This window comes from Falco cherrug, chromosome Z (genome assembly GCF_023634085.1).
Source record: "Falco cherrug isolate bFalChe1 chromosome Z, bFalChe1.pri, whole genome shotgun sequence".
NCBI classification, from domain to species: Eukaryota; Metazoa; Chordata; class Aves; order Falconiformes; family Falconidae; genus Falco; species Falco cherrug.
In genome coordinates, this window is record NC_073720.1 from 20,405,044 (window position 1) to 20,476,581 (window position 71,538).

Consider the following 71,538-nt stretch of genomic DNA (forward strand, 5'->3'; position numbering starts at 1 on the left):
ACTTCTATTTACATATGGATGGTTAGTATTTGGTGGGAGTTAAATGTTTCAGGTTTCATTTCTTATACCTCAGCATTCCCACACATTTTTGTTTCATTGTATGTTTTCAATGCTTTCACATACCGATGCATATGACAGTCCCTGAGTATGGAATAAGCTATCTTTCTTCAGTTACCTTGTCATCTGTAGTCTGATCTATACCAAACAGAACCTTAAATTACATATAATATTCAGAATACTAAATTTGGAATGCTAAATGTGATTTTCTTCTCTCTCCATCAAACTACCCAGTGTACCTCAGTCATTCAAAACCAGTAATTCTTAGCTTGTTATTAAATCTCAGGTGCTGTCTAAATTTTGCATGAGTTACCTACCCTTTGCTTATATCATGATTCATTGAAAAGAGTTCTAGCAACATGTGTGAGCATCTGTGGCAAAAATGTTGGCCTACTTTTCCAAGTTTGCTTAACAAAAGAGAGCTGTTCATACGCTTATATCTCCCCCACCTCCCACCCCTCACTTAATTTTCAGTGTAAATGTCATCATAACCTCCCACAGCAGTTTTCCAGAACAGACATGTTCTGCTCAGCCTGCCTAAGTTTCAGAAGCTGTTTCTGTTAAATATCAATCACTTCAATGCTCTTACCCTTTTCTGTGCTCTATATAGTTCTGAAGATTCAGGTACAGTTTGGGCTCAGAAGACCAAATGTTTTACCACCAAAAGATGTTAAAAATATTGCCTTACGAATTTGCCACAATGACAATCTTCTGTCTTTCCTCTTGTTCTTCATGACAACCAGTGACTGCGTTTATGCTAAGATTTCTTCACCACTAATGGAATACACATGGTTTTATCAGTGTGCTTTAATTATTCCCCTCACAAGCAAAACAACCTGAATTAGTAGAAGCATTGTTTTGCTGGTGTAAACTCTGTGTATATGAGGAAAACCAGCTGGTATAGTTAGGCTGTGCATGGCAGAAACCTCTTCACAAACCAAATCCACGTGCTAGCAGGCTTTCAAATTAATTCCTTTAAACTAATCCTTTTACGCTAAGAATGCCCTGTTAACTTTGCTGAAACTGCTTGAATGCTTGTGACATGTAAAGTGTGTTAAGAGAGGAGAGCTCGATTTGAATTCAGTGTGAAGTTTGCCAATGATCTTGGTAAGGTAAGGACATCATTTCAGCTGTTCATGGGGTCAAAGTCTTGGTTTTCATGAAGTGGAAACGGCATTATACATTCTTTAATGACACAATTAGAGTTACAAATCAAACCCATGCTCCATTACTACTTCAGTTTCCCCGATGGGTATCACAGCTTTTCCTGTGGTTATTGTCACCTGAAGGAGATAGAAGGATCTTGTATGAAATGACACAAACAGAAAGCTATTAGGAGTACTGATATGGATAAATCAATAATCTCATGTTTCTTATTGTGTCTCTCTTTTGATACCCACAGTATATAACGTGTTGCAAAGGCAGAAGATGCCTAGAATAGCTGTGCAGCATGGAGGGTTTCGCTGTAACTTGCTCAAATGAATCAAAAGGTCATTTCAGATCATTAATACAGCCTTAAGCGTATGTTGTCAAGGTGGCCTGAAGATGCTTTATTGACTCTATACACTTTGTTTTCATGTTGCTTTGGGCTCAAGTTTTATATTGTTTTCCTAGATAGTGCTACCCATCGTATTTTAGGATCATATTCATTGATTCAGGACTTGTATGAGGTCCCTTTGGTCAGAGCTTTCTTGGTATTACATGTCTGAACTGTGCAGCACAGTGAGTCCTGAGATTTTTGGGTGACTTTTCCTGACTGAGCAGACTGTTAGCTTCTAGCTGCTCCTGCAGCATCTCTCTGATACCAGTTAAATTGATGTAGGTTATAAATTACTGTATTGAAAAAGGTTTTGGTAATGAAACTTGGGAGTGTGGGCAAGTTGTACTGTGGTCCAAGTGACCGTGTGTGGGCGCATCAGACTTGGCAGCGTGGCTGTGACTCCAGGCTTGGCAACAGGCTGTGAAAACAACCGCTGGGCAAGGGGCATGCGCTGCCACCCTGCCTGGGAACCCTCACTTCTGCAGCACAGGTCGAGGTACATAAAAAGGACAAGCCACTTCAAGGAAGAGTTAAGAGAAAGGAGGTTTCAGTGCAGCCAAGGTGGTCACCGGTACCTAGAAGAGCACCGTTGCTGCTAAAAATCAGAACTAGGGTTGACTGCTCAGAATTGAGCTGAAGGTAAATGTGACCATAGCAAAGCTTCTGCCAGTTTCTGAACTGCTCTTATGTATTATTTTTCTACCTCCTAATTCTCTCATTTGTTGATTTTTAGTAATTTTTCTAGTAATTGGTACTTTCTAGTAATTTTATCAGATGGTGAAAATGGATTATTTTGACAGCATATATACGCCTGCAAAATACATCTTCAAAATCCTGCTGTTGGTCAGGGCTTTGAGGCATTTTTTTGTAGGAAAAATGAGCATGTGATTTCAGTTCCTGCAACAACTTCAATCTCACAGGGGAAACTTAACACTGAAAGAAAATCCAAAATTGAAGGCAGGCTTTAGAAACACTTGCCAGCACCCTTTCTGATGATGTTGGAACACACTTTTGTATAATTTTTTTTTCACCTAATGAATTGAGAAATAACGTGCCTCGCGTTGGAAATGCAATTTCAAAAATCACAGGACGTCAATTGGCACATTCAGCTCCCGGGCTGCAAAAATCCTCCCGTTCCTTTTGACAAGGAGCGCGCCACATGTCCGCCAAGCGTGCAGCGTGTTCATATATATATATATATATATATGCACATACACGTAATGTGAAGCGCCTATCACCGCACCGATAAGGCTCCTTGGAGCCGCTCGTGACGGTACACCCGTGCCCGCGCACTGGGGCTGTTCCCGCCGGCGCAGCGCGGACGCGGGTGGCGGCGGGGGCTCCGCTGGGCACCTCCTGCACCCGCCGCGCCGCCACCCGCTGCCCGAGCGGGCTGTGCAGACCCAGGCCCCGCTCCGCCCGCCGCAGCCGACAGCGACCCGCGCCTCCGCTCCGCGTCACGGTGGCTGCGGGGCGCTGGCCGGGGCTGCTCTGCGGGCCAGGGTCGCGGTGCCGGTGGGGATGGCGCCGCGCGGGCCGCGCCGCTGCACGGTGAGTTACGGCTGCGCCGGGGACTCCCGCACGCGGGGCGGGGCGGGGGCGGGGCGCGGGGGGGATTCCCCCGCCGCTCCGCGCGGAACGTTCGGGATTGTTCCGTGACGTCACGGCAGGGGGGCGCCGGCGGGGGCGGGGTCGCACCGTCGGTGGCGGCAGGGAGGCCCCGCCCCAGGCGCCTTCGGGGTCGCGCGGCGCCTCTCGCGAGGCTTGCGCGCGCAGGCCGTTGAGGCTCGGAGTGGCGCCATTTTGAGAGCGAGGCGAGTTTGGGGAAAGTGTGTGTGTGTGTGTGCGCGCGCGCGCGCGCGCGGGAGGGGGGGGGAGGGGGGTTTGCCTGTGAGCGTGCGGCGCTCTCGCGCCCGTGGCTCCCACTGTTCGCGGGGGGGCGGCGGCCGCCGCTGGTCCCGGGGCGCCTCCCACCTCGCCGCCGGGGGCGGTCCGGGGCCGCCGCGGCAGGACGCGCGGGCGGCGGGGCCGGGGCGGGCGCTGGCGAGCAAGGCGCCGGGCCGACCCGCTCCCGCTGCCGCGCGGCCGGGCCCGCCCTCGGGGGGGCGGGGGAGCCGCCGCCGGGCTCACGGCAGGGCGGGCGGGGGCGGCGCAGCTCCCCGGGCAGGGGGGTCCGCACCTGGCGCGGCCTGGCGGAGCCCCCCTCCCGGTGCCGGCGGCGGCCGCCGGTCTGCCCGCCCCTCGGCAGGCGGCCGGAGCCAAGGCTTCCCCGGGGGGCGCGGGGGGCTTTCCCGGCGCTCGCTCCGCGCCTCCTCCCGGTGTCCCCGGCCCCGTTCAGCGCCGCCCGCCGGGGTGCGCGCTGCAGAGCTGCCCGCCTTTCCCTGTAAAGCGAGAAATGCCGCTTCCCGTGCCCGTCCCCGCCTGCCCGCCCCGCGGGGTGCGCGGCAGCAGAGCGGCCCCGCCGGCGGCAGCCGCCCGGTGCACACGCCGCTGCGCTCCCCGCCGTGTGAGCCAGGGCTTGGCCGCGGCTCCGCGCCCGCCCCGGCTCCCTGGTGGCGGCTGCTTCTTCAGACCCAGGCTTCTGTGTTTGTCTATCGCCAGCGCAGGTTTCGGGAGGGAGAAGCTGATTGTCTGGTTCTCTTCACCGTAGGCAGTCTGGATTGCAGAGAGAGCCCTGGATCTTTGCAGCCTTCTGCTCCAGCTGCTAGGGAGGGAAAAAGCTGGAAACCGACCTGCAGCTGCTGCTTGTGGACGGGGAGGCACACCCGACGCCGTTCTGGGGTTGTTTGCCCAAGTGCTTCGTCCTGAAAAGACTCTGAAACAATCAGGCGGCATCTGAGAAGTGAATGGAAAGTTTGAAGTCGTGAGGTTTTTTTTCTTTCTAGCAGTACCAGGCTCCTCGCTCTTGGACGCTTTTGTCCACATGGCGTGGATACGTGCTAAATTTATCAAGTCCTGACTACTTCAGCTGCCAAAATAAAGTGCTTTCTCACTTTTAGATACTGTTTTTCTTCTAGGAATCATTCCATCTGAATTGCAGGCATAGCCAGCTTTGTTGTCTGGCTCCAGGTTAAATGCAGCCTGAGTCACAGTGTCGACATCGCTGAAAAGTTTCATGGCAGATATTTTCCCCCTTGTCTTATTTTTTAGATTTTCTGACATAGCTTTCTGCCATTTTGCAATGAGACCTAATTTCTAAATGAAGAATCTGATAGACGTTCATTTATCATTTTTTATTTTATTTAGTTTTATATAATTTTAAATTTATATCATTTAGTTACTGTTTTTGTTGAAAAATGTTGTTGCCAATAAGCAGCATGGAGGTATCCAGATAGCTGTTGTTTACGGATGCCTCTGTTAGCTGAAGCAAGGGGGTGTTCCACAGTTCAGATGTGAAATTTGTTTTTTTGGCTTCATGGTTTGTGGTGTGACAACTGTATTTATTTCACCTGGATCTCCTGGACCTGATGCTGCTTATAGGGATACATACATGGAATAGCCAAGAGAAGAAGCTGTCAGAGGGAAAAAAAGCTTTTTAAGACAGAGAATTTTCAAATTTTGGAAATAGCCTTGTGGAATCTGTAAACAAGGATGGGTAGCTGATTTCTGTGAGGCCAAGTCTGTGTCAGACAGCTACGAATGTAGTATCAGCGAGAACTCGGGATACTCCCTCAAGGACAACAAACTGGAAAAATATAAGTCACACGGTATTGACACCTTGTGCAGTCCTCTTGGATTAGGTAAGTGGTGTAGTGTTAATAAATCAATTTACACTTGCATAAACATTTTATCAGTAAAATGGTTAAACAAGTAATGTTTACTGCCTACAGGTTGTTGGCTCTTTTGAGAATGTTGAAATAGGCTTTCAGAATCTAATTTTTACTTGCTGTTTTTAATAATTAATGGAATAATTCTTTAAGAATTTGAAGAATACATGTACAAGGAGAAGTGTATAGGTAGAAGTATGGGGGGTTTTTTGTGAGATTAAAAAATAGGTACATCTAGACTGAATCCGTAGGTAACTTAGGCTTCGTTAATCTCAACAGTGAGCTATTACACTTGAGCAGGTCTGCTGGATGGCTTGCACGTCTCAGTCTTTCCATTTGTATGATGCTTTTGCATCATGAAGGTACCAATAATGTAGGATTGTTGTTGTTGTTATTATAATTACTGTTATTATTTACTTCCTTCCACTATTCCTTGTTACTTATGGAAGCCAGATATTTTTTACCAAAAATTAATTCACTGCCCATGCAAACTAGCTTTTCAGTGTGTTAATATCGTAAGGTTGGATTCAGAGTAATTTCCTGTTCTGTAATGGCAGTGGGTGAATCTGGACTGCAAGTATAACATTACAAAAATCTTCCACCTTTTGGGAAGGATTCAAACCAAAACCCAGTGGTGAACTAACTGATTTTACATGTTATTTTTAGATGTGTTTCTGTCCCCTTCCTCTTGTAGTGATTAAATATCTCTGAAGATAGATATAATTTAAATGTTGAAATTCATATGTTTGCAATACTTTTTTGTAGGTTTGCATTTAGCTGTATTGCCACTGCCTCAAAGAAGATGAAGACGGACAGAACAACTTAATTCAAAAGTCAGTGGTAATTTTACTTTCATTCCCCCCGCCATCTCCTTGATTTTTTCATATCTTTACATAATTAAAGTATTACTGGGTAGACTTTAAACTGAGTGTCTGGTAAAGGTGACACATTTATCTTAGCCACCACCTTTTAAAAAAAATTTTCCAAGCTTCTGGAATACTGAACTATTAGTAATAGTGATCTAACAAAAAAAAAAAAAAAGTACTGTTTTCTCTTAAGGGTAATGCAGAGATGTTTCAGAAGGTGGCCTGTTTTAAAGCCTTGTGGAAAAAGTAAAGTTAACCAGGTGAAACTATATAAAAATTGCTACTGTGTTCCCGCCCCCCCCCCCCCCCCCCCCCCCCCCCCGTAGCTTGGTATTTTGACAATAAATGAAAGACTTGTGTCTAAGAAAGTTATTTTCAGTTGTCAGGGTTACTGAAGTAATTCAGTTCTGTGTGTTGTCTTGCCAGCATCTAAAAGCTGATCTAACTTCAGTGTTTTGCTTTCTTTGGATGACCTTGCTGTTTTGTTATTTTAACTTCCATTTCAATTTTGTTTTTTTAAAAACATGGAAGCTGTGGAGCATGAGTAGCAGGCTGTTTTTGTGATCTCTTGTGGCTGTGGCTTGTGGCTCTCCTACATCAAGTCGCAGTGTGTCTTGGGGATTGAATGAACTGAGCCACATGTGAAGCAACCAAACCAACAGAGAAGAATGATCTTCCTCATTTCTTTAGTTGGCTTAATCTGTTTCATTTGAAAGCGTTTGGTAAATGGGAAGAGTTCAGGTGTGAGTGGCCATTTCATTTGATTTTTGTCTATTTTGTGGTCATAAACAATAGTAATGCAAGTATTTGCTGCTTAACTTCATAGAAAAAGGATGTGACACTTTTTGCCAAGCTATTAACTTTCAGTGCTGTGAGATACTTGGACCTCATGATAAGAGGCTCTCACTGAAATCAAGAAACTGTATCCACCACTTGGCATTTCGGATTACATCTTTATCTGGACTGTTTCACTTTTGGATGCTTTGAAGAGTTTGCTTTTTATCTTCATTAAATTAACTCTGTCTTCTCTCTGTTGGCTGGTGGGGTTTGCTCTTGGGAAGTTTTTCTTATTTGTGTGCACGTGTATTTGACAAGGATCATTTAGGTGTGTTTCACAGCTGTGCCCTTGTAACCTAGGCAAAATCCATGCTTGGGTGAGGCCCATGGAGGAGAAAATGCCGAGCATGCTGGTCCACTTTAATTCCTTCTTTAGGTTTTCATTTGTATAGTGCTGACAGTCTGTTAAGTGGTTTGCAGACAACTATGAAGATAAGGTCCTTGCCCCCAAGAATTTACACTTTAAGCCTGGATGTAAGCATAGCTTTTCTACTGGAATAACTGTCAGCAGCTTGGCTCGTTTACTGATGTGTTTATTCTGGTAGAATCCTAAAATGGGTACATTTGTTTTGAGAAATTCTCATGAATAATGTAGGCTGATCTGCTGTGTGAAAAAACTGTTGATGGAAGCCCTTAAGAGTAAGCAGAGTTTAAACTTGCAGCAAAGCTTAAGCGGAATTACATCTGTAAAATGATACAGGGAAATTGTGTAGATATTTAGCTTTGTTAGGTACTTCACAAATCAATGTACTTTATGGTCTTTTTTTCTTCTTCTGTTCTAATGAGATTCTTCTGTTTAAAACGAGTGGCTAAAACAGTGTGACAGTGATAGTTCATCAGTAACTTCTGGGGAAGTTGTTTTTCTTAATTTTTTACCACTAGGAATTAATTCTGTCCTGTGAGGAGAACCATTTGCAGACCTTATTATAAATGAACTTGAATCAGACTTGGTATGCTTTTTGTTCTGCTTTTTATTATTGTGTATATTTGAGCAGTGGTATGACGCAGTAACTGATGATAATGCACTATGTGGTGCCATCAACTCTTCCACAACCATTTCCTTTCGTATTTTGGGTAACGTAAACACAGTCAGAGAAACAGCTGAAAAACACGAATGGTTTTTCTGCTTTATGTGCTCAGGATATGTCAAATCTGCTACCTCTTTCAACTACTTCTTCAGATCCTTGTGAGGATTCCAAAGTGCAGAATTCCTGGTGATTTTGTTAAATAACGTATGCTGAATGGGGTGGTGATGTTATTGCGCTAACACTTTAGCTTTTGCACTTTGAACCTTGCAAAGGGCAAGTGATTAGTGTTTGTCTACCTTTCCACTAATTGGTAATGCAAGTGTGTAGGGTTTCAAGCAGAAGGAACCTGGTTGTATTTTAGCTTCAAATATGAAGCTTCTCTGTATTACAGAACAGTGGTTTTTTTCATTTATGTTTTGATGCAGTGCAAGATGGAAAGTCTTATTTTCATAAAAGTGATGATTAAGTTATTCAAAGCTCTCATTAAACTTTGGCTGTTTCTAAATCATTTCCTAAAAGATGTTTAGGTTGTTGTGGCAGTATTTGATTCACAGAAGTGATGGAAAACCTGTTGCTTGTAAGCCATAACTATATAGAAAAAAGGGACCCTTTTTTAAAGAGCAGTGTTTGGGATGTTTAAAACACTAGTGTGTCCCTGAAGTTTGCTGACGTTCTAGATCCTTATGCAAAACGAAGTGTTCTTCAGTTGATTCATCTTCACGTGAGCCTCAGGTTCCTTAAGCAGAAATGAAGGCGGGTTTTCCTTTTTCTGGTGTTTTTTTGCTAAGTCACTGTAAAGCTAGGTTTCAGGGCTATGGCTGTTTTAGAGAATGTGTTGGCTTTAATTAGCTAAAAAATGTACTGTTACAGTTCGACTTCATACACTTCTCATACCTAGGTATGTTGTAAAACTTTTAGAAGTGTTCAGATTTGGTAGAGGACCTGACCTCCCTGCTTCCTAAGTGTTCTGCAGGGAGCCTTAGTTATCATGCTTCTTTTTAAAAGATGAAGCAAGAAGGTTAGTTTAAAAAAGTCTATAGATATTTTCTATTATTCTTCCTTATTGTCCAGTGCTAGAATACTCATCAAAACAGTTCTATATGGAATGGTGGGAACAGGGAGACTAAAACCAGAGACTTGATTTACTCTGCAGTAGAACAGTTGGGAAAGAGGAGGCTTCAGCTGAATTGTTCAGAACTTGTTTAATCTACTGAACCAGTGCAAAGAAGACCTTTAAAGTTTCAGCTGTCTTTCCTTTTGCTGGAGCTGTGAGTCTTTGACAATACATTTTAGAGAACCTACAGAGAACTACCATACCGAAACTTAACCTTGTTAGTTGTAAGTTAAATGTCCATAAACAGTCTTTCTTCTACATTGAAGTGTAGCAGGGGTGGGGGTCAACATGCACACTTCTCTTCAAAGTGTTAAAAGGTCGTAGATATTTAAGCTTATTCTGTTCTTGTGGCTGTGCATTTAGATGGAGAGGAAAGAAAGGAAATAAATGATCTTTAGTTCAAATAGTTGTCATGCTTTTGCAGCAATTTGTGGTCAGCAGAAATGCTTCTATTTTCAACAACTCTGTAAAGCCTGTGTTAGGGTTTGAATATTTTTGTTTTATTAACATGCACATTTTGGATAGCAACGTAAATTGGAAATTAGCTTATTTTGCTTTGTTCAAACTAAATGAATCACAGAGCAAGGAAGATCTCTAAAAATCTGTGTCTTTAAAAGGAGAATGAAAAGGAGAATGAAAATTCAGATGTATAGTTTTAATCAAGTGTTACACATAGCAACTTCAAATTAGCACTACTGTAGTCAAGACATAGCAGGGAAGAATCTGTTACCACAAGATTCTTTTTTTTTTCAAAGAAAATATGTTTTGTGACAGAAGGAAAAACTTTTAAAGGAGTGGTTTATTTTAAAGGCTTGCTTAGTTTGAGAAAAATCGTGATTATGTCAGTTTACAAAGAAGAGAGACTGTTCAGTCTGATGGCTACAACCTGTGCATATAGGTTTTTTTCCTAATTCAAAGGAAAACTTTGTAGGCTTTTTTATGGCTGATGCTAAATAGGCAAAACAAATATTTGAGGTTGGTCCAAGATGGGAAAATGGATGGGTCAATTTGTTGTGTAGTTCAGTTATTCCAGAGTTGTTCTGTTTTAGGGAGAACTTTGCCTCCTCCTGCTGCTTCTTCAGGAAGTGAAACCCCTGACCGTGGTAAATAGCTTTTTCTTCTTGTCCTCATGAAATGCAGTACAGTTGGCATTTGGCATATCTCTGAAACTAAACATTCAGTTTTAATTCCCTCCTAGAAAATTGTGTGCCTCCTTTCCCTTCTTGTTAGTCACTCTTTTCTGTGATAGTCATACAGACTTGCTTATTGGACCCCTCTGAAATTCATATATATGCTTTGTTTATCTTCCTGACTTAAAAAGGATTTGGTAGACTTGACTGTAGCTCATTACCAAGGAAGCAAAGCAGCAGCAGCAGCAAACCTGAGACACTGAATAATACCTAGTCTTTTATCTTTTATTTTTTCTACTGTGATAACAACACTAGTGTATATTTTAATTCTGATAACTTAAAACGTTCTCTCACCCTGTTTATAAATATTATACTGAAAATCAGATGGACAAAGTGAGGGTGGGTTGTCAAAACAGTTCTAGCTGAGGTGTGGAGTTAAGGTTCTCACATGTAGTTCAAGGTGTGCTGTATTTCTGTAGTAATTGTGAGACATTAGGTAACAGATCATAGGTATGTGCCACTTAGATATGCGTACATATAATTTTAGACTTTCCTGAGAACTGTGAATGTATGTATATCCATGCACTTTTAACATTTATTCTGTTCATGGGTGTGTCTATGCAAATCAGTAGCCTGAATTTCTAAACTGGTCTTCAGGGAGCATTTGAATTCATACCTCCCTTCTAACTTTGGAAATTCATGGCTTGAAGCTTCCTTCCCCCTGTGCGCCACCCCCCCCCCCGCCCCATGTTAAGAACTTTGCTATTCCACTCGCAAGCCTCCAGTATTTCTAGCTCTTTGAGCTTATATTGCCTTTTATTTTGTCTTCTAGTGATCTCTGAAATACCTGTTGTCACAGAAACTGCTTCTTGTAAAATAATACAGATTGTCCACAGAGCATGAGAAGTATAGATGCTGAAAATGCAGATCTATTTTTCCTTGTCTCTAGCTTCTGATGAGATGGGTTTAGCTGTCCAAGGTTGGTTTTTTTTTCTTAATTTTTTAGCATTATTTTTAATTTTTCTTTTCCCCTATATAATTTTGGTCAGCTCCATTTAAATTGGGTGTATTTATTAGTATGCTAAATCCATAAGATAGCCAAAAGCATACAGTCTTCTAATAAATTAAAGTTTTAGATTGAAGGTGGCTTGGCTATTTTACTTTTATACTAACCAGCCTTTTCCTTATTATAGTGATGTCACCATTTTTATCTGTTTCTTAATGCTAGGACATTAAAAAGCAAAGCTGTTTTAATTTATTCTGGTAGTTCAGACAAATGGTGTTGCCAAATGTATCTTGCTAACAGTAATGAAACCTGTTCTTAAATATTGGAGACAACTTTCTGGACTAGGGAAATACTTTTGTTTTGTACAATTGAGGAGACCTCCCTGAAGTTACATCTCTTCAGTACCAGTGGGACTTGTTTCCTCTGCCAGCTAAATACTGGTTAGACAAGTTAAACAACATGCCCTTAAAACTGGGTGGGGAACGGTCTCTGATCTCATGTCCTTGTCATCTTAAAATTCTGCTGTGCCTTTTTTCTCCACTGTGGGTGGAGAAAGGATCAGGCTGGGGAACACTTAAGTAAGATAAATGTAAATCTGTGGGGCTTTACAGGATGCTCCCATGAGTGCAGAGGGAGCCAGCTGGTGTCATTGCAAGGCCATTCCTTATTATCTTTGAGAAATCTTACAGTTATTGGGTTCTTGAGTACTAGAAGAGAGCAAACGTCAATGCTATCATCAGGAAGGGTAAGGAAGATCCAGGGAACTACAGGCTGCTCAGCCTCACTTCAGTCCATGGGAAGATGGTACAGTAACTAATCCTGGGAATGGTTTCCAGGTAAATGAAGGACGGGAAGGTGAGTGGGAACAGTCAGAATAGCTTTATGAAGGGAAAGTCATGCTTAACCAAGCTAATAGCCCTCTACAATGAAGTGACTAGCTTGGTAGATGAATAGAGTGTCATGGACGATGTTCATCTTGACTTCAGTAAAGCTTTTGACATTGTCTTCCATCACATCCTCGTAGAGAAGCTGACAAAATGTGTGAAGTGAATGATAAGGTGTATCAAACATCAGCTGAATAGCCAGGCCCAGCTTATCAGGGTTGTGATCAGTGACACAAAGGCCATTTGGAGGAAGCAGTTACTGTTGTACACTAGGGTTCAGCACTGGAGCCCATACTATTTAACATCTCCATTAAACACCTGGACAATGGGACAGAGTTCACTCTCAGCAAGTTTGTGGATGATAACTAGATGTTTGTGCTGCAACTCGGAGGTACCAGGACAGGCTGGAGAACTGGACAGAGGATCCTCATGAAGTTCAGTAGCGTGAAAGTGCGAAGTCCTGCCTCTGAGGAGGAGTAGCTGCGTATGCCAGTACGTGCTGTGGGCTGACTAGCTGGTAAGCAGCTCTGCAGAGAAGGGCCTAGGGGTCCTGTTGGACCACAAGCCAACTATGAGCCGGCAATACATCCTCATAACAAATAAGGCCAACGTCTCCCTGGGCTATGTCAGGAAGAGTGTTGCTAGCAGGTTGAGGGGAGCTCATCTTTCTCCTCTATTCAGCCCTGGTGAGGCCACATGTGGAGTGCTGTGTCCTGTTACAGGCTGCCTGCGGCAAGAAAAATAGGAACTTAGTGGAGTGAGTTCAGCAAAGATGCTTAAGGGGCTGGAGCATCTTTCCTATGGATAGAGGCTGATACTGGTTTTGATCTTCTAAGGAAGAATGAATTGTTCCTCAGTCTTTCAGAATACACTCTGGATGTTATATTTTATTTTTTAAGAAAGTGCATTCCAGATGTAAAGTTAATAGAACATCAAACTAATTTTTCTCATGTAAAATTGTGTGAAGGTAGAAATGATGAGGGAGACCATCTTCGTTAATGCTTTCGGTGGGAGGACAAACAGCCAGTATCCCCTCAGAAGGATGTTACCAAGTAGCAATGCTTTGTTACAAGGTGATGCTTAAAGTTCCATGACCTTGTCTGTGATACCTTGAAGAATTGTGTTGTTGAGGCATTCCTGCTATAATGTACAATTCGTGTGGACGTGGGAAAACAGAAGGTAGTTACCCGTTTTTCCACTTGACTCTTACGAGCTGCAAAATTGTTATAGTGTTTATGGTTAAGTGTAATAAAAATGTGATACTAAATGCATTTCCTCTAGTTACAGCTACTTAAACCAAATAATGAAAATAGTCTCAAAAAATCACAGCAGTTAAGTGCAAATGCATATTACTTTATATGCCATCGTCCTTTCGGGATTCTGCACTTTAATAATCAGGCTCATTTTTTTACTTATTTGACTGGTTTATAGAGAACAAAACATGGAACTAAAACTCAGAATGCTTTGATTACATCTGCTTGCTCTGCTGTCTGCCCTTGCGATATCACAGAAGATAATTTCTTCTGCCCCCTATCTGCAGGCTCTCATATCCACTTCCGCAGCCAGTGCAGAGATTCCCTTGAGATGAATTCTCATGGGTGTCACTTTTTCCAACTCCTGAAGAGCATTATGCGCTTCCAGAGGTGCTGTATGGCTATTCTTAGTGTTGTAGTAGAAATTGCTGTAGTTACTTAGTGTAAATAGAGAAACTGGGGGGGGGAGCGGTTTTTAATGCTGGAAAGATCTGATGAATGGAAGTGAAGCTAGAAGAAATTCTGGGATAAAGGATCACTTTCGTAAGGAAGCAGGAGTGATCAATTAAATTATTTTTTTTGTGTAACCAGTTTGAGACCTCAGTAGCTTTTGTTTTCTTGATATTTTTAAGGCCAGGATGAAGACATTTGTAAAGAAAATTACTGTTGTTCCACTATGTTAGCAGGAGCAGTGTAGGAGGCGTTGTATGAATTTCTGGTGTATGAAGGTCAGGTTAGATCCTAAAGTGTCCCAGTGTTTGAGCTGGACATTTGTGGTTTTTTTTTTTAGGTTTTTTTTTTTTAGTTTTTTTTTTTAAAAACTTTAAAGCTTTGCCAGGTCTTAACTGTTTCCTGTATTTTATAGATGCCAGGCGTGCGGGGAGGGGGAAAAAGTCTAGGTCTGTCTTCTTGCCTTATCCTTTTGCTCTGTAACTTTTGGCAGCACAACTGCTTGCTGGTTTAGTGCTGCAGCTAAGTGAATTGATAAATGCACCCGATTCTGTAGTGACTCTACAGTTACTTTGTCTGTAATGAGTCTGGTATGTGACTACACTGTATTCCCATTTTTTTAGTGCGCTACACAGACATATAAGCTGGGCTAACAGATGCTTGCCAGGGTTCTGCACTATGCTTAGCCTGTAATGTGCTCGTGCTTCAGTAGTGGTTAGAAACTACTGCCATGTATTTCCAGTCAGCCTGTTGGGTGAAATAATTCAGGAGTGAAGGAGGGTTAAATCCATAACTGATGTACTTGTGCTGACGGGAATCCCCAGTTCAGGAATTTAGGACAAATGGTATAAGAATGAGAAAGCATCATCATCCCCCTTGCCCCTTCTGGTGAACGTAGGGAAGGGAAAAGTATTTTTTTTTAGAATTATTTTTACTGCAAGAAATTACCCAAATTTAATTAAAATGTGAGGAACTGTTTGTTAAACATGAGATGTATTCTGTAAACTTATTTTGGATAGTTTGTTCAACCAGATCTCCTTGATCTATGTATTTTATGCCCCTGTTTTATGTGTCAATAGCACAGAGGTTTTTACAAACAAGCTTTGCAAGCAAAACTTCAATGTTAGTCATTTTGGCTGTTCCATATTTTGTCCCAGTAATAGTGTTTTCAAGGTTGCAGATAAGGTGAAAATTGTAGCATAAGATGAAACTTGAAGAAGCACTTTGCTACAGTAATCTGTAATGTAATTTAATCTGAAAGTTCATGAATACTGGGTATTTTCTGCTTTTGTACCATATTGAATTCTATCTGGGTTACTGCAGGAAAAAAATACTGATTTATACTTTGATTGCAGTGGTGGTCTTCATGCTTAAATTAAAACAATCAAAATCATGCTTTTGTTTTTAAATACTATATTGATTTCAAGTAGTAGGGGAGAGGGGGAAATTTGCTGGGGAAACAGTATTCTCATGTTACAATGTTTCTTTGTGTACATGCATTGCTCAGCTTTAAATGTTTATAAATATTCTCCATTCAACTCTAGTTACAATTATTAGTTTCTGACTTTGAAGCATAATAGGAATTGGCAGGCTCAAATGTTTTCTTAAGTCTTAAAGTTGTTCTGGAATCTTGTTCTTGTCTTCAGGACTGTGTATCTAGCCTAAATCTGCAATGGTTGGTATCTTCTTGTGATTCTTACGATGTTTTGGATTAAGACATCTCTTTCCTTGGTGGAATTTACTCCTTCAGATGTTTATAACCAATGTTTAAATACATCTTTGGGCCTTATTTTGTGAGGCAAAGCAAACACAGTAGTATTATTAGAATTTTCTTCTCTTTGATCACTGAAATAGTTCATTATTGCATCAAGTAAAATTTTAACTTTGTGTTGTTATTCGAAGTATGATTTTACATGGGTTTTTTTCTGTGGTGATTTAAAAAAGAAAAACTTGGTAGTGCAGGGAAAACTGTACTATTTAATATTTAATTTCATAATTTAATTTGGTAAGCACAAGCTAAACTAATGATAGTTGTTTTAGTTCAGTTTTTATGTTGTTGGTTTTTGCAGAGTTCTGCGAATTGAGTCTAGATGTTGTTCCTTAGCCTTTTCACAGAAGTCTTGACGCCTGATTCATAGAGTGGCTTTCTGCTTCCCTTTTCCCGGCATGTTCCTTATTTTTCTAAACCAGAGGCAATATATTAAGTTTTCCAAAATGCTCTTCAGATGATACAAATTTGTTTAAAAAGTACTGTTTCCAGCTGCTTTAAAACTGGTGAAAAAAATTCTGTCACAGAAGGACCTTATTGAGTCAACCATAAAAAAAACCCTGGCCAACTTTTTTGGATGTTGGTTAAGCATACTTGGTGCATTTCAGCTGCTGACGTGGCTCAGAGTGGATGACTGAGTTACAATTATGACAAATCTCTTCATTGTACATCATTTGGTACAAGCTGTTCATTATTCCTTGGTAGCCACTGCCTTATTATTGAAGACCGTACTTCACAAAACTACAGAATTAAATTTTATCTTATTGAATATTGGAATAATTGTTGCGTGTTACCTGAAACAAAATGCTTTACAGACTTCTCTCAGATCCCCCACAAGAAGTAACATTTAATAACAACATTTTTTCTTTGCTCTAAATTATTCTACTATCCTCAACACCAAAACCCATAAATTTTTCTAAATTTATGGGCTATGGAAAACTTTCTTTTCTGATGTCACCCCACAGTGCTTGAGTCAGATACCAGAGGCAGTTGCTGAGAGGAGACTGAGTGTTTTGACCAGTCTGATTAAAGAAATTTAAATTATTTTTTTGTTAATAGTATAGGATAGCAGTATTTCAGTGTCTTTTTCTCACCTGTCTAGAATTGTTCAGCTCTGCTTCAGTAGTAGACCGCCTGAGCTGAGTTAGCTTTTATGGCACTGGTTAAAGAATGGCAGATACATTTTGAGTTTGCGCTGCTGGGAAATGGTGACCTAAAACATTAAGTGATAAGTTTTGGGCCTATTCTTTTGTTATGAAGAAAGCTTCTGAAAGTGGTGGAATAGTGTTTGGATCTGTGGTGTTTACCTCAGTAAGCTTACCTCTGATAGCCATACTAACTCTGGGAGTACAGCAGCTGTTTTCTCAGTATTAATGAACAGCAGTTGATCCGTTGTGTGGTGTGTACATAAGAGAAGGCTTGCTAACAGATGAATGGATTCTTCGTGTCTCCTAGTATAATTAAAGCTGTTTCATGTGCGTGCTTGTATGAGCACATACAACTGACTTTCATTCTATTAAAATACTGTATTTCTGAAAGGCAGAGGTATTCTTCTAAATCAGATTGCTGATCAGTGTTACCTCTTTGGCTTATGTCATGGTTTAACCCCAGCCAGCAGCTAAGTACCATTCAGCTGCGTGCTCACTTGCCCCCCTCCCCCTGGTAGGATGAGGAGGAGAACTGGAAACGGGTAAAACCCATTGGTTGAGATTATTTCAGTTATTGAACTGTTCTTAAGTAAAATCTACTGCTGCTACTAATTGTAATGAAAAGGGAGGTAACAAAGAAGAGAAGAATAAAACTCCAGAAAAACAAGTGATGCACAGTACAATTGCTGGGTACCCACTGACCGATGCCCAGCCAGTCCCCCCGCAAGCAGCGATCGGCCCCTCCTGCCGGCTCCCCCACCACTGTTCATATACCGAGCATGACGTTCTGTGGTATGGAATGTCCCTTTGGCCAGTTCAGGTCAGCTGTCCTGGCTCTGCTCCCTCCCAGCTTCCTGTGCACTGGCAGTACATGGGAAATTTGAAAAGTCCTTGAGTTAGGGTAACCACTGCAACATCAGTGTGCTATCAACATTGTTCTCACTAAATCCAGAACACAGCACTGTACCAGCCGCTGGGGAGAAAAAATTTGCTCTATCCTGGCTGCAACTAGTGCATCTCTGTTACTGTTGTTCTTTTATCAAAACTAGCTGGAAGAATTAGGCCTATAAGAGTTTTCCTTTTATGGGCGTATTGAAATCTACAGATATTCCGCTGCTGACTTTGCGCTCTGAATATTGTGTAGTTTTGGCCCAGGCCTCTCACTTCACTGTACTGCTTTGTAGGAAAGGGAATGGCTCATCTGACAGAGCAAAAAGCCTTTCTAGAGCTTTTAGTTGAGGAATTGAGAAGATGAGGAAGACTTTTATATGGTTCTAGAATAAGTTTTGCTGGAAGAAATACACACCCATTATCAGCAAGTTGTGGACAAAGCTCTGTAAAAAACGCATTTCCAGTGCTTGAATACTTGATCACCAAATCTTGCTTAAGCCCTTGATTTATGTGCAAAAAGTAGAAGGTAGGATGTTAGTTAAGAATCAGCTCTTTCATGGCAGTTGGTTAAAGAGTAGTGTTAGGAAGCCTGACTAGTTTTCTAAAAACAGTAAGAATTTTTTAAAACATCACATTGTCAATGCCTTTGTTGTCCTGTACCTAATAGCTGATTCACCAGTAACTTGGTAATACTTCTTGGGTCCTTTGTTACGTTCCTACTAGCTGTAAACCTCTCCCTTTGTTTTCCAGACTGTAAGTGCCTTGGTCTGAAGATTTTGTTGTTGCTGTTGTGCTGATCTTCCAGTATTGATACCTGTCTTGATTCTCCTGCTTGGAAATGAGAGTTGTATCTCAAGGAAGGAGAAAAGTTTTTTTCTTGCTGCAGTTTGCTTAACATTTAGCTTGCTGTTTCTTAATATAACATCTCTTGTATTGGTTCATCTGTAAACATACATTCTCTTCTGTTTCTCTATCATTGCTGAACATGATTAAGCAGTAAAGCTAACCTGGTTCCTGGTGGAAGAAGCCATTTATGTGATGGTTCTGTGACTCTAGAACTTCCTTCATTTGTGTTTTACTAGTTTGACATAATTGGATTATTTAGAAAATTTCTTTGGAAATTTTTTATAGGTTAATTTAGAAAAGAGTTTTGGATAGCTTCAACAGAGTAATTTATACAAGTTATTTGGGTGAGACAAAGCTTTAAAAACTTGACTCTATTTAGTGATAGTAGATTTTGTGCATCTTACCTTACAGTTTATCTCTGGTATCAGAGGTACCTAAAAACCTAAGTATGAGCTTGCAGCATAAAAGAGAACCAGCAGCTTAACTAAGGGCATTTTAATGCTTACAAATCCATTAAGACTTCCTTTTAGATGCTGGAACATTCTTGTCTGTCCCTGGAATTCTGCAATTGCCTGGTTCAGGCCAGAATACAACAGTAATTATCAGTTACCAGGTTCAGATTCCACAGCTCATGATAATACTCATATTACAGCAGCCTTAAAGTGAACTAATTCTATGCTCATTGCCTAAGAGATCTGCACTCCATTGTGCAGCGGTGTGGAATACATGTTTATTTGGGTTTCCCTATGAAATGCATGTGGGTGTTTATTATGTTTTCACTAGCTGAATTTCTAATAGTGTGCACATAATACTTAAAATATTTTTGAATCATTGACAATGTTACAGTGTCTAGCTGCAGAGCATGATTCAGACACCCATATAATTCAGGCACTGTTTCATCCATTTCTTTCCTTTCTGTGCTATAGTTTAGCTTCAGGTAATACAGTTCACATTATCTTGCATTCTGTTGCTCATTGAGAGATATTTTTCTACCTGTGGGGAGAGCGTGGGGTAGGAAAAAGTATTCTTGGGTTTTATTCTTAAGCCATTACTTTCTTTTGCCCATTTTCAAATGAGAGACTGTTACTGGATTTTGACACTGTTTCTGGACATGTAGGCTCTGTTTCCATTAAGTCTGGAGACAACGTGGAATTTGTGGTGGCCCTGAGCATCTGGGGTTTTTTTCATAGGGAACCTTAATATGGCCTCTGAGACTTAAGTTTTAGGGATTAATTAAAATAATAAATAAAATAATAAAAAAGGCTGCTTCTAGGAAGCTAATGAAATAGCCCCTGAAATCCATTCTATATAGTACTAGAAAGTATTTCAACAAGCAAATTTTGCTACAGCTTTCTGGATCAGACCTTGCACATGCTTCACCCCATTTGTAAGAGGAAATAAAGGAAGCAACGTTACAGTTGTGTCTTCTCAAACATACTGCAGGTATCGTGTAGTGTGACATTTCGCTAATAAAATCACAAATGTGATGCTGTAAATGAGATGTGGACAATTGTATTCTAAACCAGATCTGCGTGAGAAAATAATACCAGAAACCGGAAGGGAAATAATGATCAAAACACCATGAGTGTAGGCCTCTTGAAATATAAGTATCTGAGAAGTACCTTTTTCTTGTTTTTCCAATTACAGGCACTGGCCATGAGGTGCTGAAGCCTTGTTTCATTGATTCGGAGAGACTGGACCTAAATGGCGCAGCATGACTTTGCTCCAGCCTGGCTTAATTTTCCTACTCCACCATCATCAACAAAGGTGTGTTCTTTGTTTTCCTTTTCAACAGGCGCTCTCACTATTAGAGAAGTCTAAATGTCATGATCTCATAGTAAGAATGCAAATATCTTCATGAATAGGGTGATAACAGATGATGTCTAGCAAGTCTTGTTGTGGTGATTTAAAGTAGTTGTACTGTGGTTGTTAAGCTCATACCTCCAGTGGAGCTTTTTCCTTGAGCAGCTGAGTTCATGGAAAAGAAGCATGTGTCTGGCCATATGATCAGAGCCGTTGCTGGATTAAGTTTGCCTTCATTATGAGTTTAAAATGAATTAAGGAAGCTGGGATTGTGATTGAATTTTCTTAATGTGGTTGATACAGATTACAGTTTGACTGAAATCCATCTCACCTATTGCTGATCATTTCCTCTTAAGTATAAGCTTTTATGTCATCTCCCTGTCACCTAAATAGCAAAGTCCACCTAAATAGCTGGGTATCCATTGCTCAGTCAGTTTTGTTCAGGTTTGGAACTACTATGTCAGTGCTGTATTGCAGTTGGGCAGACTGAAATGGGAAGGTGTGAATACTGAAGCCATCTTGGAGTATGGACAAAACTTTTCAGAAAGGATTGCTGTAAAATGTGTACAGGGAGATTGCAGACAGACTGGTAACTCACTTTTTGCATTCTTAGATTTGCTTCATATTAGGCAGTAAGTTTTATGTGTCAAAAATCTGTGTTGCTTGCTTTCTCTTTTAGCTGGCTGAATCTAGTCAGATAACTTCTCAGCTTCCAGAAATCACCAGTAGATTTTGTGTTGATTACAAAGTTTACTGTCATCTCTGCCACAAGAGACTTGACTGATACCTCCAACACATGGGGAAAATGCAAACTGCATGATCTTTGGACACAGTCTAGGGACTTCAGGTTCATGGTATTGTGTACAACTGAAGCACAATATATAAAATGCTGTCAGTTATACTTGGTGAAAGTAAGATTATTCTTCAAAGTTCATACAAAAATAGAAGTTAAACTCCAAAGGCAGTATTAGAAGGAGAAGGTTGTTACATCTAAACGAACACATGAAACTATCTTCTAAAATATCATCCATGATCAACAGATGTGGAGCTTTCTGAAATTTGTGGCAGTTTATTCAGAATGTGTTTATAAGGATTTATTTTTTTACTTAACGAATCTCAGTATTTAATTTTTGAGCTACATAGATCTTTTGATAGTTTCTTGTGGTTTTCTATTTTTTCTCTCTCTCTCAGAGTTTGTCAAGGAAGTAACTAACTTCCCAGGTCTTAAATTGAGAGGGCAGTCCTTTTTCATTTGACTTCTGTTGTTAAAGAAAATGTATTTTGAATTAAGAGATTTAAAGTGCTGAAGCCGCTAAATGGCAGAACCAGGCCTTGTCCCTTGTATAGCCCTAATCCAAGGCTGGTTTAAAACTTAGTCAAGTTAATTAGTAGGAGAATAGAGAAACAATAGATGATCAATTGTATACACGGGTGCTCTCAAATGCAGGTGTTTCTAGAAAAAATCGGTATATGTGACTAGGAATTCTTGTTCGAAGATTAAGTGTACTTGAAGGATTGTGTAAGTTAAAGCAGCAGAAAGAAGATCCTGATCTGAGGAGGAGCTTGGAACTGAGGCAGAGACTGGAACCAAATAGATGAATCCACTGGGACAGTCAGGTGATGGATTCGCAGAACTGACAAAACTGAATGAAACTTCTAAAAACTTCCGACATTTGATAAGTGTATATAAGCTGTGCTGATCCCTTTGTTCTTTGCCACTTACTGACGTGGTGGCCCAACTGTGAGTTGTGATTAAAGCAAGCCTAGTGGTACCCCACGTCTGTGTGAATTTTTCCTTTAACATCTGTACAGTTTGGAAATACATGCTTTGTATTTTAAACATATCTGTTGCTTACTTGAGTTTGATTTTTGAGCAGTTAATTTTGAACAGGGCCTTGAGCTCTGCTGGGGCATGTCAATAGAACCTGGGTATAATGGTTTTTTGTTTGTGATTTTTCTCTTACTGGGGTGTAGGGGAGGTGAGAAGAAGGAAATAGTTTTCTTCAACATGTTTTCCAAAGTAGTTAAACCTGACTATGATTTTTTTTTTTCTACTCATTTTGATCAGTGAAGTACTTTAATACAGCTTGATTAGATGTTGATGACTAATAACTGTTGAAGTAAACTTGGGGCTTCCATTTTCAGACATACAACATTACTGATGTACTTCTTTTCCTGAATGTTAGTCAGTCTGGAGAGGAGGGAGCTTCAGGCAGCAAAGCTGATACTTGGGAGCAGTAAAGTTGATACTCCCTAGAATTATTAAGCTCAGTTTGCTGATACAGTACATTTCCACACTGCTGTGCACTTACGCATTTGAAGCTCTTTTGACCCCGGGACATGTTGGATCTCTTGTACATGTGCAGTACAGTGGACATATATGTGCACAGTAAGTGTGCTGGGAGGGAAGGGGGCTTTGTTTGCATCAAAGGGTGGTTGTGTGGCAGGGAGGTGCTGGGTGACACAGCCTTCTGCTGCCACTCACTGGGACATGTGTGGTGTGAACAACAGTAAGGCTAAGCCCTGCTTTTGCAGAAAGAATTTATTTTTGAATTTTTAAGAGGTAACAGCAAAAGAAATGTTATAGTGTTAAAATAGTAAAGCCAGGTACAGATGATAGGGAAGACAGCTACTGTAAGACGTGATCCTTTTTGGTTTAATTATGAGTTTTAGTCAGCATGTATTTTGATTTGAGTGCTATTCTAAGTATAAGTTTTTAGTTTATCAAGTACTTTCTACTGATATATTAAAGATTTATTTCTTTAAAATTTCTACAGTGCCTATTTATAAGCTGGTAATTTGAAGTATATTTGAGTATATACACTTTTTACTCTAGGCTTTATTTGTATTTCATAACTAGTTGCATTTGCCTTATTAGGTTATGACAAGACTAATACATTGGGCCTTTTTTGGGTACAGCTGCCTCTGGAAGTGACTTCTTGCTTGATGTGGAATGTGCATGTGTAGTTTCTGACCACACAAATTAAGATCCTGGGCTTCTTTTCTGCCTTCCAGACTGATCTCCTGTCCTTTCTGACCTTTTTTATTTTTCCTCTGCTGCAACACAGGTCACCTGTGCTCTGTTCAGCTGCCAAAACAAAATGTAGACACTTGGGCTTTTTACCTTGTGTAACAAACATGGTCCTCAGCCCTGTTTCCGTGTCCCGGAGCAGCAGGTACAGCTTCCACTTTGCTAGCATGGGAGATGGTGACATAGCTCTGAACGTACGTGTAGTTGAGGACTGCTGCATTTGTCATTCCAAGTCTTATTAAAAATGGATTGTGTATACCATGAATAATATGCATGTTACAGTTCTGATAATTCAGTTCTGTTATTAATCAGATATCTCAGGTCTACCACTTGTGCTCCTTTACAGTCATCACTGAACCTTGAGAAACATTATGAAAATTTTTCATGGACAGAGAATCGTTATGAAGCAAATTGCAGAAGACACAGCTCTTCGGATGGGTTTGATCCTAACATTGGACGGTCTAATGGAGGTAAAATTTAGCTTTCATGGAACATTTAGAATAAGTTCACATCATTACTTTGTAGCACTCAATCTAGGAAAAAAAGTCTGAAGGTGGTAACTCCTATGCTACATTCTTATTCTGTAGTAAAATAGAGGTAGTGGAAAGACAGATATGGGACAGGGTGTGAGTACAAAGTTGGTTAAAGTAGTGTGGTTCCTGGTGTCTTACTTTCTCTTAAGAATAAGAGTGTTGAGTGAATATTCTAGCACCCAACATCTAAATGAGCAGACAGAATAGGAGATTGACTTGTCCTAATGTTGGACTACTGTTCTCTTGCTCTCGCATTGTTTTGTAAGATTCTTCCCTGCTGCTTAAGTGAATGAAAACTTAATTTACTATTCTATCACATGCCAGAGTATAGAGCTCCTGGCTTAACTTCTCTAACAATTTTGCAAAAGTAGAATATTATTTTAAAATTGTTTGTTGTTACATTTCTTTAAAATTTAAAATTCTAAGGGCATTTTGGGAGAAGAGAGAGGAATGGTTGGCGTGTACAAGGCAGAAATGGTTCAGAAAATACAAACCATCGTGGAGGATACCATGGTGGAGGTTCCCGTGCTCGTACCAGGACTTTCCACTGTGGAAAAGGCCAGGGATGGCATGAAGACAATGTACCTGATACTGAAACTGGGAAAAAGGAAGACAAAGTAGTACCCAAACAATTTGAGGCTGAGGATTTTGTAAGTTAATTGTAATTATAATAAACAAGGTTTCATTGTTTCTGCTAGTGCCATTTTGTCCATTACAAGCTACTTCATGAGATTTCAGCAGTTGCAGATCATCATATAAGCAATCACCCTTCCCATAGATGAGAGGGTGTTAGTCATTTGTCCACTAATTGTTTCTCCTTTTATATCCGGTTTTTATCATTACATATTTATTATTGTCACTTAAGTGTTTAAGTATAACTACAGCCTGATTCCAGCTTACTGGGGTATGTGTATGTAGTAAATTCTACAGTTACCTTACTGGAAATCTGAAGTACTGTCAAAGTGATCTTTCCATTAGTGACCCATTTGAGATCCCACGCTTCAACCTAGAATCGTAGGATGTATGAGGAAGGGTGAGCTTCCTCTTTGAAGAACCATACATCAGTGTTCTTTGTTTTCTCTGGACAGTTTGTGTAATGGGATTGATTGCTACCTGATGTGTTTTGTTGGAGAAAAAAACCAAGTGAGCATTGACCTATTTGAGTTACAGGGGGAAGTGTCCAGTCTGTCTCCATTTAAAAATCTTTGACAGCAGAGGTCATACTGCCAATATTATTGTGATTCTTTATTTCATTGGTCCCAGAATTCAAGACTTTAAAAAAAAATGATAAAACTTTCTTTCAGCCATCTTTGAACCCTGAATATGAGAGGGAACCAAACCAGAATAAATCTTTAGCTGCAGGTGTGTGGGGTGAGTATTTTTTATGTTTTTAAATGTAAAAGTGTAGCAGAGATCTGAAGCTGTTTTATTTGAAATACAGATTATTTTTTTTAGAATTAGAAAGGTGTAGATTTAAATTACAAAGGCATAGATTGAAATTGAGGAAACTTCAGTATTACTACAATATAAAAATCTTTTCTGTTAGAGGGGTAACACTTCTATTTGAGTATCATTCTGTTGGTCGGTAGATGCAGCCACAACTAGGATTCTTTCCCAGAACAAGTATGCATCCCCTTTATAAAGATATTGAGAATTTATCTTCAGATGCAATGAAGGTGAGTAACCTAAACTAGTGATGTGATTGCTAGCTGATGACTTCATTAGAAAATGCCTTCTGACTGATTAGAGCTGTTGGAAGAGCTTGGAAAGAAACCTAGGAGGGCTGGGAAGAGCAGGTTAGCTTGCAGAGATGTAAGGTCCCTTCCTGAAAGGAGGTGTCTTAAGCTGTTGGCTGTGTTTACAAATTACTTGTAACAAATCCAGTCCTGAGTGTAGGCCTTGAACTGAACTGTAGTTTGGGATTGTTTTCTCATCTCTGCTTGATTAAGTTTGGCTACCACTTTATGATTCTGTGGGCTTTATGTAGTCAGTTGGTTACCCTGAAGAAAGTGGCAGCTTTAGACTGCACAGGTTTTAAATGAGAAACTCACTCAAAATAAGAACCTTTCTCTTTATCAAGAAATAACTTTAAACTTAAAAGCTACTACTTAAACTGGTGCTAATACTGAGATTTAAAATGGTGATTTGCTGATTCTTTTTCTCATACTTCCCCAGTGTGTTTTGTGCTCTTAGCACTATATGTCAGTTAACCTATCCATATAAATATCTAATTGCTAAGAACTTTTGCAAGAACATAAACAGTTGGACTGCTTTCTGGTTTTGTGTGTTTAGCTTTCATGTGAAAGTCAGGAAATAGTTATCTTTTAATAGAACAATAACTGATTTCTATCCTAACCAAGTTGGGAAAAATTACATAGCAATTTGAGTGTTTTTTTGCAGCACTCTGGCTGTGGCCAGCTGCGTGATGTGGCTCAGTTTGATCTCAAGGAGGGTAAGCTTTCCAAGCTTTTTGGATATCACTCTTCACAAGCAAAGGAAGAAACAGTTCTGTTAGTTACCTAAAATCATAGAATGGCTTGGAAGGGACTTTTAAAGGTCATCTAATCCAACCTGTAAGTTACAGTGCAATGACTTGTTACAGTTTACAGCTTGGTATCTTACTTTATTACAGCTCTGCTTCTGGAAACCTCATTTTGTAATTGAAAAACTGAAATTAAGGCAATTATTATTCCCTTTTAAAGGAAACAATATTCAGGACAGGAGGAATGCTACCATCCCCTTCTAATGCCTGTTAAAAATGTGTGCTTCTGTTAGATTCCATTTTACCTTGTGTATATATGATGGGAGCATGTTAATACTATGAAAAGTCTTTTCATAAAGTGTAATGAGAGTTACATATGCAGTTATCACAACGGTTTTGTAACATTTACCTGCTAAACAAAGCTTAAGTCACTTATGCTTTTAAGACAGGTTTTTTTAAACTTAGGCTATAGTGACTGCCTGTGAAGTAGAATTACTTGGAGGGAGAGGAGATAATCTGGGAAAAGGCTGCTAATGCAACATTGAAATGTGTGTACAAAAAAGTAATGAAAGTATTTGTTTTACTTTTTGAAAATTTTAGAACTTTTTAGTAGGTGTTCTTTAAAATGTTAAATGTCAGTGACTCAGTAGGACAGCTGATTGTATGTCCCTTAATTAGTGCCCTCTTCAACATGGGCATGTTGTAAGCTTCAGTTGTTCTGTTATGCCCATCTGAGGCATGGAGATAAACTGGTCATTGCTGTGGTCTAGAGTGGTGCACATCTGTTGTCTCATGTTTGTAAAGCCTCAGTGTGGAGCATTTGGCTCTAAACTGAGCTGTTAATAAATATATAATAAATTATTTTAGTAACCTTAAAGGGAAATATGAAAAGCATAATCTCTTTTGAAGATTATGTAACTATCAGCAGCTAACAATATTTGGATTTTAGATTTGCAAACAACAACTCTGTAGGTGGCTTCTTGAAAGAAAATCTTTACTTTCCAGGAAGTAAAAATCCTGCATTGACAAGTGAAATATTTTACAAATGGTTGTTGTAGAAAATGGAACAGAACCTGTATTTATCCAGGTTTGTACAGTGAACATTTGTGGAACTAATGCTGGACTAAGTTCCTGATTTATGCCTGTTTGCTCTGAACCATTTAGCTATCCAGTACCTTATGAACGAGAAAGTTAAGATTGTAGACGCATGCATGCATACACACACATATAAATAAATATATATATATATGCACACACACTTCTTTTTTTTTTTTCCAGAGTACCCTTTGAATCCTAAGTCTAGATCTCCGAGAATGCTGGTCATTAAAAAGGGCAATACAAAAGAACTGCAGATATCTGGATTCCCAGTAGTAGGAAGTCTTCATTCACAGTCAGTAAGGGATGGAACTGGCACAAGTATTTATAAAGGATTAGTCCCTAAACCTGTCACTCCACCTGCAAAGGTGAGTCTTGGATACCGGTGGCATGAACAACATGCTGAAAAAAGTCTTGCTGTAATTCTGAATGTGTTTATTTCACCCCAAGAGTACTGTTCCTAGAGTATTATGCTTTCAGCTCTTGCTAAGTGCAGCACACCCCAAAGGTGAATGGAAGCCATTTTTCTCAGTTTTCTTTTCAAACTACACTCTCTGTTTCTCATTTACCTTTTTTGAGAAGGGCAAGATCTGTACAAACGAGAATGAAAAGGATGTTTTTAACTTACGCAGTTAAATAAGTTAAATAATAGCAGTGCCTTTTGTGTATATAATTTTAACAGAAAAATACGTAGTGGAGAGATACAGTCAGCATAAAAATACCTTCAGAATTTATCACAATTGTCGATAGAGATTGAGTTTCAAGCTATTAGTGTCATTCTGGTCCCTTGCAAAATGCAGCTTTCCTTCTCTTGATACTTGTTTCAGGAATTTTTCTGTGTTCTCAAGAGCACGTTGGAGTAATTCTTACCCCTCTAACATTCTAAATGAAAAACAATACTTTCAGCTGCTGAAGACTTCTATTTTGATTCTTCATACCTCAAATATGAGGATCTGAATTGTTTTGCAATTTTAGTCTTTATATAAAAAGTGTAAGCAGTATTTGTGAGCGGATGATTTGCTCATAAACAGTCTCTTTTACACAAGAAAGCAGGTGTTTGTACTAAATTATGGTTATAGTTAAGATCTGCTTTTGCTTAATCATTTTTCTGAAGATTCCTAAAAATAATCCTATTGTAGTTATTGACTCTTAAATTTGTGTTTAAATTTTTGTTTAGCCTACACAGTGGAAAAGCCAAGCAAAAGAAAATAAACTTGGGAATCTGTTTCCTCATGAGTCTGCATCCGGTGTTGGCAGTTTCAGTCCTTTCACATCAATTGCCAAGGCATTTACTGTATCACAAAATTCAGTGAAAGAGGTAAAGCAGTGCCTGCAGTTTTTATCAAATCTATAAAACGTTTAATTTGGTTAGATAAGGGAATCAGTAAGTGTTATGCGGAATTATATTACTTAAGGGTTTTTTTGAAGTTAAGGTGTGGGAAGTATGGAAGGCCCGTCGCTGGCCTTTAAGTACTGCACAATTTGCTTTGTAGGTTTGATTTGAAGTAAAAATGGTGCATTAGGAAGTATAACCTGATAGGTTTAAACTTCAAAAGTGCTAATTGTATAATACACTTAAGAAGGTCCATTGTTCATTAGCAGTGCTCCATAAACCTGCATCTCTGGGTTTACACGTGAGAACTACGTATGTTGAAATACAAGTATCTTACCTCTGTTTTTAACTGTGGATGTATGTGAAACTACAGGTTTCTTAAACTACAGGTGCCAGGGAGTCTTTTTGTCTTTATTCATTCAGAAAACATTAGATGAAACTTCTAATATTCTTTCTCTTTCTGACTCCCTACATTAGTGTATTCGGTCAAATTCTTCATCCCCTGTTGACAAAGTTGGTCAGCCTCGTTTAACAAAATTGACAAGAATGCGGGTCGATAAGAAGAGTGAATTTTTGAAAGCATTGAAACAAGATAGAGTGGAAGAGAAACATGAAGATGAGAGTCATGCTGGGCAAGAGAAGGTAGTTTTGTTCATACCCATTGTAGATCCAGCAGTAGTAGTTTTCAGATGGACTAAAAACTACTTTATTTTTCTCTTAACAGCTGTTAAGTCATGGTGTTGGATCTCTAAATGAAGGAGTTACATTTTGATGAATTTTAGAAAGTTGTTCCAAGTACTACTCTTCCTCTAGTGCTTCTTAATAGTTTATTTTCTCTCTGCAGTTATCTGTTCATACATGTTAATAACTCAGGTCCACTTTAGCAACAATAAAAAGAATAAATTAAGCTTAGTACACTAACCTAATCATAGAATTGTAGAATTGCTTAGGCTGGAAAAGACTTTAAGGTCATCAAGTCCAACTGTAAGCCTAACACTGCCAAGTCCACCCCATGTCCCCAAGTGCCACATCTACAAGTCTTTTAAATACCTCCAGGGATGGTGACTCAGCTGCTTTCCTGGGGCAGCCTCTTCCAGAGCTTGACAGCCCTTTTGGTGAAGAATTTTTTCCTAATACCCAATCTAAACCTCCCCTGGTGCAAGTGGAGGCCATTCCCTCTTGTTCTATTGCTTGTTAATTGGGAGAAGAGACCAACACCCGCCTTGCTATAACCTCCTGTCAGGTAGTTGTAGAGAGTGGTAAGATCTCTCCCCTCAGCTTCCTTCTTTCTAGGCCAAGCAACTCCAGTTCCCTTGGCCACTCCTCTTAAGACTTCTTCTCTAGACTCTTTAACCAGCTTTGTTGCCTTTCTTTGGATGCACTCAGCACCTCAATGTCTTTCTTGAGTGAGGAGCCCAAAACTGAACACAGCATTTGAGGTGCAGCCCCACCACTGCCCAGTACAGGGGGATAATCACTTCCCCAGCCCTGCTGGCCACACTTATTTCTGATACAAGCCAGGATGCTGTTGTCCTTCTTGGCCACCTGAGCACACTGCTGGCTGAGATTCAGCCAGCTGTCGACCGGCACCCCCAGCTCTTTTTCTGTTGAGCAGCTTTCCAGACGCTCTGCCCCAAGCCTGTAGTATTGTGTGCGGTTGTTGTGACCCAAGCGCAGGACCCAGCACTGAGCCTGTTGAACCTCATACAGTTGTCCATGGCCCATCAATCCAGCCCATCCAGATCCCCCCACAGAGCCTTCCTCCCCTCCAGCAGTTCAACACTGTTCCCCCAACATGGTGTCAGCTGCAAACTTACTGAAGGTGCAGTCAGTCCCCCCATCCAGATCACTGATGAAGATATCGAACAGAACTGGCCCTGGGGAACACTGCTTATGACTGGCAGCCAACTGGATTTAATTCAGTTCACCACAAATCTTTGAGCTTGGTCTTCCAACCAGTTTGTTACCCAGCAAAGTGTACAGCCCATCCAAGCCACGAGCAAACAGTTTCTCCAGGAAAATGCTGTGAGAAACAGTGTAAAAGGCTTTACTAAGGTCCAGGCAGACAACATCCACAGCCTTTCCCTCATCCACTAGGCAGGTCACCTTGTTAAAGAAGGGGATCAGGTTGGTCCAGCAGGACTTGCCTTTCACAAACCCGTGCTGGCTGGGCCTGATCCCCTGGCTGTCCCACACATGCCACGTGATGGCACTCAGGATGATCTGCTCCATGACCTTCCCCAGCACCGAGGTCAGGCTGACAGGCCTGTAGTTCCGCAGATCCTCCTTCCCGCCCTTCTTGTAGGTGGGTGTCACACTGGCTGACCTCCAGTCCACTGGGATCGCCCTGGTTAGCCAGGACTGTTGGTAAATGATGGGAAGTTGCTCAGGGAGCACTTCTGCCAGCTCCCTCAGTACCATTGTGTGGATCCCACCTGGCCCCATAGACTTGTGGAGGGCAGTGTTTCTTACCTTGGCTATTCGTTATCCTACAAAACAATGAAACCATTTCCTTTCTAATTAGAGTGTTTAGACAGCAAACAGTTCTCTATTCTTGGTTAATAGGAGCAATAGTTAAATCTGTGCATATATAGAGAACTTGTTTTTTCTTCCTAACTGAGAACTTGGAAGCCTGTACTGCCTATACATAATACATGTCGGGTTTCAGTCTGGATCAATTTATGCAGTGCTTGGCTGGCACCAGAGAATATTTGTGTAAGTGCTACCAGCCACCAACAAGCCATAAGCATAGTTATCGTGGATAGTCCAAGTGAAGGTAAGTATTGTATTATTCAGGATGAGATGATTACAAGCCTGTTTGCTGTAAACAAGTGGTTTAAAGTGTTCTAACAAAACAATGTCGTTAGTTACAAATCAGCCAGATAAATGAGTGGTTTTGAGAAAGATTTATTCAGAGACATGAAAAAAGAAACAGTGCCAGTGTGCATTGCTCATAAATGTAATACTGAGTGTTCTGACTCTGTTCCTATTTCAGGCAAAACAAAATTTGCTGTAATGGGACTATACAACCTCACTGCATGTGTGAGTTAAAAAAGGTGAAATCTTTCCGTTGGGTATTCTTTGGCTTAGCACCCTGAGATGGGTGTTGGGGGTAACGTTCATGTATGTATAAGAAATACACAAAGATACTGGTTTAAGATTAAAAAAGATAGTAGAAAACACTGTCTTGCTTCAGAATTCTGAAATAGTGTATGAACTTGGTGGGAATTTCTGTACCTGAAATTGTCTGGAGTTAATATCGTCTTCATTATATATATGTCAAATGCGTTTGGTTGTCTCATTGTACATAGCTGAGTTTCAGAAGGAAGTGTATTGAAAAAGAAAAAAGGCTTTTAGTGGTGGAAGTTTTACTGTCCTTGGACAGGAGTATGTAACATGTAGCCTGCAGTAGTTGTTGGCAAGTGCATGCTTCCTTTTCCCTGCCACTGCTATTTCACTAACAGGTGTGAAAAGATGTTAAACAAATCATGTAACTAACAGTTGTCCTGCTTCCAACATTTCATTTTAATGATCGTCAGTAGAGGACGTGGTGTGCAACTGAGCGGATGAGGAGATAACTACATATCAGTCTTCTATAACATGATCCTGTTGATGGAATGTTAAGGCCTGCAGTCACAGATTTCTTGTCTGAAATAACAAGGCAAATCGTAATCAGCAGCTGAATCATGCTTGGAGAAAGCCATTTTGCTCTGTATTTATTAAAATTGTTTAATATTTTAATGAATTTTTTTTGATAATCTGAGATGCATTCTTCAGGTGTATGATTTTAACAGCTGAGTGTGTGTTTACTGGGGTACTTGTTCTTAAGAAACACTTAATGAGCATTCTAAAATCTCTGGAAGCAGACAGAAATTTTAAAAATTAAAAAAAAAAAAAAAAAAGAGGGAAATGATGGTGATGGTCTTGATCCTGGACTCTGAAGAATGGTTTCTTAGAAGTACAGAACTGGCTGATAGAATGATTGCCTCCTGCTATGAATAATGCTCTTATATGTCCAGTTTAGGGATTTTGTTGTCAAAAGGGTGTTAACTAGATGATGATTGTACTTTCTTCTTTGTATTTACAGTTAATAAGACTTCTGAGGCTATTTGGCTAAATTACTAAATAAAAATTACAGGTTGCTGCATAAGTAGAATAAAACCCCCCACCTCTGCTTTGTAGGATTAAAGAGCTTTTAGTATTTTGAGTGAACCTGAACAGTCTGCTTTCTGAATAAACTTTCTTCATAGTTCTTATTTGATGGCTAGTAAGTTATAGTTGCTGTTTACAACAGCCTGAGAAGCTGTTGTGAGTGCATATGTGTAGGGGAAGCTGTTTGAATTGAACGAGCAATATTGACTCTTTCTGAACCTGTGGCAGATAAATTTTCTGATTGAGATATGGTGGCTGTGACCTGCCCCTTACACTAAATTAAATTGAGAACTTTTATGCTATCTAGCTGCTTCTGACACACATGGCTCTGTTTAATTAGGAACATTGTTTAAGTTCGACAGATAACCTGTTATTTCTGTTTGTATGAAAGACAGCTTAAATAAGTTTGAATTTTAAGATGTGTTTGAAACTTTGTGAAAAATGTTTGAGGCAGGTCTTGGGAGTTTCTTTCTGCATTACTTGATTGGTGGCGTAAGTTAAGATTTCTGTAGTATCCAGGTATTGCAGACTCTAGAAGTATGAATAGAATTACCCCCAAGATGGTGTAGAGTGTTTCCACTTAAGCTTAATTTCTATTAAACACTGAATTGCAGCACTTGCAAACATTTACTTGTGAATGAAAATTATTTTAAACTTTGTAATATGTAATTGTTTTTAACAGGATGATGAGTCCTTTAACTCGTGTAACAGCAACAGTCCTCATCATGAGAGAGATATAAACCAAAACTTTGAAAGTGAAATTCTGCAGGAGAATGGCAATGCTTCAATTACATCTCAACAGATCATTCAATCTTCAACTTTCCCTCAGGCAGATGTTCTTTCAAGCTCACTTGAGGCAGAGCATAGGTACGTACTTTATATTATATAATGTTCCTTCATAAGTGAGCATGTCATCATTTCTTACTAGTTCAGAAGCCAGAATCTGAAAACTGAGAACACATAAAATGTTTAATGACTACTGTCAATTTAACTTTTAGTTATGTACTTATTTAATATGGAATATACTTTGTTTCTACTAAATTTGTAGAATTTAGCTTAAGCTGACTTAAGCTTGCTTTACTAAAAATGTGGTGTAGTTTCTTACAAAGAAACAAAGCAGACTACATAGTGACTTCATCCCTCTGATTTTGGTCTGCATGCCTAGGAGGAGCAGTGCATGTAATTGCTATTTGTATTAATAATAGTTTAAATGCTGCATCTTATGTAAAACTTGTGGGTTTTTCCTCATTGTTAAAGTAATTATTTCTGTAGCTGACTAGTTGACACTGTCAGTGATATCACAAGAGAGTGCACTCGGAAGGGAGAAAGTAACTTCAAAAAAGGATTGAAACAATTCTGGTATCTCGTAGGAGTAACTGCAGTAGCCAGCTGGTTGAGATGAGGATGCTTCTGCTGGGAAATCACAACTCAGTCTGGAGATGAGCTTGTCCTGAGCCCTGTCAGATTCTTACTTTTTCTGGCAACTACAGATTTGCAGTGATAGACAGAGTTTTTTTCTTTTGTAGTGATAGATTATATGTATACATTGGACTAGAGAACTTTCCCTTTTGTAGTACCTGCAGATGAAACTTTCATACTCATGAGGGATAAGAGGATATGAAAAGTGAAATGCTCCCTGCTCTGTTCCTTTTTTTCCACCGTTGGCTATGGAAATAACCGATCTTTCTTTGGCCACTAGAGGCTGCTGATGACAATGCTAGGAGTCAGATGTAACACTCACTTTTCAATTCAAATGACTTTGGCTTTCATAGGGTTTCTGGGCAAATGTCTTTCCTTTGTGGTGTCCCAGAGAGGCTGTGTGCTAGCCCTTTGGCTAGTGACCTCTGTGTGTATGTAGACAGATGTTATGGTAAGCCTTTTTGTGGTAAATTGGACTCGAAGTGACCATCTTAACTCACAGGCTAATTGTGCATGCCTAGTAACGGTATTGGCATGTCTTGTACAAAGTGTATCTTGGGCTTCTCTTCTGCTGGGGAAGCTTCCAACAAACAGCTATCTTGTTGTCAAGTTTGCTAATCTGATTTTTTTTTTTTGTAGTTCATCCTTCCAACCATTCTAGAAGCCTAGTGTTTCTTCAAAGGGACAGTGGTCCTGCTAACTTCAGACAATGTTACTTAAAAATTAATTAGCTATTGCCCTAAATTTAATATACGTTGACAAGAGCTCTGTAACTGTTCCATTTATTCTTAGCTTGCAGTAAAACTTTCTAACTCAAATTACTGTTGCCAAAAATGTAACTGTCACTGAACTGCATTTAGCATTGCAAGTAGTTTTCTGTATGCACATATTCTCTTTTAAGAGAGCTTTGGATGACTTGCATATTATTTCTGCTGCTTCCTGAGGATTTAATTGTTCTTGGCTGTCACATTGTCCAGTTCAGTCCAAATACTACAGAGGATGTAATTTCCATTTCTGTAACTGTCCTGTTAACTTTTTTGTAAACAGAGTAGTGCTGTTCTCCCCTTCTACAATTTCTACTTTTATTATGGTTTAACAACAGTCATTGGTGTCACTGGTCACCTGCAAGTTTGCCCAATGCACATCCATTGTATTGGGACCTAGAGTTCTTTGTGGGGGGAGGGTTATACTGAAGGACATTTTCTTCTGAGTCTGGCTAAATGACATACCTGGCCCATCACATCAGCTATGAGTTTGTCTTACTTCCCTGTGTTATTATATCCACCATTCTGTGATGCCGTATGTCAGTTCTGGCATATACTTTAGAAACCTTTATTATTTGTGAAATAGCTTTTAATTTTCTCTAACATCTGAGGTCAACAAGTGCATGGTTTGGCTGAAGAATGTGCTAATCCTTCTGGCAAAAACTTTGCAGCAAGAGAACTTACTGTCTTCATTGTTTAGAGTAATGGTTTCTTCACCCTCAGATAACCCCTGTTTTCACAGTGTCTTCATATATAAAAACACTTTCTTCCTGTTCAGATACTGCTTGACTTTTCACACTAGCTAAAACATTATGTATTACATTTCTGGATATTTCAAGCTTAGTCATGAGAGGAATCTCTCTTGTTCCTTTTCCTCTGCTCATCCCAAAACTCACTCCTAGTTGTAGTCTGCCTGTGCTGAAGTAGCAGCAGCTGCCGCTGGGTGGTTCTCAGTTGCAAAGAAGCCTGTCCTGGCTCTGACGTTAGCATGTGCTGGAAGAATGAAGCACTATGTGACCGTCCTGAATTGCTTCCCATGGAGAGGCTCCACCAGTATTCCTCATGGCTGCTCTGTTACCCAGGAAAACCTGCAGATTCCTTCAGTGTCAGTCTTTGTCTCTTCATACTGTTTTCAAGGGATTAATTGCTGCTCCACCAGAGCAGTTATGCAAAGGAAATACATTCTTGCTTTTCCACCTGACACAGATCTGTTACCTTAAGACAAAGGTACAGTTTTTAAAACGGGGTCATCTGTGAAAGACCTGATAGCTTCCCAACTTTTATGCTTTCTGTATCTTTTTGTAAGGCTTTTAACCTACTTCTGTTTAAGAGTTTAACAAAAATGTAGAGTGATAGATCCATTTGTTACAGATTTTTACACATAGGCAGAGCTTGAAATGTCTGGAGTGGATGTAGCAAGTTTCTTAATGTTGTTTTTGATTTAAAGGCTGTTGAAGGAGATGGGCTGGCAGGAAGACACTGAAAATGATGAAACATTTGCTCCCTTAACAGAGGATGAGATGAGGGAGTTCCGAATCATTAGTGAACAGGTAACATGAAGTTAATGTTCCATTATTAACTTGTAGCTGGCTAACCTAAACTCTTACCTTTGAGGAGGATTTGCAGTAATTTTGATGGTTAGAGAGGTTGCTGTTTCAGTAGCATTTCAGTATTGTACTTCTGGAAGAATAGTTGCTTCAAAAAGATAAGGGACCAGTGCTTACTGTGGGTAAGGCCTATGCTTAAAGTATCAAGGGAGAGGTAAGGAAGTGCTTACATGTAGTTTCAGCACCGCTGGTAGTAAATTGCACAGGCTTTCGAGCGCCTCAGCTTAGCTTGAGGAAGGGGAATTTTCTTGTAAGTTTTTTGTGCAGTTTCCTTGGCTCTCCATGATTGACCTTTCTCTACTGGAAATTGAGACACATTTAATTCACTAGTAACAAAATCTGAAAATGCAATCTAGACTTGATTTTTAAAGAAAAATATTTCTTTTTTTTAAGTTAGGAATTCTGTATATCCCTGGTGGAGTCAGTGAGGAGGAGCTGTAAAGGAGGATGTTGTGCAGTGTTAAATCTGAACATGTGATATTTCCATATGTCTAGCCATACATGTGGAGCATTTGGAGTATTGAACTCTTAAATGCTTGGCTTCTGCACAATGTGTGGAAATGCAGTAATTCCTTTCTTGTTGTAGAATCAGTTGTTTCCTTTCTCTCCAGTGTCTGTGACTTTCCAACTGCATCAGGTAGACAGGTAGGGATACCCGTTCCTCCCCGCTGCTTCTCCTGTTCTGGGCCCCTGCCTTATGGCAGACCCTGCCCTTAGCACAGATGTTTGCAACGCTGGAAAAAGGGAATGCACTGCAGGAGAGACCACGTAGGAGGAGAGGTCACTGGGGCAAGGTATCTGAGGAAGTGGGTGAGAAGAGAGTAAGCCCTTGTTGACTGCAGGAGCTTAGTTCAGTTGGAGGCACTTGGCCTGGTGACTGGCCCAGAAGGTGCTTGGGAGTTCTCCTGTGTATATATGAACAGGTAGTGCTGTGGATCTAACGCAGCCCAGAGGTGAACGTGTAGAGAATGTTGAAATGCAACAGATTGTTGTGTTTAGCTTTTCATTCTCTAAATGTATCTCTTTTTCTCATTTCAGTTACAAAAAAATGGCCTTCGGAAAAACATCATTTTGAAAAATGACCTTATCTGTGACTTTAAATTTAGCCCCTGGAAAAACAGCACTTTCACATCTGCTCTGGAGAATGAGGATTCTGAGACAAGCAGCAGTGATACGTCAGATGATGATGACGTGTGAAGACTTCTGTGACATCTGTAGAAGCCCGTTCTAATCTGATTAAAGTTTGGGGATGGGTAGTCCACAAAAAAATCTCGAATTTATATAGTAAGATACCCACTAGCGGAAGAATGATGGGACTTCTGTCTGAGGGAAGGAAGGAATGTTGTATTGGGTGTGTTGAATATTCACTACGATTCCTTCGTAAATGAGTATTGTAGAACGAGGACATGGGTTGACCCGGCATTGGCTGTCTTCATCACTGAAACATTTATGACTAGCAATGTGACAATGTCATAAATCGGACTTTCTCATTTAATAATAAAACCGAAGAATTGTGTAATGTCTTGCAAACCTTCTTTCTTAAAATGTTCAGGTCATAAGGGAAGAAAAGGGCAGCTTGACACAGTGTTAAGCTTGCCAAGTCATTTCGTTCTTACAGTGGAAATAAGGGAAGTCAGTCCTCTTTGTACGCAAAACAGGCAATGTAGCATGTTGGCCAAGATGAACAAAGTGCACTAAAACACTTTTCCTTAATTGAGCTGTTGTACTGTTCTACTTGCACACATAGCCGCTCTTTAGCCGTTTGTGGTGTAGTTGTTAGTAATGGCAAAAGACCCTGATGTTACAGTTCCAAATTTCTAGAACTAACCTTTAAACTAAAGGTTTATGGGATAGCAAGACCCAGTATTCTCACAGTGAACACTTGCCTTGTGGGAAGATAAGCACCTTGTTTTAGGATTTACTATTAGAGTATTGTCTCAGTGCATAGCATCAAGGGTACTGTTTTTAAATCTGGTAAGTTTTGTTTGTATTTACATGAAATGTACTGTGGCAGTAGTGACTACATTTCAAAATGAAGTAAAAACACTAACCACAAGGTCTTGCTTTTATAGCAGCAGAAGTATATCTGTGCAGTAACTACTTGTTTTGCTTACTTTGTGTCAGACTTTTTCTTTATGATCACACATTTGAAAACTAATTCTTTGTTAGTTATAGTTTTATTTGGTTCATTTTAGTTCTTTAAATATTTTCCACAGGGTTGTACAAACTATATAGCATTAATTCATAAACACAACTGCTCTTGGTGACGTCACATTTATAACACAGCTTACATATACAGACATTCCCCCTTTAAGATATTTTTGATTTGTACTATTTCTTATAATAAGTAATTTGCCATTTAGAACTCGTAAAGCAAAAATATTTATGTAGGTGAGATTTTGTCCATATTTAACTTCTTCAGGACAAGACATTTTTTGTAAGCTGGCATATATCAATTTGGGACTAAGGTGGTATGTTTCAGGGTTTTTTTTTGTTTAAGCAGAAATTTCTATTCAAGAGGTCAGTTTTTGTCTTGGAACAGGCATGCAAATGTTTATGTAGTTACTTTTATCATCATGGACTGACATACATAATTTTCTCATTAAATTTAAGAGGATAGATTCCTTTTTTTAAAGAGAAATCTGCCATATCAGTGATGAAGTCTTCCCTACCTGCATGCCTTACACACCTTCCTCCTCCTTCCCCTCTCCTGCAGGTATGTTGTTTTTTTTTTTTTTTTTTTGATTAAATTTGACACCTCGACCTACTGTATTCTCTTTTTGGTTTTCACATCCTATCAATACGATCTTCTGCCTATCCTAATTACTCAGTGGTATGTGAATACACTTTTTATTACTGAGTGAAAACTTTTTTGCTTTGGTATTTCTCAAAGTGGGACATAGACACACCCCCCACACCCCCCCTTATTCAGTTAGTAACAGCTGTCACCTCTGTAATTAACCCTTTGGGAAGATACAATAATTACAGAAGAAATGTGTTGTACTAAGAGTATAGACTTGGGAAATGTACAGGTTGTAACTGAGAAAATTTAGAGAAAGTAGAAGTTATACTTAGTACTTGCTTTAGTAGTTTATATCCTGCACTTGAACAGAAGCACTGGTTACAATGAGCTGTGAGCAAAGGAGGTAACAGGAATTGAGCAGTAGTGGTTTTGCTTTGTGGAACAGAACGCCTTTACAGGCTTCATAACTTCTTTTCTCTGAGTGTGTGCCTGCATCTCTTGTGTCGGTCTGCTGTGTCGTTTGTCCTGGCTCTATGTGACATAATTACTGTCTACTGCTGCTACACCAAGCTTGTGCTTCTGAAGTATGGCATGTTTGATGCTGTGAGTTGATGTGCAGATGCGTAGCCTTAACCAACTGATGCTTGTAGATTCAGCTCTAGTCCTGTGCTGTGGTCTGTTCTGCTGGTTTAGAGACACATCAGAGGTCTGCACAGCCCGTAGATGAAGGTTGTCTGCCTGCTCTGTGACTTTCTTTGCCCTTCACTGCACTATGGGAATGGGGAAGCTTTGATGTTTTCACTGAGGAATCGGATTGCCTTATGTTGTATTTACTTATGGCAAAACTGAGTAGTAGTGTAGTAGTGTTTGTTGGTCCTCTTTTTTTTTTTTTTGGCCACCTTAAGAAACACTTTATTTAGTCATTCGCTGAGGAACTCTATTTTCAGCTGAGTTTTTGTATTTTCCTGGGAAACGTCACTTGAAACAAAGTTGATTTTCATATTTTGCTTCCGTAAAATACATGAAAGCATTCTTTTGCGTTGTTCCCCTCCCTTTTGGTCCGTGCTTGGGGAACGTAAAGCAGAGTGAGATCTGGTTCTCTCATATGTAACAATGCAACTTTTTCCATCTTTGACTTTGTTCATTTCCCAGGACAATTTTAGTGGTTCATTGGTCATTCTCTTCTGTCCTATGTAAACCAGGATCTATTCCCAGGATATATCCTCTCTTATTTTTCTGCTTGAGCAGAGTAAACACCAGCAAGGAAATCTCCCTTAAAAGACTTAAGAGATTGGTGGACCAAGCTTGCTCATTCCCTTAGTAGGTTGTAGTAAGCTTTGTATGTTAAAGAATGTCTGCTGGAGATAGTTTGTCAGTGCTGGGCTGAAAGAGCTTGACTTCAGTGACAGTAATCACCGATTAATGCATGCAGACATGGCACTGCTGTGTGTTTTGCAGTCACTGCCATTTCAGATCTTCATCATGTCTTTATCGGCAGAGAACTGTGTATTCCTGGTTCCCCTTTCCATCCTTCTTCCAAAGGGAAGACAAGTGATGAGTCACTGACTGATGTTCTGATCTGTTGGTTGTGGGGGATGTGCCCTCTACCTGCAGCTGATATGGAGGGTACTGGTGCTGGTGGTAGGGAGCTGGGTCTCCTTACCTCGCCTAGAATGACCAGAGGCCTCCCTCACTGGCTTGTACAGGGCTGCCTTCTCTTTTAACTGGTAAGAGAAGCTAGGTATCTTTCCTGGAAAGAGTTAAAGTTGCCCACTGGTGCATATTGGACCCAATCAAGATACAGAAGTAAGATTTTTGCTGCTTGTTATCCTAGTCTTTGAGAAATATTATCAAGTGTGAAGGACATGGATTTTTGTTTTCCTGTGCAGTTGCCTGGGGGGGGGGGGGGGCGGGGGGAATCTGCTTTATTTATGATGGGAACCTCAAATTTACTGTTTCTTCTCTAAAGAATACCTCTTCTTCAGTAAATACATTTAAACTGTTCGTTGCTGGAAACTGGAAGGAGACTTTAGTTAAGGATGACTTTGTATTTCCTTATTTTTTTTTTTTTGTTTGCTTGCTAGGCAGTGGCTGAGGCAGTTAGTCAGCTGCAGGGAACTTTTGGTGTGATTAAGGATTATTGCTCTTGGGCACCAAGAATTATTGGCTCATTAGGATGATAAATGTGCTGAGTAGCTGGTCAGCTTTCCCTGTGCTGTTACTCATAATTGTCAGTGAGCTTTACGGCAAGCTGAATAAGGCTTGTTTCATTCCCTGGGTCGCTTTTCAGCCTTCCCTGGGGGTGGCTGGCAATGCATTTGCTAAACCAGCACTGGCAGCAATTTGTGGGGCAGCCTGGTTCTGTGTGAGGCATAGGTGTGTGCCTAAAACTTTCTTCTGTCTCTGGAGGTTTGCACTGCCTCAGACATTGCTAAGCAACTTCTGAGGTCTATCTCACTGTGTTGCTATCTAGGAAAGACCTTCAGGCAGGCTAAAGAAAAATTCATACCTTTGACCAGCTGGTCAGCAGGTATACTGCTCTGTTACTGAATTCAGTGCCTACCAAGGCTTGCTTCCCTTGCAGTCTCTTGTGCAGATCTGATCATCTGATGGAGATGTGAGGTCTTACATGGCCTACAGTGGCATGCATTTCTTAAATCCCTACAAAGATACTTGAGAGTATGCTTACTATCCAGCCTTTATTCTGTGTGTTCTTGAACATCCTCTTAGTATGCAGCTATTTAGTCCCCTGGCAATAGCCTGATTGTCATAGAGAAATGAGGTTCCAGATTTGCAGGGCAAATGCTCATGTAGTTTCCTATCCTATCTAGGTCAAAGACACGGTTTTGAAGTGGAAGGGAGTATTTTTGGCAACTGGTATGATTGCTCATGTCCAGAGAAGCATCTGCACAGCAGGCTGATGGATCTTGGATCAGTATGAGGGAACTTGGGTTCTCTTTAGGAGGTGTCAGAAGATAACTGGTTCTGGTGGTATCAAGCAAGGCACTACAGAGCTTCAGCTTCAGCTAGGGAAGCAAAGGAAAACAAACTCCTTCCATTCTGCCAGGAAGCAGTCAAGCTTGAGAACTGATGCAAGAAATTCCAAATGCTAAAATGGTGAACTTGGAACAGCCTGAGCTACTGCATTTTGCTAGATGACCAGACTGGCTGTGTGCTGTCCTGAGTTACCATCATCTAAGCCTGTAGATTCTGACACAGACCTCTTTGCATCAGGTACCAACAGACAGCTCCTGACCTCCTCTGAAGCCAGACGGTACCCACTGTTGCCTTGGTGTTCTCACAGTTGAGTTAAGGAAGATGATGCAGTTTTTCCTCCAATCTGTTACTTATTACAGCCAGTAGTAGGACGTAATGTGTGACTCTGATCCTGCTTATTTTACAGTATAGTACAGCTTTGGTAGAGGCACTGGCTTCCTCTTGATTCTTATTCCTCCTTCTGTGTGACAGCTTGATGTCTGGGAGCTCTGTACTATTCTATATGTCTTCCATCTCCCATCGCTTCCTGTTGCAAGGCTGCTCAAGTGGAACCTTCTTTACAAGTTACGATGCATCCTGTCACAGCTCAAGTGACTGCATCATGGACAGATGAAAAATGATTGAGCCTTGCGTCATCTGGCATACAAGTGCACACAATCTGAATGCAATACAAGGGGACATTGTAGAATTGTTAGCAATAACTTGTCTTCTATGCTTGCCATTTGTACTGCTGGTGTTGGTGGCTCTTGTCAAGAGCATCGTGCTCTTTCCCACCCAGGATATACACAACTTAAATTATAGCCAGGCTGAAGGGCCTCTTCATCAACAAGGCTCACTTTTTTTCCTGTAACATTGCTTTAGGTAACAAGGCATGCTGTTTGGAAGGACGATGTTTGAAATGAACCAGTCTGTAAAGAATTTACAAGTACTGTAAGCAGCGTACTGAATCAAGCCACTGCTTATGCTGAGCTGTAATCACTTCATTACTAAAAGCTGAGAAATACTTCTGTCTGCATTGAAAAGCTGGTTTAAAAAGAAGCTCAAGTATGAATGTGGAATATGCAGATATTTTACTAAGCCCTCACATGAGCAGTTTGCTTGGATTTTTTTCATTGTCCATCTCCAAAATGGGCATGCACAAATAATCCCTGTACAGAATAAAACATTTTCTTGGTTGAGGTTAATGAATTGGGTGTTCTGAAAATGCAGTGTGGGAATATCTTAATGTTCCAGTTAAACCATAAATCAGTATAATTGAATTTTTAGTCCTTTGTTTGATGAAACTGCTGTAGAATGACCATACTGTTGCAGGTGATACTGGTGATGCTGGCGGTGGTTATGGTTACCTTATGCTTCCACTGCAAGTATCTGTTCTCAGTCTCTTAACTGCCAAATACTTAACTTTGTGTGACCAGTTTTCCCTGGCTGACAGGTCACTCGGAATGCAGCTGCGGGGTGGCAGAGCCCAGCATGTGGGCTGAAGGTAGCTAAAAGTGAGGAGAACTCAATGGCCAAAGAGGGAAAAGAAATCTGAGTGGCAAGTATAAATGGGAGCAAACGGGAGAGGGCACGAGGTCATAATTTTGAAAATTGTCTGCAATATGTTTCCATCCAGATCATGTAGCTGAAAGCAAAAGTGTTGTCTTCTGCTGGTGAAGTTTTGTCACCATCTCTTAATGGCTAGTCTTCTGTTAGAAGATTATCGCCAACATTTGCTGCATGTGATGATCTCAGATGATAGAGTTGCATTGTGAGAAAGTCAAAATCTTAGATGGTTCATGTAGAGGTTTGATGTAGTTCTCTTATTTCTTGTCTCTATTTTTGAAATTTACATAAAGCTGGTCAGGATGTGGCAGGTTTAACAATAACCAAGCAAGGTGTTGATTTTAGTAGACGTTTCTGAAATTTTTTATCATGTTCTTGGCAGTTTATTTACTTGGAAAAAAGGGACCATTCTGTGGGCTAACCACAAGGCTGTAAAAGTAGATTCAAGTTGATGAAGAACTGTATCGGGCCTGGCTGAGCCCCATAGCAGCCCCCACGGCACTGTGCTCCACATTGGTAGCCAGAAAGGCGGTGATAACACACCGGTGTTTTGGCTACTGCTGAGCAGCGCTCGCACAGCATCAAGGCTGTCCCGCCAGCCTTCCCCCCCTCACCAGTAGGCTGGGGGTGGGCACCATCCTGGGAGGGGACATAGCCAGGACAGCTGACCCAAAGTGACCAACAGGATACTCTATACCATATGACACCTGCTCAGCAATAAAAGCTAAGAGAAAGGAGGAAGGAATGGGGGCATTTGTTATTTATGTTTGTTTTCTGGAGCAAACGCCACGTGTGCCAAAGCTCCGCTTCCCAGGAAGAGGCTGAATGTCACCTGCTGATGGGAAGCAGAGAATAGCATTATCTGTTTTCCTTTGCTTCCACACAAACGTGACTTTTGGTATTGCTTTCATTAAACTGCCTTTATCTTGACCCACAAGGGTTTTTTTCATCATCTTTTCCCCACCCCCCACCTTCCATTCTGCTGAGGAGGTGAGTGACAGAGCAGCTTCGTGGGCACCTGGTGTCCAGCCACAGCCAGCCCACCATGCAGAGGCATGCTTAATGAGGAGGGGAGTAGTTCTGTATTTTGTGCACAGTGCGGATGATGCGTTAATGAAGTAAACCCAAAATACTGATTAAGGCAGGTGTCTTGCCAGGGGAATGGTATGTGCTTATGCAATTAATAGCTAATAAATAATGCATACCTGTAAAGGCTTGAAGGCTGTGCAGGCTTGTTCTTCCTGGCCTTCAGTCAAGTCCTGTATTTCTCATCTTGCAAGTGCTTGACCTTAATTTTCTTTGATTACATTCATCTTGGCACTTTAAAAAAGGTGGTCCTGGTGTTAGAATTGTTTCCTGTTGTATGAATGGGAAAATGAAGATTGAAAAAGGGATTAGAAAAAAGCTGGAAGTTTTGTAAATTCCTTTAGGGGATTTTAGGAGCAGGTATGGTCCTGTGGGTGAGGATGAGGGCATCCTCCAAGCAACCCAGGGTGTAGAAGTACCCTTACCTAAAGTGTGGGGCAGGAGTGGGGAAAGTCCAGAGGTCCCCAAGGAGGTGAGGCTAGTATTTGGCTGAAATCAGAAGAATCATGTGCAGCCTCGTTTAACTCGTGTCTTGGTCAAAACTGGGCAGCTAGGGTAAATACGCATTTTTCTTCAGTGGTGGTTTGGTTTTTTTGTTTGGTTTGGTTTGGTTCCCCTCCCCCCCCGGATGCTGTAAAGATTTCTGAAAATCAGATGGTCTCACCTTTGCATTTTTGGCAGATTTTGTGGTACAGAAACAGTGAGTCAGCAGCAAAAGGATGCAGAAACTGCCCCACTTGGGCTGAGGGAGCAGGACATAGAATAAGACACCTTCACCCCACCAGGACTCATTTGCTGGCGTCTTCCCCTGGGTAACAGAAGAAAACAATTTATAAAGAAATAGTAAGAACGAAGTGTGAAGAGGACTATGCAGAGGTATGGTTTGTGGGGCTGGGCAGTGAAAAAGCTCAGCATTTAGCAGAAACAGCTGAGTAAAGTGAAAGATGGCTTTGCCAAGTACAGGGGCTTCAGCAGGGCTGCAGCTGTGGACCAGGAGCTGCTTGTTAAGTCCCAGATGGGCCTGAGCTGCCTGGTGGGGCTGGGGGAGCAAACTGGCCTCTGGAGAGAGCCGTGAGGGCAGCCAGAGGTCCTGGTGCGGTGCTGGGTGCTGGAGCGATGGGTGCCGTGTGGGTGGGGGGCTCAGCAGGGCTGGGGGCTCAGAAAGGAGGAAGAGGGCTGATGGAAACTGGTGGCTCACAGCCTGAGGCTGAACTGGAGGGCTTCCTAGCACAGTCAGTGGTGTGGGCAGCAAAGACCTGCAGGCTGGTAAAGTCGATGTCGAAATGTTTTAGTGGTGTTTAAGAGCTAACCAAGCGTAAACGCAGAAGCAAGCAGAGGAAATGTAGGTGAGATGGTTCCTCTGAGCAGTGAGCAACAGTTTCACTGTCAATTGTTTAAGAAAAAATGATAAAACCCTATCTCTGCTGTGTGAGGTGAACCAGGATGGACAGACTGTGTTAACTAATATGTAAAAAGCCTCAGCAACGAAGAAACCTTTTTGATTACCTTTGTAACAGTGGCAATCTTGGCAAAGCTGCAGGGTGACAGGGGACAAATAGTGTTGCTGGCTTTATTGGGAGGTGAGGGGGGAGGACCTGATGCAGAGATGGCGAGCGGGGTGAGCCCTTGCTCCGCCGGCCATGCAGGGAGCGTGTGTGGGGAGTGCGTGTGGTCAGAGGAAGGGTATTTCTTAGTATTTGCTCAAGTTAAAGGTGCCCAGCAGCAGCAGTACACTGGCTGCTGTCATTGCCACCCATCAACGTATTTGAAGTTACTGGTTATGCTTATTTCTGGTTTTCATGGTCGTTAATGGTGTGGGGGCTAGCAGCTCGGCAGGGGTCTCTGGGCCTTGCTGCTCTTTGCTCTTGTTCCCAGGAACTTCCTCAGTATGAACCTGGTCTGCCTGCAAAGCTCTTCTGTGACTGGCACCTGTACATTATTATCTCCTCCATCACGCAAGAAAGCCTGACCACACAGGGACAGAAGGTCATCTTGTCTTTGGCTCACCCAGCTACCTGGCCAGGGCCCCTGCATGGTCATCCCTCAAGGGTGCCTTCTGTGCTTTAGCTCTGTGCAAAGTGCTGGAAGTCTGGGCTTTGAGGGACCTCTAGTGACTCCAGGAAGAAGACACCGCGGTGTGACCAGAGAGCATGGAAAGTGAGCTGCTGATGATTGTTTTTGAAGTATCTGATCCCTGCGAGGAAGAAGCTTCTGAATGTTGTGTGGCCCAGACGTCAGAGCTATTGACACCAATGCCCTAAAATACCAGTGCAACAGGAAGAAAAGTCAATGGCTTCACATGGTCCAGGGGCAGTATTGCCTAGCCAAGAAGACAAACTTCCTAATCAATGGTCTGGTTTCTATTTTCTTACTTTTAAATAGTATCTCTTGACCATTTCACTCCTCGCTTCCATTCCTAATTATTGACTTGCTACGTGTGTCCCCATCTTTCACAGTCTGTGCGTTCTCATAACTGCCTGTAGCTTTTGCAGATCTTCACTGTATCACATCTCTAGGGTATAACCTGTTCTGCCCAGGTATCTCAAGATTCCTCACTGGGGCTCTGCTCATCTGCCCAGCTCTTCAGTCAGCAGTGCTGCCTCTGGCCTCAGCACCATGCTGCTCCACCTGTCTTAGGGTGATACTCACAGGTTCTTGTCCCGTCTTTGATCCTCTCTGGCTCCTTTCATGTATCTCCTGCCTCTGATTACATTAAACATACTTTTGATCCCCCTGTGATGTAGATGCTCCTACTCAATGCATCACTTTTCACTGGACTTGAAGAGCATGGTATCTGCCTTTGCCCAATGATGCTGGATTGGGTCACCTATGCTATTTGAAAAAGGCATCTTTATACTTTCTTCCATGCTGTCTCTTGAGGTCAGTGAAATTTCATTGTTGTCTTCCTTCCTAGAGGCGTTTAACAATACTATCCTCATCCCCTCCAACCTCCCAAAGTGAAATAAAACAGAATGAGGAACCTTGACAACGCAGGCGACTCTAATCTCTATCTGGCTCTTGGGCCATATTGCATATGATTTGCCTCTGCTCTTCCATCAGACTCTTGTAAACAATTTTTCCCAGTGTCTGTATGTTGTCTGGCATACAAAGGCTCTGGCCCTGGATCTATGGTTTTTACCAAGTACAGTAACACAAATAATAGATGCTGAGACTCACAGGAACAATATTGCAGCAGTTGAAATTTCTTCCTGAAATTTTCAAAGCTGTAGGATGTTCAGTATGTTCGCTGTCGTGCTGCTCAGGGCACTGGCATCCCGTTATCTCGCACGTAGGTATGTATTAACCAGGTCTACAAACGTCAGCGGAGCAGAAGGGAGGTTTCCAGCTGCAGTCGCGCCTGTGGGCTCCAGGAACCAGAAGAGGGTGCTGGAGAACTTCGGCTGGCTCTGATCTCGGCCCCTGCTGTACTCGCAGATTTTGTGCTACTATTATTAGTTAATCTAGTTTTGTTTTTCTAAACCAGTGTAATTAAGTATTCTATTTTTTTTGATACTTTACTATATCAGCCCCTAAACGCAGAGACAATTATACTGTTAATAGAACTGCTCTACTTTCATATAATTTATGACTATGCTTGTGAAACAACTGAAATAGCTGCCTGTTAGAGGTTGGAGTTAGGCTAGTAATATTCATAAGCAGAACAGCCTGCATGTATTGTAAATCAAGGAGGCAAAGGAAGTTCTGTTCTATTTTTAGCTACACAAACTCTGTGCATACAAGAGCATTTGTTTACAGAAAAGCTGGGAGCAAAATCAGTTGTGTTCTCCATCCTGCCGTAATTCTTCCCTGATATAAATCTGTTTCAAGATTGCTGGTAGCATTCATGTGTGGCAGTGACACTGCCTGAAACTTTGCAGTTGGGTTTGGGCATGGCTGATGTTTTTCAACCAAAAATTGTCCTCTTTTCCGAGTTGTCTCTACCGGTGTTCAGTGTTTGCAATAGGACAGGTAGTTCTTTGCTTAAAAAAAAAAAAAAAAAAAAAGGCAGTTAAAATGGACACCAGAAATAAAGCTCTGATTCTGTTCTTCACAGAAAGGTGACACCAGAGGGCAGAAAAGATACAGTTGAGGCATGCTTTCATGTTTGCAACTGGTCTGCTTCTGGTTGGAGTTGGGAGGAGATGGCTTTCTGCAGTCTGTAACTTGCAGTCACTTAAAGGAGTTTTCCACTGGACTTTTTAAAAAAGTTTGTATCTCTTTCCTGCACTGAAGTTCTGATGCTGATGAATGTTTGTTGGAAATGAGCCATGAGCACTTATGACAAGTTTTTTTGGCTTTTGGACAAAATCTTCAAATCTGGGTGGGTAGCACAAAGCACCTTTGTTTTAACGACAAATGACGTAATTGCCTCTTTTTTCAAAGATGGAGAGCAACCCCATCCCTGTTCATCAGTGGGAGGAACAAATACTAGCTATGGTTGAAAACAAGACTTCACAACTGGGTTTTAGACTCTTAATTAATTTTGTTTTAGCTATCCATACCTAAGGGAGTTGGGGATAAGATGTACTAGTGTAGCAGCATGTCTCTGGGGTGTGAGGTGATGCTCTGCCTCCCTTGCTCAAGGAGGAAGACAACACTTCACACTAGTTTATTCTGTTGTCACGCTAACACTGTAAGAGATGCTGCAAGTGTTTGTGTGCTGGGTTAAACGCCCTCCAGTTCTTCAGTCGTATGCTTGTCTGCAGTTGTGGGCACATTCTCCTGCTGTAGGGAGCAGAGATGTATGGGGCTAGGAAGCTGCTTAAGGATTTTTACAAATAAAGACACGTGTAATGGAGGTCCTGCACTTACACAGTACAAAGCTCTTTTATGGTAAGACTGGGATTCATGGGATTCATGGAGCCTGCAACTGAAGGAGGAGAGGCTGGCTGTTATCTTGGGATTGGACCAAGTGAAGTAAAGCTGCCTGCTGCTGTCTCCAGCTCCTTGGAAAACAGCAGGAGGTGTCCATCCAAGGGGCGAGAAATAAAACCAAAGGTCTTGTTCCTGTTACTTCTGTAGTGGAGGAACTATTCCCCCATCTGCCCATGCCTCAACCTGAATTAAGGGTGATACTCAGAGATTTTGCTATACCTCTCATGCAAACCTTCACTTTGTTCACCATTTAAATCAGGGCCTGGATTTTCAATCTTTTTGACAAAAACCCAGAAAAAACCACACTTGCTCACAGTCATTTAAAAGAAGGCCTCTTCCCTCATCTTTCACCGCTTCAATTGCTTTTTTGCTATGTAAGAAGAGCTTGGGCGTTTCTGTTATCCATTAGCTCAGTAGCAGTATCGCGCAGTATTTTAAATCTAAAGATTTCTCCCAGTTATGCCAGAGGCAGAGCAGATTACATCTTTCACATGTTGATGATTAGAGCAATGCTGCACAAGTCGGGGCGTGCGTGGCATGTCACACTGCTGTAAGCAGGCAGCTTCGCTGCGTGGCAGTGCTTGAGCCAGGGCTGTGCAGCAGAAGGAAGTCTAAGAGCTCCAGTCCCATAAAATTATTGTCATTGCCTGTAAGACAGGCCCCAAACATTCTTTTTTTCTAGGAAAGAACCTTTTGCAGCCTATCTCGCTCTACAGGTAAAAGCAGAATACATAAAGCAGGCCAAACTGTGGGGGATCAAGCTGCCAGGGCAGTAGGTGTTTGAGTTAAGACACTGGGTGTATGCACCGCTCTCTTTTCTAGAAGAACCGGACAGTAGAACAAGGTGAAATATAGGAGAACTGAGCAACCGCCATGTAAATGTCACCATGTTATGTGATGTAGGATGCAGTATGTTCTGGACATAAGAGTTTAGGTAGGAAATTCTTCAGCTAAAGACTTGAATTTTCTTTCTTGTTAAAATTCTTGTAACTTTCTGCTGGAGATGGAAATCTATTGAAAAATCAAAAACAAATATGGTGGGTTTGCTGATTTTTTTAATTCTTACCCCACAGAAAACTCTTTAAAGTCAATGCATATGTGCGCACATGTGCATGCATATACATATAATTTTTTAAGCTGTACGAGGACTCCAAGAACAGATGCTGTTTCAGTCCTTAGTTTCTTTTTGAACGACCTCATTTTCTGTGGGATGTTTCATTGTTTCTGTCTTCCCTGTTAAAGGACATGCTGCTCAAAAGTTAAAAACTGTCGTAGGCCCTAAGGCCCAGCTATCCAAGGATGCACAGGTCGCTGCAGTGGGCAGAGATGCAGCTTTTGCTCAAGGTGTCTGGTTTGAAGAAACCCGAGGAGGTTGAGGGGCACCCAACTGCAGCGTGTGCTGCCTTGTGTAAGCAGGATGTGTCCTTGTCCTCCTCCCAGGCTGGGGCTGTTTCCCAAGAGCTGTAATGAGTTAGTGTCTATGTTTGTTACTGATTAAAACCCTGCCTTGGTGAAGCAAAGCATGAATTCTTTGCTAAGACTTGAGTGCTCATGGGTTGTTTTCAAGTGTGGTAGGCACGGACTGAGTATGTCTGAGTGAGGACCTGGAAAAGCAGATTAGGAGTGCTCGTGCTATCTCCTTCCCGCGCTGCCTGTTCTGTAACCTGCATGTGGCACTCGTGCCAGTGTAACACCTACAGATCCTTCTGAAAACGCCTCTTCAGTGGATACTTCTTGTGCTGGCCACTATCATTTTTCAGGATAATGCTAACCACGTGGTAACTTTTGAACATGTCAGGCAGTTCTCTGCAAAGCGAGGAGGCTGCTTGTCCCTCTGCCATGCTCTCCCCAGGTGTGAGGAGCGTTCAGGGCATGAGGCTGCTGCTGGGGGTCACTTCTGGGGTCACCCCTGCTGAGTGCAAGACAAATGGTTCCACTTTTCAGGAAAACCAGCCAGTTCTTCCCCCCTCCTCCCCGCCCCCCCCCTGCTCCCCTCTGAAGTGTGTGATTTATATTAATGATTGAGCACTGAACTGGTTTACTACGCAGGGAAATCAGAGGCAGTCTTTCCAAAGGCTATTTACTGTATGTCTAAAAACCAGTGCATAATTGAGAAACAGAGACCTCTTCTCACACAGTGTTTGTACATACACAGTAATATATGCTGGGGTTAAAGCGGACGCTTAGTCCAATGAACTCATCATGTTTGCTTGTTGGTTTTATAGACCTTACAATGCAAAGGGCTTTACATTTGGGAAACACACAAGCAGCAGTCAGCAGTTCTTGGCTTTCGTGTATCAGATCTTTCCTAAGTGGAGTGCGAATACTCTTTTGTAATATTTAGCTTTTTGTTGACATTATTTGTTAAATTCTTTCCTAACCGTAAGTGTTGGTCTCATCAATAAAATAAAAGGCTAGGGGAAAGGTCAGTTGTTTGTTTTTTTTTTAAACAGTATTGCTGTAACTCATTACCTGCAGGTGTTAAAGCTTCATTTTCTTAGTTTATTGAGCAATGAAAGTAACTCGCTTCCCATCTTATTGATTTTGAGCATTTTCATGTTCATATTGATTTAAGCAATTTTCACTTGTCTTTCTGGATCTCTGTAGTATTCCTGCAGGCAGGTTATATAAACTGCAAAGCTCCCGTGCACCAGAATAATATTTGATTTGCAACCATGCAGAGAGTGCTTGATTAAACCATTTTTCTTTTCTGCTCCTCAAGAAAATACTTCTGTTCCTACTGGGCTCTTACTTAAACAATTTTATATAGAAAGCCAAGATTTTCTTGGAGCTAACACCAGCTGGCAGTGTTCATCTAAGTATGCTGATTTGCATTTTATGACTTTTAAAATCTTTTATTGTAGTCTGGTTGTACAACCCTCAACAAGAGCACTGGGTGCATTTGGTAACTTTGTAAGTTTTATGAGTTTTAGATATAGCTGAACCAGTTACACAACTGTCTTCAGTAGGAACTGACAGATCTTAAGATTTCACAGAATCACTTAATGGTGGAGGTTGGCAGGGACCTCTGGAGGTCATTTTGCCCAGCCTCCCTGCTCAAGCAGGGCTGCCTAGAGTTAGTTGCCCAGGACTATGTCCAGAGGGCTTTTGAATGTTTCTAAGCGTGGGCTGTGGGTTCAAATTCATGAAGATTACTCTTGCCTGTTGAGGAAGCATGACCCTGTGCTGCCTGCAGTGGGGACACCTCCAAGACCACGCCACCTGGGCTTCTTTCTGTGGTGGTGCCACTTGGGGCTGTGTGCTATTGCGGTGTGGGTGCGGGCAATTTAAGGGGCTGCAATCAGGCTATGCAGCACCATGCCATGCTGTTGTAGACAGTGTGACCTGTGCTACAACATGTCAAAGTGTGTTGTGCGCTGGCACTGAGCTCTGGTCTACAGAGCTGTGTCCCTGCTGAAGGAGAGTGGGGTTCAGAGCTGCCAATCCATCCTGCCGCTTGGAGATTTTCCCTCTTCTTGCTGCAGTAGGGGCAGTGTAAAGGCATGTGTGTGCCCCAGTTATTATTGCATGCAGAAGCTTGCAAAGCCCCTCTGTATATTGTGGAGTGTTGGTTTTGGCTGCTGGTCTGCCAGAGCTGCAGTGATGCTGGGAAAGGCTTTGTCCCTAATACCAGGTTGTATGACCATGGCCACCCTGCTGAGACTTTAGTGCTTGCTAGGTGCTAAATAACTACTGGCAGCAGAGAGCTGCCTGTGTTCACTGCTGTTAGTCCTCTGTGTTTATCACCAGCGTAAAAGCACACAGAACAAAGCAAAGGAACAAACTGGAAGCAAACTGGAAGCAAACTGGATAGGAAGGCAGAGGAACAGGCTTTTCTTTGTGTCTGTGCAAGGTTTGTAGGAAAAGTTTTTAAAAGCCTGAATACCTGGCATTTGCCCGTGTCAGAGGCGGTCCTTTTGCAGATGGAACTGCTCTTCAGGGTTTAGGTATCGGATAGTACTCTGAGGAGTGTGAGAATTAATCCTTAGGGAGGAGGAGAGGGAAAGAAATGGTCCTTAGAAAGAACTGTGCAACTCGTGTCCAGAAGAGTGGTACCAGCTACCCTTTAAAGTGATCACTTGGAAGTTACGGAGAAAAAGGTAGATGTCTCTTGGATTCCTTCAGGTTCTTGAAAGTTTAACTGCAAACACAGGAATGTTTTTGCCAGGACAAATAAGCAAGTGGATATTTAGGAAAGCAATTAAGAACAAAAACCTTCTGGAGTTTGGGAAAAAGCTTATGAATGGTTGGAATCAGTGGCATGTGGAAAGCTTGTGTGTTCGTTCTAGCGCTTAAAGACCTGGTAATGTCAAACACTCTTCAGAGAGGGAGAGCTATTGCTCACAGACAGCTTGCAACCACTTATTCAGGGCATAACTCCCTGGAATTAAGAACATGAAGGATTTTATGTGGAAGATATGCCACTTGCTTGAAAGCAGCACCCTTGTCTGACCTGAAATACTAAATATTATACAAATGGAAGAAGTGCCAATTAACTGGGAGGACAAACATTAGCTCTGCATTTCTGCTGTGCCAGGTTATGCAGAAAATGAGCCTTCCTGACATCCCCACACAATGTTTCCCCATTTCTCATAGAATGTTCCATCAAAACAGAGTCAGTTACAGGTTACGTATCATCTTCAAAGTGAGGTTGTGGGTACTTCCCACCAGCTGTATGCAGGCATTGGAAACTGGAGCCAAAGTGAGCACTCACACATGCACTGGAGTTGGTGGTGGAACTGAAGATCGAGACTTTTCTGCTGGCACCAGTGCCTCTCCACAGGTAGGGATCCATCCTTGCCACAGGTCTGTGGTACCATTAGCTGATGCTGGGGAATGTTGTTAGATGAATTGGCCGGTGTACTCCTGCATGTTTATTAATCCTGTTCCTGTTCCAATGACCTTTGCCTTGCTTAAGTAGTGTGGGAGTTATAGCTACCTTCCTTCTGGTTTCCAGTGTAACTGACCAACTGTCCTGTGATAATTCAGTTGTATGTCCCTGACTTATGAAGCTTATAAACCTCCCTTTTCACAATGCAGGTAAAATTGTGATTTAATCTTTCTGCTTGTTAAAATGTATTCATAAATTTGAGATATTTTCATATTTTTCTGCATTCCTTAATATAACCTTAATAGTTGTAAATTGTTACTTTTCATATTGCTTTAAGCTGGCTCTATTTTCTGTAGCAGTGGAACAGAGTGAAAAGCAGGCAGCAAGTTATTTCCCCTGCCATGCTGGTCTCCTTGTCTCCTGATGTACACTCTTTGGAAACGGGTCAGACTTCTCCGAAACACTTTAATTTTTTGTGAGCATCTTTACAGTCTGGATAGACTTCCACAGAACTCTTAGTATTAGACTAGCAAGAAAAGGAGAGATCTGAGTTTTTAGGTGATAAGGTGTAGACAAGGTGGAAAACCAACAGGTGGCAATTCTTCTAACAGACATGTATTACATGCTCTGAGCACTCTGTAGGGGAGCCGATGCCCTGCATAACTCTCTGCAGGTTGCCTTCCATCACAGTCAATCGGATGTGCATGCAAATTAATGAGCCCTTTTCCAAACAAGTCCTTAATCAGGAGCTGGTACTGTAATAATTACATCATAGTTCCTCAAGGGCTTGTTGAAGTAGTTACTGATTTGAGGACATCTTTGCCTTGAAAGTGTATGTGTGAGGGAGTATTTGGAAAGCAGTAAGTAGCTCTAACCTTCTCAGAGATCACGTTTATTTTACTGTAAGATAATCATGTAGCATTGTTAGGTCAGATTCTTCCAGCAGCCGGGGAAGGTTGCTCCTCTCATACATTTTGGTACAGGCAAGCTAAGTTTAGTATTTGAAGAACATACACCTTGGGATGGTTTGCTGTATTTAAGAGGCGGTGTCAACTTCGGAATCAATAGCTTATTTGGGAGCTTGTGCACAGATTTCATAAAGTGTGCTCCTGCAGAGACTAGAGACAAGCACTGCCCTCATGTGCCTTGTCACCATCACAGTGAAGCCACACCATGAGAAGCTTTACATAAATGCATGTGAAAGGTAAAGCTCAGTGACTGGGGTGAAAGATGAGATTTCAGGCAAACACTAAGCGTGAAGAAATCATAGCTCTTCAGAAACTGATTAGCTCCTGCTGTGCTGGATGTCATGTTCGGTATCTTATCGGTGAAGTTAAATGGCTGATCCTGCAGGCCATCTGCTGTATAATAGGGAGATAGGTGCTTTAGGTTATTCACTCATCTGTAATTCTTTTTCCAAACAAGGGCGGAGCTTCCCCCAGCCTCCTTTAACAGAGGCCACTCATGCTCAAGGTGATTTCTTGCTCCTTCACCTTGCAAATGTGGCAATGCTGGGTTTGGGGATCTGTGAGAGATGGCATATCGCCAGTGGCTACCAGAAGGCACGGTCTGCAGGCAGATTGCATTTGTTGTACTCAAAGGTAATCAACTTTCTTTCAAAACACAGGGAGTGTTTTCCATACCTTAAATGAAAGAAGTTCCATCTACGTCAAACTCTTGATTTCCAGGAAGGCTGTTCAGCAGGTTTCTATCAACACTGGATTTTTTTTAACCTAAACACTTTGTGACTAAATGAAAAGCCCTAGCAGAAGCAGCTGACCTTTTGCATGATTACAGCCTCTGCCCTGCTGAAAGACTGTAAATGAATCACTCTACAGTGAAATGTAAACAGGATGCTGCCCTTCCATTGCTGCTTTGTTTACCAACATGTGCTCATCTGAACTGCAGATTAAATTAGGTGACAACAACAGTTCCTAGCAACACAGGGATCCAGGGTTAGAGCTGTGGGAGTGGGTATTGCTCCCTTTCTTCACTCCCTTCTTCCAAGCATGGACCGAAGAGGAGGAGTTCTCATCCTTTTCTACCAGGTCTGAATACTCTTGCTTTGAGGCTGGTTAGGATAAAAGTTGGCAGTGGTGTCTGAAGTGCGTGGAGTGCATGATGTGGGGCTGTCTTCCTTTTGTTCAGGTTTCACCTGGAACCGCAAACCCCAGCCAAGTCTCACAGCAAAATGAGAGTCGTTGTCTCTCTCTTCTCCTGCCAGGTTTCTCACCCACATGAAAGTGAAGCAGCAAGATGCTGAAGTAAGTCCTAAAAGTTCAAAGAATGTGAAACAGGGTAGCCAATGTAACTATGTTGGTTTGGTTCACATCCATGCAGGTTGGCTGTGTCTCCACCGTGCTTCTCCATGCTTCTTTTTCTGCTCAGTATGGGTGGAGCCATGGAGATCCAGATTTGTCTTCTGTAATAGCAATAAGAAACCAGCTTGATGGAGGACTGCAAAGCAAAGCAAGTATCAGCTGGACTAAAATGGTTCAAGAAGGCCTTGGGCAAATCAATGGAAATATTTTGAATACACAAACTGATTCAGGAAAGCCCGTAGGTACAAAATTTTGGGAGCTGAGGTAATATCCTGAGGAATTATCACTATAGTGCTATTCTTTTTGGACCCATACTTCTGTTCCTGGCTGCTGGGGGAGGCAGAGTACTCAGGTGGGCTTAGTCCAAATGTGAAATAGTTCTTGCTGCCTCCCGGCGGGCTGGTGACCCGCGCGCGGGCCAGCCTCACACGCCGCCCAGACGCCATCGCTCGCGTCTCTGCGGGGATGGGTGCGTGTGGTGAATGCCACAGCCGGCACAGCGCCGGGCACGCGGCGCGGCACTTCACACACGTTTGGTCACACTTAGTCCTCATCGGTTCTTATGGGCCTCGTGGCCATGGAAAGGTACAGCGCTCTTTCTCTTCACCAGGCAGGTCTGTGGGGAGGGGGCTGTTAGCAGGGGGCTTCCTTTGCTCCAGAGTGAATCTCTTAGTGTGCTAATTAGGAGATTTCACGAGTACTTCCAGCCATTTTCTGTTCAGTCTCAATAAACATTTGGTTCCCCTTGAGCTTGTCTTGTCACTTCTTAGCTTGACATATTTATGGTGTCCATTCCTTCTTCCATCTGCATGTTTTGTTAACTGTTTGTAACATCTTCTGTTCTTCAAATTCTTTCTTGTTTTTCATTATAGATATTCACATATTTTCTGTGAATTTCAAGTTAAATAACAGAATGACCTTCTATTAATCATGTATCTGCAAGCCGGTGGACTATATTATGGGTAGATTTGGTGAGGTTTGGATTCATAACAATAACTTCAGTATTCTGTGCCGAGTTGACTTTATGATAGTTTTGGAATCTATCATGCTTGTGATTAACAGTACTGAGCTTTAGAAGGGGACACTGATTTTTAAGCTCTGGATATCCTGCCACTGTTTCGAGGTCTGAGGTTCTCAAAATAGTATGCTTGGTATGAAAGCCAGCATCAATGCCTAGCAAAATTGTAGCACGGTGTGAAGGCAAATGAAGAGAGACCAGTGAAGTTTACAGATTGAAATTATTTGGAGATACTTGAGGGAGTAAAGAGTAAAAGAGTGTAAGGATATGTTGGTTTTTGTAAAAACTGAATTCTCAAATTCAGCTGCAGTAAGTCCTGGAAATCTCTGTGCCTTTTGCTCCCAGTTTACTCTTTTTGAACACTCTTGTGTTATATTACATCTGTTTTCATAAGGGGAGGTGATTGAAAGGAGGTTGAAATCTGGTTGCAGGTCCAAGAGCACAGATCAACCAAAGAGTTCAAAAATTATTAATGATCTTCCTGAATCAAAACACCTTATGTTTGGTTTGGTTTTTAACATTTAAATTGGATAATCCTGGAGATAGTGTTTTAGGATGCTTGAGTTTGTTTCTTGTCCTGCTGTTTTCCTCATTGAAACAAATTTGGCCACAATGGAAAGTGACCCTAATTTCCAACCAAGGCATAGAATTGAAAGGGATGGCAGGAACTGGACATTGGAGTCTGAAATGAGTCTGAAGGACAGTGTTAGGTCAACTGATGTGAGTCAGCAACATGTGCTGATGAGTTCTTCTCTAGTCCTTGTCATGTGTGTATTTGTTTAGGTATGGACTTCAATTTGGTCGTGACAGCAGGCTCACTGAAAGCTATCTGGTCTCTAAAGGTATCACAGGGTGGGTATAAAGAGCCCCAAATCCTGTCTGTAGAGCTGTGACTTGCTTAGGGAACAAAGAATGTGGGAGCAGGAGCACAGAAATGGATCATTTTTCAACTAGATTTATACAAATGAGCAGATCTCCACGAGAAACTTCAGGTTATCTTTTTCTCTGTAACCCGTCTTGGGATTCCTTCTTGGCAGGAGTGGGGAACTCTGCTTATTCTGTTCTTCTTTTTTATGTAGGTGGATGTTAGGAACCACATTGGTTTTTTTGTAAAATATGATCTATGCTGAGGTTTTTTTACTATCCGCAGGATGACAGGAATGAATCTGAAGACTTTTCACTCAAGTTAGGGCTTTATTCTACATTAGTTTTCAATGTTTGCACATTCATGTGAACATGCATATGCTGTAGGCTGCTGCTAGCAAGTTATGCTCTTGCATTTTATGACAAAGAAAATAATGTTCCAAAAGGGCTCTTTATGTGACTTACAGCGTTCAGTTGCAAAGCACACTTGGACCATGAAGAGCTAAGGTCAAATCTCATATACCTATAAAAGAATATTTTTCAAGTTTTTAATTTGAAATGCCTTGTCATGAGATCCTTCTCAAAGACTGATCAGTGAGTCCTAAGTTCTGCAGCAGTCGGGCTGGGGAAGTGGACTTCCCCCTTATGCAACTACAAACATAAATTCCATTTGCAGTTACAAAGTTACTTTGTTTCTGATATGTTTATTTGAGAATCCATAGTGTATTTTTTCCCCTAGATGGGTCCTGTTGTGCTCATCCAGTGCCAGTTTGTGCCACTGTGATTCCTGTTGTTTTTACTTCAGGCCTTTTATACCAGAAAACAGGAAAATAACACTAATTTGAACAGTGCATTACAAAGGGCCAGAAGGATTTGCAGTCTGATGCTGGTAGTCATGCACATCATAGTTCAAAAACTTACTGTCCATTTAGTTTTGTCCCTTTACCATTATTTCTCAAAAATGATATTTTGGTGAGAGACAGCAATCTTAGCTATTGCTTTGTGGTAGAAGTTGTTGTGAAGTTACCTTCAGAAGTTAAATACTGCCCAGGAAAAGAACTTCTGGTACTGTGTGATCAAGCATCCTCCTGGATCAGCCAGAGGATGCTGTTAGGAAGAAAGACCCTTATCTTTTCATCCATTCACTGGCCATATTTATCTCTGCTAACCTGGGGTTGAGATACAAATTGGCGCGAAGTTTCATGGACCCTGCAGAGCCCATCTATCAGGTCATTGCTGTCAAAAAAGGGTTTTACTTCTGGGGCAGTTGCCTGCTGGCTATGTGGTCTGCCATGCTTCAGTCCCCCTTGAGTTGGCTTGTATGTTCCTGACCCCACAGTGAGCTGATTCAGCAAATTAAGTTGGGGGAAAAAAAACCCCATACCTGTTTCATTTTTTTCTGGGAAAAGAGTGGAACTGTGTCTTCTGGTGACTGTGAGCTGTTTGCTTGGCTCATCTTGTAAAATGTCTCCATAGCTTTCAGACTATCTGTTTAAATGCAATTCCTGTCACACTTTTTTTTTTTTTTTAAGAAAAGAGATTGTTGGTGTAGGTTTGCAGCTGAGACTCTTCAAGTGCTTTCACATTAGCATGACTCGAAGTGTAACATCTCATAAATCACCAACGTGATCTGAAACTGATTGAAGCAAAAGGAAGCACACCAAATGCATACAAATAGCATGTTGCTTGGAAATTGCATGGTTGACAGAAACAAAGTGGTCTTTAGTTTGCGTCTTACCCTGACAAAGCTTATTGCTTGTTTGTTTTCTGCTGTTTTGAGCTAATGGGCTCAAATCCGGAGTTTTTAATACCATGCAATGAAGCAGTTAAAAAACATTAAACAAGGCAAAGACAGTTTAACTATTTTGATATGCACTGCTTTTCTTTTAAATCAGTCAGAGCTCCTTGCAATTTGTGCAAACTGGGTGATTAGAAAAATTATGTGGTGGGAAGGCAGAGGACAGGACGGCATAAAGTAATTTCTTAAATGTAACAATTGTGTTTATAAAGAGGGAGAAAGTGCCAGTAAGAGCTTGCTGTCAGCCAGTGGAATGGATCAATATTACTTCTATGTTTGCTAGATTTTATTCAGTCTTTGGATTTCCATGGCTTCTTCATCTGTTGCCTAGTTCAGTCTGTTGTGAGGTGTCAAGGGATGGCTTGACCCCCTCTGGCCCTGCTCAGTCCTCCCAGTGACTGACCCTAGTGCTGCGCTTGGCAGGACATGGAGCAGGTTGGTGGAGGATGTGCAGGAGTCAGTGCTAGCAACAGGCTCTTTTCTAGATGCAGTATCTGAGTCCTGCTCACTTGGAGACTGGTTCGCCATAAAGGAGAACATTGACCTGCAAGCCCTCAGGCTTAGTAGTGAAAATGAAGCAGTGGAAATAGTGTTTTCTAAAAGGTTACCTTGTTTTGTAAATACTGCTTGTGATTATCTTTTACTTTGCCCTGGTCCTGGTGCATACCAGGCTTAATGCAGAGGGTTGATCCTGCTTTAAAGCTTGCATCCTGCTGAGTCTTTACACTTTTGGGTTTTTTTTCTTGTAATACATTACTCATGCTGTCTTAGCTACATTTTCATCTTAATGTGCCATATCTGAGCCCTTAAATTCATAACAATTACTTCCATCACTAATTGATGGCCCTTACTGTACAACTGTACACTGGAGATTGTTTTCAAGTGCTATTCTAGGTGAACAGACTCTTTCTGAGTTTCAGGTTTTTGGTAGTATATCAGAATTCCTTGACACACTTTTAATTTGCAATTGTTGATCTAGTTCATGAAGTAAAATAGTTCTTTTCCATTTTAGAGATGATTAACTGTTTGGTCAAAATGTGCTTGTAATACCCTCCTAAGGTGTGAAGGAAGGTGTGGGAATGAGCAGTTTCTGTGGATGCTTAGCATCGTCAGTCTATTTACCAGCACACAACTATGCAGTTCTTTAATTAAATCAGATAACAACTAATAGCCCAGAGTAGTTATTTTTCTTCTCTATCACCCCCAAGGACACCTGCTAATGAATGTAGCAGCAAATTGTGAAGTTGCTGAGACGGTTATGTCTCCTAGCTAGTGCCAGGTCACCAGCTGTGCTGTGGTACATTTGCTACTGTATTCCCAGACAAGGGCAGCTGACAGTGGTTTAGTCCTTGCCAGGTTGCAGATTCCTCCGAATCCTTGTGTGCTGCCACCACATTTTGGCCAGGGCCTGTAAGTGGCTCTGTAAGTGACTTGTGACATGGACGGGCTGCAAGTCTGCCAGTGTCCTGTCATGCTAGGTGTGGCTACGCTTCTCCAGATTTCTGTTCCTCCATCCCAGCCTCTCTCTCTGCGTACTGCCAGGGATGCCCTCTGGTTCTGGGCTTTTTTGGTGCCTGGCAGAAATGGACCCTTGGAGCTGTTTCAGGCTTTGCTGTAGCTTGAGCTGTGTCAGCCATGGCAAACAGCACACCTCCCATGTGAGCTGCAGCTCCTGTCCGCCTTGGTTACCGCGTGCTGCTTCTGGGGTGCTTCTGTGATTAACTGTTACGTGGAAATCCACCTAACCCCTGTGACAGGACATTAGGTGACTTACTAGCAAACGTACAGATGTCTTTATGTGTTTCCCTTCCCCCCCTTTCTGCACATCATTTGAAAGAGCTATTATATCCATGTGGGGGGACAGTAATGCTCTCTCTCCTCTGCCACATGCCATGAGAGGCTGATCTCTTTCCCTTGGGCAAAGCCAGTGAATCCAGAATATGCTGGCGTTGGTGGACAGCAGTGCAAGAGGCCTTTCTGGTCCTGTCCAGTAAGTGTCTGTCTCCTCCCTGCAGTAATTTCGCTTTCCGCAACAGCAGCATGGTTTCCAGCTGCTCAACCTGTAGGCAGATTTTGAGATGTGAAGTCTTTGACCTACCCAGGACCAAATCCTTTAAATTATGCATCTCTAGAGTCTGCACCACCATTAACCTTTGCCTATGATGCTTATTTGCTTTACAGACTCACTTTAAATTAGAAGGAAATCTTTATGCTGGGGCAAAATACAAGTTAGTTTATAATCCTAAAATCCATAAACTAATAATAAATAGAAGTGTGGACATGACTTGCCATGGCTTCTTGGATACCTGAGCTTGCCCTTGCAACAGCACAATGGGTTCCTTTGCTGTAGAAAAGGACAGTCAGTCAGGCCTTGGCTTGTTTTGATGAGACCTGGCATTTGCCTAAAATGTGGGAAGGAACAGGAGTGACTAAAGGATTGGGAAGCGACACAACAGGCTGATGTGGGGAGAGAGGTAAAAGATGGGCACACGCCCTCAAAGAAGAGGACTCAGGTTCATGTTGTAGAAAGCTGGTCTCCTCCTTCAGCAATAAAAAAAATCATTATTTATTAAGGCTGTGTAATGCTTTCCATCAGAACTTTTTAGTTTCTTATTATTTTGACAGACTTTAACTGCATGGGCTGAAATTATGGTTGTTAGGAGTCTGTCCCAAGCTGACTTGTTTATGTATTTATTTTTGAAGGGGGTCAGTGGAGCCCGGAGAAGGTTTTGCCTGCCCCTGCCTGTGAATTGCAGGACGGGACACGCATCAAATTGGAGGCATGAGTGGCTGGGGACAGCAAGCCCAGCAAGTGATGGTTAGCCTGGGCTGAGAGCTAAAAATAGTCTTGTGATGAGCAGAGAAGTGAAGCTGTGGCAATACAACGGTGCTAAAGGAAAACACGTAACTGAGGCAAGACTATATTGAGTGTGGTGGAGAAGAGAGGGTCACAGCTGGGCAAGGTCAGGCAGAAGGGTACATGAGACTCCTGAAGAGCCTGGGAAGGGGCAGTGCAGATGAGGAATACCACAGCAAAGCCCAGTGGGAGAGTAACAATTATGTCATCTGAGTGCAGTTTGAATAGTAGGCAGTAAATAAGACATGAGGGAATGTCCTTTATGACAAGAATCAGAAATGCTGATTGAGCAAAAACATTTGTAAGGAACGGGCTGTTTTAACAGCACCATCCAATCAGATAGTTCTGGGTAAAAACTTCAGAATTGTCCAGAGTTGTCCATTTTTTTTCTTTTCATTTACAGAAAAAACTTGTATTTTTATTTTTTAGTGCAAAACAGTTTTTCACCCTAAATATTAGATTATATGAAAAAATTCTTAAAATGAAAAGGGCAAAATGAGAACAAAAGTTTTGGAAAATATTAAAAGAAGAAATTTTTTCAGCCAATAGTAATTTTCAGAATGTCAGCTTTTTACCTGAAATCAAGCTGAGAAACAATTCCAAAACATTAGACTTGTCTTGGCTAGGAAAAAATATTCATGTCCCACTACACTCCAAATCCAATTCTAATTTTGCTGTTCTCTACCTTGCACATACTGGCTTTTCAGCCTCAGTAGTAGATTTCTCCCTCATTTTGAACACAGCTCAGGTGGAGGTCTGGGGGCTGTAACTCTGGCTGTGCTGAAATAGCAGGGAGCTGCTTGGGGTTTTGCTGTTTTCCTCTGCTCATTACCATGCTTGGCTGCTTTGAGCTTTTCACGGTGAAGGTCTGTGTATCATTTGTCTGTGCAAGGGAGAAAGAATGAAAACATGGAATAGATGTGGAACACGCTGTGTGAGAGCCTCTTGTCCAGTGCATGTGGAAGATAAAAAAAGAGTTGGCTCTCATGCTTGGCTAGCAAGCTCCTCCTGGAAGAGTCAGGTGAGGGACCCGTGAGATTCCTGTACTGTGCTTGCAGCCTGAGCTGAATGGACAGGAAACTTTATTCAGGGATATCTGAGGACTTTGGTGTGGCCGCACGTTGCTTTACTGTGAAAACTGGTTGCAAAAGCAGTTTCAACTGAGCAGAGGTCAGTAACTGTATGCAGCCCAACATTCAGCTTGCATTGGGTATTTTTGTGAAATATGTTCCCAGGCTGCCAAACTATTCCACTTAATTAATAAGGTCTAAAGCAACAGGCCTGTGGCTTCTTTTATAAGCCTATGTTTATATTTGTTCTCCTGAAAGAATCTAGTCTTGACATATTTATTAGTGGTAAGAACCCAGAATAAAGGCTTGCAGGTCTGAAGGATACATCAGCTGTTCAGATGCAACTAGTAAATATTTGCTTTCAGAAATGTACTGTGGTTGTTTCTGGTTCAGGTAATGCTTTAGTGTATGTGCTTTCATCTGCTGGGCTGCAGTCCCAGGAAGTCCTGACCAGGCATGCAGTATCTAAATCCCTGTATATAATGATTGATTTCTACTTAACCATGATGCAGTTTACTTGCTTGAAGTTTCACGTCTTGGGCCAGTGCTGTATTGATACTTGTATATAATATGCATAAAAATCACTGCACCTTGCTGATACATAATCATTCCCATAATTGTGCACAGCAGCTGCTTAACCTTCTGGGGTAACACTAAATTTCAAATTAACATGTGAAAGGAGGAAAAGTAATAAACCTTCAGGAATAGTTCTAAGGCAGAATAAGATAAAATTTGTATCTTGTGTCATTCTACTGCATCCTGGGAATTAACTTTTAGTTAAGAAATGGATTGTTTGCTTTGTGATCTTTCTATTAAATGGACCATATCTAGGCTGAAGCTGCTGAGATGTAATACAGACAAACCATAAACAAGCAACTTTTATGAAATTGCTTTGCAAGCTAGGCTGACATCTCTGAGGAAAATCTGTTGAAATTCATGTTTACCCAGTCCATCTGGCAGTGCTGGCATGTCTTGTAGTAACTTTCATTGGGGATTGTTGTGAAATGTTTACTTTATTCTTTTTCTCTTTTCCACACGTTCCATCCTACCTCCTGCTCCCCAACCCTGACCTCACAACAAAGAAATCAACCAGTCTCCACCACAAGTGCTCTGGAACAAAAAGAAGGGACATATTTTTCTTTGTGAGGAGAGAAGGTTGGTGATGATCCTTGGCTCTGATTTTGCAAGCGCAGATGAATGTAGTTGGTTTCCTGGGCTTTTTATATGTATGAAGTTAAAAGAGCTATTCATGTGAGTAAAATTAAGTGCTTACCTTGCTTTAGAGAATTGAGGCTATGCTATCAGATGTTTGGATGTTTGCTTGCTTGCAATAATTGATTAAAAATGATGGAAAACTTCTTTTAATGTGATATTAGGCAAAAAAGCATTAGATTTGTTAATCTATAAAAGGCATTTAGGTCATGGGTAATTTCCAGACTGAAATTAATTCTGCAGCATTTTAATGACTGTGTCCCCGGTGCGTGTTCTGGCAGTTCCACTAATTTTATCAGGCATTCTTTTTTTTCTTGTCTTGCTGTTGATGTTTTTGAAAAAGACTTCCAGGTCGATCACAGGTGATGTCAGTGTGGGCAGAGCTTTACTGACATGCTCTGTAGGTCATTGAGGTAACAGATGGCAAATGTATTTCATTTCCAATAATGGAATAATAAGCATGAGAACAAATAACCCCTACTCAGGAACCTTTCATTTAACAGATACTTTGTCATTCTGTTGATGTTACAGATTTCTCTTCTAGGAGGGCAGGGGGAGACACAGTAAGATAAAAAGCTCTTGTTCCACTGGACTGCTACAGAGGATGGAAGACACAGAGTACTTCCAGACTGTGTGTAATAAGAATTGAATGGGCTGGACTGTAAATCAAAGAGGATACAGTCATAGTACATGGCTCAGATGAGAGCTCACCTCCCTTTCTTATGGATTGCTGCATTGCTTCCTTATCAGCCTATAACATAGCAGCATGAACAGATGCACAAACACCTCTGAATAATATCACTTACATATATATCTTGCCCACAAGAAAGAAGAGAACATACAGATGCCCTGCTATGTTTCCCCTATTAAGGACTCCTGTTACAGTGGGAAGCATTCTTCCTGTGGGTTTTTTTTTTCCCTTTTTTTCTCCTTTAAATGAAAACAAATCTCTAAGTGATAAAAAATCTCTAAGCTACGAACTGAGACTCAATGAGAAGTGACTAAGGTTTTCTTGCACTGACCAGCGTTCATGCCATCGTAGGTGCTACAGAGGTACGAAATGCTGAGCCACAGGCTCCAGTTCCTTATGCAATGAGCCGGAGAAGGGTGTGCAGCGGGATCCTTTCTATGTGTATGTTGTGCCTTGGGGAAAAATAACGACATGCAGTTAAAAGTGAAGTCGGTTTCAGCTTGAAGGACCAGCATGTCTGCAGCTTGTATATACCTGTATTTTTAGATGAGGCCCCAGAACTCATGGGAGTAGATAGCTTTTGTGTTTGCATGAGGTATGTAAAAGTGATTCAGTAGAGGGCTTTCATAGTTTTTTGAGAGCAGACAAAAGGATAAACTGTGCTACAAAGATGAATTTATGTCTTTGGTTTTGTCTGTTAGTAACTGCAGTGATTTCCTTTCTGTGATTCCATGTGTTATGGTGTATGTGTCATTCCAACACACTGAAAAGACAAAAGTTGTTGTGGGGATGATATAGGAAGCTGTCCTAAAGAACTGACCGTCTGTAGGCTGAGACATCTTTCTCAGTGCTTCCATTCTCACTTCAGCTAAACCATCTAGGCTTCAGCCAGCACATGGACACCGTGAGGACAGTACAACTGACACATGTGCTCTGTGAACAAAAAAATTCATTCAAATAACTAGGAAAGTGGGAATGTTTAAGACATTTCAATACTGGCCTTGAAAGAGACATTTTCTTGCCAGATGTATAGTCTGGTAGATGCCAAATACGCTGAAGAAGGATGGGCATGCCCAGAAATTTGTCACCTCTTCTCCAACTATAGTGTTTGATTTAATGAGACATTATCCTTCAGACCTCGGTTGGCCAGATTGCTCTTTCTATGTTTGGTGCTACAATGCCCTTCCTGGACAGCCACCCCCCACTGCCTTTTCTGAGTTGTCTGCCAGTTACTGTGGCTCTGTCTCTGCAGGCCATCATGCTTTTGTGGACCTCTATCATTTTTTCCTCGGTTATTTCTTTTTCAGACTGCAGATTTTGAAATAATAAATAATAAAGTTTGTGTTTCTTAGTGGGAAACAAGCCACCCCTTTGAGCATCTTTGTTGTCCCTTCTCTGAACTCTTCCTAATTCTATTATGTCCTGCTGAAGATGAGAGTAGTGGAACTGCACTGCACAGAACATTCAATTTGTGGATAAACTTTGGATTTGTACAGGGACATAATGATGTTCTTGGTTTTATTCTCTGTTCCTTCCCCAATAATTCTTAATATCTAGTTTGCTCTTTTAACTGCTGCTGAGCACTAAGCTGATGTATTTATGGAACTATTTATCATAACCTCAAAATTTTGCTCCTGAATAGTAATGGTCAGCTTGAAACTATCGTCTGACATCTGTAATCAGAATAATTTTTTTTTTTCCTTTGGGGCTGACTTTATGATTATCTGCCCTAAATTTCATCTGTGTTATTATCCAGTCATTTAGTCTCATGAGGTTCTCCTGAAACTGTTGAAAATTGACCTTTTCAACTACCCTGGATAAATAAGCATCAGCAAACTTTATCACCACATTGCTGTTCCCAGATGACTCTAAATTTGTTGAACACAAGTCCCAGCACAGACACTTGAAGAACTCTGCCTGCCACCTCCCTCCATGACATAAGCTGTTTGCCTCTGACATTATGGCTACTGACTTCCTGTGGGAAAATCACTTGGAGGGGGGAATTAGGGAAAACTGGGACCTAACAGAAGATGTAGTATTATAACAACTTTTAAAGGGTAAAATACAGTTACCACTTTCAGGATGGTTGGCATGCACGGAATCTACTCCACCATGGTTCCCTAGGCAACACAACCTGCTGTCCTAGAGGAGCAGTGGAGGTGGAGCAGAGTGGAGAGCCCCTGGCCAGGCTCTGCTGTGCTCCCTGCAGGACTGGGAACTTGGTGGTGCCATACAGCCGATAGGCTGCACAGCAACTGTCAAATGTGAAATGTAAGAGATGTCCATCGGTGAGCCAACAACTGTGGCAAAATAAATCATTCTCCTTAGATGAACCTTGCTTGTTATAATCTCATTATAATACTAACACACACCTCCATCCCAGTTACCTATGTCCAAAGTATGACCACCCCTCACTGAGCATGTGCTTTCTATTTCTTACCAACTATGTCTTTAAGTGAAAAGTGAGAGAAGTTTACACCAATCAATAATAAAGGAATATATGACTAGAGTCACTCAAGCTCCACCTGAGAGTAAAGTATAAAACGTGAATGAATGAGGGGAAAAGTTAGGGAAGACTCAATCGTAACTTCTGGGATCAGTCGATGGGCTGAACCTGTCTTGTCCCCCGTAGGGACAACTATTGGGTAAGAACTTTGTCTTGTGCATTAAATAACTAACTTACACTAGCTGTTATTAGTTATTAATGTTTTTGTTGTGTATAGTTTGGTTGTATATCACTTCAAGCTTGTTTTTGCAGACAGTCCCTATCACTGGCAATCATGAACCTTAATTTGTCACAATTTTATAATAAAGAGTGTTATTCCGTAAACTGTTAGTGTGAGCCCTTTGTGGGCACCAGCAGTTGCTGTCAGTGGGTAACACATTTAAACAAGGTGGGAAGACCCCCGTAATACTGTTGGCGTGTTTCCCTGAACAAGGCAGTGGAATTGCCCTCCGATCCAGCGGGGCTGTTCAGTGAGGGGTCCCTGTAATGGGATGGTGGCAGACTGGTTGGGCACAAGGGTCTCCACTTTCCTGGGGCACTGATAGATCAAACAACTGGGGCTGAGAAAATCTCCCCCGCCTTTCACATGGCAATTCCCTTAGAAGTCCTTGGTGAATGACCTTACTGAAAGTGTTACAAATGGAGAGAGATTATCTGTCAGTCATATATCCTCTTCCAGCCACTTGGCAATCCATCCAGAAAACTCAAAAAGGTTTGCAGAGGAGGACTTGTCTTTGCAAAACTGCTGACACATTCCAAGCCTACCTCTCTCTTCACATGTTCGGTTAATGTACCCCCACCCTCCTTGATTCCAGCTGTTTGGCTGGGAACCCTTTTGGGGATGTTTTCTTCCTTCACAAAAGAGGAAGGCATCCTGTTGCTGTGAGGTCAGGGAAATGCTGAGCTAGAAGTGTCAGTTTTGGTGGGCAGGGGGCTCAGTGCTTTGGTTAATCAGGCTCTGAGACCTCTTGCTTCTTGAAGCATATTCTGCTGCTTCTCTCTTCCTGCTCTTCACATTTGTACTGATAGATTTAACCAGTGAACTACTATACCCTTGGCTTCAAGGCCATTAATAAGAATATTGAATAACGTGGATGCCCTAAGACAAATGCGAGGGGCCTGCCCCTCCAGGGTGACAGTTCTCCTTATAGCACAGCTATATGTCAGCTCTCCTGCAGCTGCTCACACATCTTCATAACAGTTCTTGTGATAATCTCTTCTCTGATTGAGCAAGTAATCTTCCACAAGATGTAGCTGGTATTTATTGAAGTTTATTTACTTTGCTTGCTTTTTAAGAAGCTTGTTTTCCTTCCTACGTAAAAATAATATGCTAGCCTAGATTTGCCTTTGACACAGTTGTGTTCTCCAGTTTCTCTTTTACTCTCTCTTTCATTAGGTTGCATTTCCTAATTTGCTTTGAAACTTCAAATGCCTTTAAGGTTTGGCTAACATGGATAATTTTGCCCAGTTCACTTTATCTCCCTATTCTTTTAATGGATATTAATTTCCTGCTATCTACTCATATTGTGTCTCCGTTGATTAGAGAAGTTTATGGAAAATATTTGCTACCAAAGCTGACATTTCAGAGGAGAGCCTTAGAAGTTTCGAAATAGAGTTTGCCTTTTTGCTTTAATTAAAATGCATAAAATCTTTCAGTTTTGCTTCCACTTTATTTGAGGTAATTTTCACTTTCATACCCTTACACCCATCTTTTCTTTGCTCCCATATTATCATTTTCCTTAATATTTTACTTTTGATTTAAGTAATTTTTAGATCCTACCTGTTCTTCCTTGTGGTATTAGAGTTTGTTCTGATTTATGTAGATGAATGTAACCAATTGTTTAATTTCTGTTACAAAGTCACACTCATCTTCATACTCAGAAGTTCACCATGCTTCTTCACTTGTAAAACATTGCTTCCTCTTCAGTCTTTTATCTTCTTGGCAGCTTCTTTAAGTAACTGTGAAAATATTGATACATAACTCATTATTTTGTACATGCAAGTGCATATCTGGGTGTATGCTGACTGCTGTCCAGTAAACTGCTTTACTTGTGTTAACTTGGTCTAGTAATAGTTTCTCAGAGTTCAATATTTGGTCAAGCCTAACACTGATTTGTAGGAGTTCAGGTTTGAGTATGTCCTGGTTTCAGCTGGGATAGAGTTAATTTTCTTCTCAGTAGCTGATACAGTGCTGTGGTTTGGATTTGGTATGAGAATAAAGTTGATAACACACTGATGTTTTAGTTGTTGCTGAGTAGTGCTTACTCTAAATCAAGGAGTTCACAGTTTCCCGTGCTTTGGCAGTGAGCAAGTGCACAAG

At 41.4% G+C, this 71,538-nt stretch overlaps 1 protein-coding gene across 4 annotated transcripts; it reads left to right on the forward strand.

Annotated features, from left to right (window-relative positions):
• Positions 1-3,268: 3,268 nt before the first annotated feature.
• GPBP1 (GC-rich promoter binding protein 1) lies at positions 3,269-38,323 on the forward strand. Of its 4 annotated transcripts, XM_055699245.1 has the most exons (13): positions 3,269-3,415; positions 4,252-5,337; positions 6,130-6,197; positions 20,233-20,352; positions 23,766-23,889; positions 24,379-24,602; positions 25,257-25,323; positions 27,713-27,897; positions 28,707-28,847; positions 29,340-29,504; positions 33,697-33,881; positions 36,645-36,747; positions 37,843-38,323. In XM_055699245.1, exons 4-13 carry the CDS (start codon positions 20,290-20,292, stop codon positions 37,999-38,001), a joined length of 1,416 nt encoding a protein of 471 aa, XP_055555220.1. In that variant the 5' UTR covers positions 3,269-3,415; positions 4,252-5,337; positions 6,130-6,197; positions 20,233-20,289; the 3' UTR covers positions 38,002-38,323. The 4 variants fall into 4 exon arrangements, with proteins under 4 accessions (XP_055555220.1, XP_005432760.1, XP_014137108.1 ...); XM_005432703.4 differs by lacking the exon at positions 3,269-3,415 and having other exon boundaries at positions 4,208-5,337; XM_014281633.3 differs by lacking the exons at positions 3,269-3,415; positions 4,252-5,337; positions 6,130-6,197; ... (1 more) ...; positions 23,766-23,889; positions 24,379-24,602 and adding an exon at positions 26,353-26,404.
• The last annotated feature ends 33,215 nt before the right edge of the window (positions 38,324-71,538 follow it).

What these genes read in the sequence shown, in the direction of transcription:
- GPBP1 (XM_055699245.1), top strand. Translation starts at nt 20,290, where the DNA reads ATGGCGCAGCATGACTTTGCTCCAGCCTGGCTTAATTTTCCTACTCCA. An exon ending in CTGTCACTCCACCTGCAAAG is followed by an intron (nt 27,898 to 28,706) that starts GTGAGTCTTGGA and finishes ATTTTTGTTTAG; the next exon opens with CCTACACAGTGGAAAAGCCA. An exon ending in TCCGAATCATTAGTGAACAG is followed by an intron (nt 36,748 to 37,842) that starts GTAACATGAAGT and finishes TTCTCATTTCAG; the next exon opens with TTACAAAAAAATGGCCTTCG.